Source organism: Cenococcum geophilum (assembly GCF_001692895.1).
Source record: "Cenococcum geophilum 1.58 unplaced genomic scaffold K441scaffold_69, whole genome shotgun sequence".
In the NCBI taxonomy this organism is placed as follows: domain Eukaryota; kingdom Fungi; phylum Ascomycota; class Dothideomycetes; order Gloniales; family Gloniaceae; genus Cenococcum; species Cenococcum geophilum.
Genome location: NW_027137627.1, coordinates 519,444 through 591,532, shown reverse-complemented (window position 1 = coordinate 591,532; position 72,089 = coordinate 519,444). Strand labels below are relative to the sequence as shown.

The following is a 72,089-nucleotide window of genomic DNA, read 5'->3' as shown; positions in this document are numbered from 1 at the left end:
TATATACTTAGCATTCCTATATTATTGCTTATCTATTATCCAATATATCCTTATAGAGTATTTCCAATTCTTTTCTTTTAGATTTTTATGCATTTTATATATATTATCTATGTATGCAATCTATAATAGCGTATAGTATACTAAGTGCTTTAGGTTAACTCTTAGTTCGTCTTTATCCTTAAGTTTAAACCTTTATTATGCTAATCTAAATATTATAACTTTATTTATAGGTACTAAGATGCGTTTCTTACTTCTTTAATCCTCTAATTGTTCCTCTAGATCTTTTAATGTTATAATTAAGGCTCCCTTAATATAAGTTATAGCCTTTTCCGTAATCGGGTAGTCTTAGATAACTTTTTCATCTAACTACATATAGAAATCTTCCCACTTATCATTATGTCGTTGTTTATACCACTTTTAGTATAGCTGCTAGAGTGTATATAGCTTATTCATAAGGAAGTATCTTCTTATTACTATATCGTAACAACCCTTAGTATATCGTTTCTTAAACCTAGTAGGAATCCCTAAATCCTCTTCTTATTCCAATTTAGTAAGCCACTTAGCTCTTAGTATGCCTACTCTAGGCCTATTAGTAATCCTTTATATGGGCACTCTATCCCTTATACGTCCTAATATACTAGATCTCTTATCTAGTTTCTATTCTTGCTATACAATAATTCTTTATCTAAATTCTTTTATAGTTTTCTTTAGTTTATATCTCACGCTCTAATCCTTAAAGTCTTCTTACTTTTTAATCTTAGTATTAACTTTTTAATCTTTAGGCTAAACACTACGTTCTCCCGGTAAGTCCTCTAGGTCTATATACCTATCTCCTAGTCTAACTACTGTTTATATTATAGATTCTCTAATCTATATAGAAGCTCCCTACTTCTTACTTATAGGTGTCCTAATTTATACTCTAAATTCTTAGTCCCTTAGATTCTTTAATCCTAAGCTTGCTTCTAACTTAAGCTTAGCCCCTACCTTAGTCTAACTAGGCGTTTATAGTATTCTTATCTCTTCTTAAAAGTCTTAAATCTTATTTATCTTATTTTAAGACTCTTATACTATTAGGAATTCTTATCCCAAGCTTATTTATATATCTCTAAACTAAGCTACTACCCTACTTTATTGGTTTTCGTCCGTTATAGGTCCTTAGGTATACCTTATCTCTTCTTAAAAATCTTAGTTATCTTTTATCTCGTTATAAGAATCTTAAGCCTTTAGCTTTTTGCCTTTATTAAGTGCCGAAGCGGTTTATTATCCTACTTCTCTTACATCTTATAAAGCAATAGATATTATATTTAGTGGGGTCTTAATCCCTACTAATGTTCCCTATTCTATAGTAGAATTATCCTCTACTTCTAGTATAACATCTTTAAGGTCTACGTACTCCTAGTAAGCCGCCCTTATTACCTTATCGTTATAAAATATTTCGCCTTTGTTAAATTTATTATCCTTAATATCCAATCTACAAACTGGTTTATTAGTTCCTTTATATTCTATAGATTTTGGCTCCTATAGCCAATAGCTTACGCTATATTTAGCGTCCTTATAAATTCGGTATACGTTATTATAATAAAACGCGAAACTTCTAATTAAATATTCCTTTATTTCTCGTAATATACTATTATTTCTCTATACGTATATATCTTCTGCTACTAGTCTAGTTCCCTTTATTATATAGTAACTCTAACTATCCTTATAATCCCTTACGAAGTAACCTTATTTCCCGCAATTTATATAAGCTCCCTCTCTAAACTATTAACTTTACTATAGAGTCTGCCTAAACGTCTTCTACTACTAAGATCCCTAGTTTAGCCTCTGCTCCTTGTTCCTATAATTACTAGATCCTTAACCTTTAGATTTCTATAGTTTCTTACTCCATTTCTTATAGGCTTCTTTAGTACCACTTAGGTCTATTAGCTCTGCGCTATACCATAGTTTCTAACTTAGCTTTAGTTATTATGTGCTCTACGTCTTATATAACTATAAAACTTTATCCTAACCTCGCTTAGTCTATTCCCTTTAGTAGATCCTATTATTAATCTTTATTACTTAATCTATTAGTTCCCTTAGGGTATCCGCATCTTTTATTAGAATAATTACGTCCTAGACTTTAGCCTTAAGTCCTTACTTATACTGTGCCATAAGCGCCTTATTATTCCACTTAACTTATATTACTAATATTTAAAACTACGTTATATACTTAATTACTAAGGTTCGCTATATAATATCTTAGAGTTTTCTTTCCGCCATAGTTATCGCCTTTAGGTCTCTAAATATTTATATAAGTTATTCCACAAATCCGTTCTAGCTTAAAAATATAAACTATACCTCTTAGTTTATAGTTATTATTCCGTTTACTTATATCTCTATAAGGTAAAGCTTAAACTATTTAAGTGCTCTTCCTATTAAGAATAACCCTGTATACGCTATTTAATCTATAGGTATTACCAGCTTTACTCTTTCTTACGCAACTTTAAAGTGTATTTACGTAAGAAATCCTTTAAGCTTTAATCTCTCTCCTAAGAATCTTTTAATTAATAGTAACTTAACCTTTACTGCGCCTATCCCGTTAATCCTATTTTTAAGTACTACATTATTTTCTATTAACTAGTTAACTATTTCTTATAATTATCCTACTATTTCAGGTTGTTGCGAGTCAGTCCACTATACTGGTATCACCCCCTAACCTTAAAGTAGTTGCCGCCGTTAATAGCGTTATAGTGGCTGCTTTTAGTGGCATATTATTTAACTTTCTATATTTAATACTATAACTAGGTAGTAATTATATAACGGAACCTTATAGCAAGAACTACGGTAGGTCCTATTATTAGGCTAGGTATATAGGAAATGCAAGTATAAAAGTTAACAATGTAATAATAACTAGTGGAGTGGTTACCTAATAGATTAACTCTAATTATATTCTAAGAATTACTATAAAGAAGGAACTATTTAAGTAGGGACTAAAGGTCCTTAAATACACAACCGTGCTCCTATAAAATCCTTCTAGTATATAATATACGTGTGCTCTATCTACTCTATCACGGATTATACAGATCCTTTAGATTACATAGATTACGTCACGTGACCTCGGTTACCATTCCTCGTCACATAGCTCTATCGGCTCCATCCTAAACCGTACTTAAATCAACTAACTAGCTTCTTCCGACTCTTCCCTAAGTAGTTATAATATTGTACTTAAAGCGTCCATAACATTACTTCCCTATAGTAGTTAAGCTTATAGCTACCAGCGCTCTATCTAACGCCCTTCTTAGTAAATAATAATAGGATTCTCTAGCGGTAATTTAAGATTATAACCTTCTTCTTAATAGTAACGGGAACGAAGTTGGGAAATAGATACATTCCTACCGTCTTAGGGCCGTTAAGAATTATAAAGATACGTTTAAGCTAATGCGTGTAACTAAGATGGAATGCTTTAATAGCCGCTCTTACTTTTATTGCATTAATAATAGAATTAATCCTTTAGCTATTACGGTAGATCTAAGTAGAGTGCCCCTAGTTGTTGTAGAAGGATAGAGTTATATAGAGTTGCCTAAAGAATTATAAAATAGAACTAAGCAAATAGAAGGGCGTAAAAGAGCTATATTATCTAAGAGCCGCCAGTTTAAAGTCTCTCTTACTACTTAGCTAAGTAGATAAGAACGGTCTTATTTAACTAAAACGGAGTCTTTTTATTTACTATCTTGGGTTTATAGTAAGGGCAAGGAATGTATATAATTACCTACCGCGCCTTCGTTTTAAAGATAAGGAGTTTTAGAGTTTCGAAAGTCGTTAGGGGACAATAACTTAGGTAGGGGAGGTATGTGGTGGTGTAATTTAGGCCCTAGATTTAACATCTAGAATAGGTATAGCTTTAGGAGAGCCTAGGCCTTTTATAAGTTATATAGATTGGTTTAGAGCCCTTAGAGTCTTTAATAACTTAGGCAAGACCAATAAACATATAATTTTCCTTCAATATACTCTTTTCTTTCTCTTCTTACTGCTTAATTCTGACTAATAGTGACTAACCGACAGACTGACCGACCGACTAACAGACAGCACTGAGACTTTCCTATCTTAGAGAGGTCGTACCCTCCCACACTATTCTTTTTAAAACTACCTTAACTAGCCTAATAGCGCTTAGCCTTAGGGAAGACCCCTTAGCCTAGGCTATAGTCCCCTATAATAACCTAGTGAGTTACCTACGTATTATATATTACTTTACTAGCACTAACTTTACGCAAAGTCTCGTGCTATAGTAAGAGGTAGTAGTAGCTACTTTAGCCAAAATGGCGTTTATAGAATACCCCCCTAAGTTACTAGTTAATTTTATTTATAGAATATAAAAAAGGGATGCCCTTACACGCTCTATATATAATTAGTTAGCCTAAAAATAAGTTCCTACTAGTAATAAGAACTATACCCTTAATAATTAAGGACTTCTAAGGTAAAATAATAAGGTCTAGGTGCTAAATTACATACTACTATAATAGGAGATCCTTAAGCGAAATTATAACAATCCTATAGGCGGCTACTATGGTTTTAACTATACCTTTAAGGTAATCGCGCGGAAGTATGCTTAAAATGGCCTTACTTAGGACCTCTATAAATACCTACTAACGCTCTAAATCGCGCCGCTATAAACCCTATAGTAAGCTGTAGCCTCTTTAGGCCCCTACTTAAGCTTAGCGGCATTATTTACTTAACTTTATTATAGATTTCCTAGAGTCTAAGACTTCTAATAGCGTAGAGTATAACTCCGTTCTTATCCTTATAGACCGTTTTATAAAGCTAGTGCGCTACTATTTAGTGTATAAGATAATTAATGCTACGCAACTTACAGAACTCTTATTTAGAGTCTTTATATAAATAGGGCCTCTAAATAATATTATCTCTAATAGGGGTAGTGTATTTATAAGCGAGTACTAAAGCACTATATACTACTATCTCCGCGTTTAATATAAACTTAGCACTATATTTTACCCGTAGATAGATAGTTAAATAGAGCGTTAGAACTAGGAGCTTAAGGTATACCTATATATATTTACAAACTAGGAATAGTCTAATTAAGCCTCCCTCCTTAAAGAAGTAGCCTTTACCTATAACTCTAAGGTCTATACTATAATAAAGCGTTCCCCTATTAAGCTCGCCTATAGCTAGCTACTAAACGTCCTAAATAGAGTTCTGGATAGCGTTTAAGACGCCTAGTAAGGTAGGGAGGGGTCTAAGTTAATAAACGTCTAACTTATAGAGACGTACCTATAACGCCTACGCCTTATATATAAGGTAGCGACGGCGTTAATAATGTATGCCTAAAAGCTTTAGGTAAAATACTATAACCGTTACTATTTAGCTAAGCACTTCGCCGTTAGTAAATAAGTTCTGCTCTCCTTTAAGAATATCCGCTTAAAACGTCCCTATAAAAAGCTTAACTATAAGTTTATAGAACTATTTTAGATCCTAAAGTGCGTAGGGCAGTAAGTATATAAGCTAGAGCTCCTACTTATTATAGTATAGCTCTACCTAGTCTTTTATATCTCCTTACTAAAGCCTTATAAGTTACGCCCTAGGTTTTAACCCCTAGTAGTAAAAGAGCTTAAGGAAGGTAGCTAGGAAGTAAAAGTAATTATTGCCTATTAGGATTATACTAGATAACTATAGTACCTTATTAAATAGCTAAGATAGTTAAATAAGTATAATAAATAGAAATACGAGATAGAACTTAAGAATTATTAATAACTATTAAATAAGTACCGCAAGCGGGACACCCTAGCCTTATAGCTAAAGTATAGGCGAAAAGTAAGCGCTACTATTAAAATATAACCTGTATTAAAGTGGAGTAGAGGACGTCTTAAGGGATTAAAGAATAAGTAATAATTACTATAAGAACTATAGCCTTAATTTAGAAAGCACCCTTCCTAAACCTAATCTGTTACTCTATACTAGCTAAGCAGATTGTTTATATATTAGAGAATAGGCCCGTTTATTTAACTAGGGTCTATAACCTACTAGTGACCTACTAGTAGTAACTTATACCGATAACTTATATACTATTCTACGTATATACTACGTAGATAATATATAAGGCTAAAATATAGATTAGCGGTAGGTCTAATGGGTATATAGCCTTACCGTCCTAATCTAGCTGTATATAAATAACCTATAACCTACCTACAAAGTATATACGGCGCTATATTAGTATAGCATAAGGCTAAAGTAGGGTTAGTAGCGGATTTAATAGGTATATAGCCTTACCGTCTATAAATCTGGCTGTATATAAATAACCTATAACCTACCCGCAAGGTACTAGCAACCTACCTATATAAGCGAGCCTTAGAATATTTTTAGTCTATTAAAGTTAAGCGATAGTATTAAGCTTTACTAGCTCTACCTATTAAATAGACTAATTAGGATTTTCTATACCGGGTATATAAAATTACTACTAGCTTAGTTAAATATAGGGGAGTTTTAGCAAGGCAAATCTAACCAATTAAATAACTTTAACAGCCGGTTAAAGTTCCTTAATATCTTCGTGCCGCGTATATATACCCGCCTCTCTATACGCAAAATTAAAACACTCTTTCTATAACAAAGCCTTGTAGCAGGAACTACGGTAGACTTATTAATGGGCTAAGTATATAGGTAAATAAGAAGTTAACAACGTAATAATAATTGGTAGAGTGGTTACCTAATAGATTAACTCTAATTATATTCTAAGATTTATTACAAAGAAGAGAGCTATCTAAGTAGGGACTATAGTCCTTTAAATACACAATTATACTCCTAAGAAAACCCCTTTATACGTAAGATATGTATTATATATATTATACGTACATTCCCTTTATATACTGCGTATACTATATATAACGTTATATAATCTTACTTACTATTCCTTATTATATAGCTCTATTAGCTCTATTTTAAACTATATCTAAATTAACTAACTAGCTTCTTTTAACTCTTCTTTAAGTAGTTATAATATTATACTTAAAGCGTCTATAACACTATCTCCCTTCTCTTTATCTTTATCCTTAAAGATTTTAAATATCTCTAAATTATTTACTAAAGGTATAATATCCGTCTAATTAATTTAGTTAATATTATTGCTTATTATACCTAAAGNNNNTTCNTNTTTATANGCNNANCGTNNTGCTNNNACTATTNCTGCNATATTATCTCTTANTNAGATTATACNNTCTTTATATTCTTGCTGTTTAAAAAAGGGGTTAATTTATAGTATATTAGCGAGCCTATCTTCGTAATAACTATCCTTTTATTTAAAGTGTACTAAAGCGAATATTTATTTATCCTATAACGTTTAATTTATCTCTAATACTAAATATATATAACCTATTGCTCTTAATAGTTGTCTAGTTCCTTAACTAATTTATCTTAGGGTTTTATATTTAATCTATTACTACGTAGCTAAATAGTAAACTATTTTAAGCCTATACTAATTTAGAATATTCTTATAATATAGAGCAGAAGGTTTTTAAAGCCCGTATTACGGCGTCCACTTAGTTACTCTATCTTAAAAAGGTTTGTAAAAAGGTCTATTTTAAAGAGTAGAAACTTATAGAATAAGGTTTATAGGAACTTAGTAATAAAAGAATAGATTCTCTTTTAGCTAAGAAGGAAACAGATTTAAGTAGTTTAGTAACTACTCTTTTTAGGTCCCCCTTAGGTAACTTATTCTTTAGTAATTCTTCTTTATTAATACTTCCTAACCTAATTTCTTCTAATACTCTTATACCTTTCTTATAGTATTTTTTAGATTCTCTAGTAGTTTTTAGGTAGTCTTATTATAGCCTATATACTTAACCTTATACTATATTTTATTATTAATATCTTTATAACTAATAATCTTTAAAACTTACTATTTATCTTCTTCTTATCCTTTATACGTGTCTGCTTTATAAACTAGTGGCTTAATATTTCTATATACTAGTTCTAGCATTATAATATACTATATAGGGTAAATCTTTATCTTAGCTAATAGGTTTAACTTAAATATAACTAGTAAAATCCTTTATATAATTTTAAAAGATTCTAGTTTAACGTAGTTTAACTTCTTACTTAGTTATTAACTTTTAAAATTTTTATATAGTAGCTGTTACGGACGCTTTAAGTACAATGTTACGACTACTAGGAGAGGAGTCGAAAGAAGCTAGTTGGTTAATTTAGGTACGGTCTAGGATGGAACCGGTAGAACTATATAACGAGGAATAGTAACCAAGGTCACATAATATGCTACGTATTAAACGAGAGGAATGAAAAGAACTTACGTACCTTATATACGAGACGTATATTACATATAAGAAGGATTTTATAGGAGTACGGTTGTGTATTTAAGGACCCTTAGTCCCTACCTAGATAGTTCCTTCCTTATAGTAATTCTTAGAATACAATTAAAGTTAATCTATTAGGTAACCACTCCACCAGTTATTATCTCGTTGTTAATTACTATCTTTGTATTTCCTATACACCTAGCCTATTAACGAGCCTATCGTAGTTCCTGCTATAAGGTTCCGTTATATAATTACTACCTAGTTATAGTATTAAATACAGAAGTTAAATAATATACCACCAAAAGCAGCCACTATAACGCTATCGACGGCGGCAACTACGTTAAGGTTAGGGGGTAACACTAGTATAGCGGACACTAACTCGCAACAACCTATAACGGTAGAACAATTATAAGAAATAGTTAACTAGTTAATAGAAAATAATACAGTACTTAAATAAAGGATTAATGGGATAGGCGCAGCAAAGGTTAAGTTATTATTAATTAAAAGATTCTTAGGAGAGAGATCAAAGCTTAAAGAATTCCTTATATAAATGCATTTTAAAGTTGTACAAGAGGGAGCAAAGCTAGCGACACCTATAGATTAAATAGCGTATACAGGGTTATTCTTAATAGAAAAAGCACTTAAATAGTTTAAGCCTTACCTTATAGAGATATAAGTAAATGGAATAATAACTACAAACCAAAAAGTACGGTTTATATTTTTAAGCTAGAACGGATTTATAGAACGACTTATATAAATATTCGGAGACCTAAAGGCAGTAACTACAGCGGAAAGAAAACTCTAAGATATTATATAGCGAACCTTAGCAATTAAGTATATAACGCAGTTTTAAATATTAGTAATATAAGTTAAGTAGAATAATAGGGCGCTTATAGCATAGTATAAATAGGGACTTAAGGCTAAAGTCTAGGACATAATTATTCTAATAAAAGATGCGAACACCCTAAGGGAACTAATAGATTAAGTAATAAAGATTAACAATAGGATCTACTAAAGGGAATAGACTAAAAGAGGTTAGGACAGAGTTTTATAGTTATATAAAACGCAGAGTACACAACAACTAAAGCTAAGTTAGAAACTATAGTATAGCGCAAAGCTAATGGACCTAAGTGGTACTAAAGAAGCCCATAAAAGATAAAGTAAGAAACTATAAAAACCTAGAGGTTAAGGATCTAGTAATTATAGGACTAAGGAGTAGAGGCTAAACTAGGGATCTTAGTAGTAGAAGATGTTTAGGCGGACTCTATAATAAAGTTAATAGTTTAGAGATAGAGCTTATATAAATTATGGAAAATAGGGTTACTTTATAAGGGATTATAAAGATAGTTAGAGTCACTATATAATAAAGGGAACTAAACTAATAGTAGAAGACATACACGTATAGAGGGATAATGGTATACTGCAAGGAACAAAAGAGTGTTTAATTAGAAGTTTTGCGTTTTATTATAACAACGCATACCAAATTTATAAAGACGCTAAGTACGGTATAAGCTATTAGCCATAGGAGCTAAAATCTATAGAGTGTAAAGGAACTAATAAACTAGTTCCTAAATCGGACATTAAGGATAATAAATTCAACGTAGGCGAAACATTCTATAACAATAAGGTAATGGAAGTAGCTTACTAAAAGCATACAGACTTTAGAGATATTATAACAGAGGTAGAGGATGATTCCACTATAGAATAGGAAACATTAGTAGGGATCAAGACCCCACTAGACACAATATTTATCGCTTTATAAAACGCAAGAGAAGTAAAACAGTGAACTACTTCGGCACTCAATAAAGGCAAAAGGCTAAAGGCTTAAGATTCTTAAGACGAGATAAAAAACAACCAAGATTTTTAAAGTAAGATAAGGCATACCTAAGGACCTATAACGGACGAAAACCAATAGAGTAGGGCAGTAGCTTAGTTTAAAGATATACGAATAAGCTTAGGACAAGAATTCCCAACGGCACAAGATTCTTAAGACGAGATAAGTAAGATTTAAGACTCTTAAGACAAGATAAGAACACCATAAACGCCTAGTTAGACTAAGGCGGGAGCTAAGCTTAAGTTAGAAGCAAGCTTAGGATTAAAGAATTTAAGAGACTAAGAATTCGGAGTATAAATTAGGACACCCACAAGTAAGAGGTAAGAAGCTTCTTTATAGATTAGAGAATCTACAGCGCAAACAGTAATTAGGCTAGGAGACAGATATATAAACCCAAAAGACTTACTAGGGAAACACAGTGTTTAGCCTAAAGATTAAAAAGTTAATACTAAGATTAAGAAGCAAGGAGACTTTAAGGATCTACTTATAAGACGCGATATAAAGGAAACCATAGAGGAATTTAGAGTAAGAATTACCTTATAGTAAGAACAGAAACTAGATAAGAGATCTAGCATATTAAAACGTATAAGGGACAGAGCGCTAGTACAAAGAATTACTAATAGGCCTAAAGTAGGCATACTAAGAGCTAAGTGGCTTACTAAACTGGAACAAGAAGAGGATCTAGGGATTCCTACTAGGTTTAAGGAACGACATACTAAAGGCTATTATAACGCAGCAATAAAGAGATATTTCCTTACGGACGAGCCGTATACACTTAAGCAGCTATATTAAAAGTGGTATAGGCAACGACATAATAATAAGTAGGAAGATTTCTATATATAGTTAGACGAAAAAGTTATCTAAGACTACCTAATTACAGAGAAGGCTATAACTTATATTAAGGGGGCCTTAATTATAACATTAAAGGATCTAGAGGAGCAATTAGAGGACTAAAAAAGCGAAAGACAAATCTTAGTACCCGCAAACGAAGTCGCAACGCTCAGATTAATATAAGAAAGGTTTAAACTTAAGGATAAAAACAAGCTAAGAGTTAACCCAAGACATTAAGCATATTATATACTATCGTAGATAGTATATATAGATAATGCGTATAATATATATAGAGCACCAAAAGACAAAAATCGGAAGTATCTAATAAGGATATATTAGATAACGGACAAGGCAAAGTATTGAAACGCTAAGTATATATATAGTTAGTACCTAGTAGAAGTTTAAGAATAAGGGGACTTAATACTTTAACTAGGAAGATTCCTTACGGAAAAATGCCTAGATAGACGACAATGGTGGGAATATCTAGAGAATACCTATNTATNNTATATNNAAGANAAAAANCNAACTAAGTATTGGCCTAAGTTAGACTAAGTATAAACAGGATCTAGTAGCTAATAGTTAGGAAAAGTAGAGGCCTATAGGACCAGAGGGAGCCAGTAGTAGAGCCTTAGACCCTTAAAGGAATTTAAAAACAACACCTAAATTTACAAGTTAAATAGTAAGATTAGTAGTTTAAGGCATTAATAGATAGTAGAGCAATAAGGAACTATATCTCGCTAACAGCAGTTAAAAGAATAGGATTACTACATAGGCAGAAGGAATATTCTTACCTATTAATAATAATTTCAGGAGATCCGATAGCCTATGGAGGAGGCATTATTAATCTTAAAATAGGACCTATTTAAATAACCATTAAAGGGAGATAAATTAAGATATCTTTTAATATATTACTATTAGGGAATAATAAGGCAGTATTAGGAATACCTTAGTTATAGGAATATAATCTAAAGATCGATTAGATTATAGGTTAGGTTAATATTAGGGATACTTAACGCTATAAGATATAATAATAAGCTAAGTTAGTATGGTACTAAGTAGAAGCGACCTACAAAGAAACGGAAAAAGGGCTAAGCTATATACTAAAGAGATACCATAAGTATAGTAAGAAACTATAGTCACCTAAGAGTGAAAAGCTGTTAAAGTATATAGTATAGGACTATAAAATAGAATTAGAACTAGAAATAAGTCCAAGGTTCTTTCCAATCTATAAGCTTACCAAAGAAGAAGGTAGAGCATTAAAAGAGTTTATCCAAAAAAACTTATAAAAGGGATACATTAGACCATTGCAGTTATTAGCAGGTTATCTAGTACTATTTATACTAAAAAAGAATAGTAAACTAAGGCTATATATTAACTATAGACAGTTAAACAGTATTACCAGAAAGGATAAGTATCCTTTACCTTTAATTAGCGAAATCTAAGACAGAATAGGTAACGCGTAAATCTTTATAAAGATAGATCTAAGATAGGCGTACTATCAGATTAGAATTAAGGAAGGCGACGAATAAAAGGCAGCCTTTAGGTTAAAGGAAGGACTATATAAACTATTAATTATATAATTTAGGCTTATAAACGTACCAGCAATGTTCTAGAAGCGTATTAATAATATATTAAGAGAACATTTAAATAAATTTGTTATAGTATATTTTAACGATATTATTATCTACTTAATAAACGAGGAAGAATATAAAGAACACATTAAATGGGTTTTAGAGAGATTATAGGAAGAACAAATACTAGTAGCAATTAAGAAATGCGAGTTCTTTATAAGGAAGACCAATTTTGTTAGATTTATTATTAAACTAGGCTAACTTAGTATAGATCTAAAGAAGATTAAGGCTATAGTGAATTGGCAAGAACTAGAGAACGTTACGTAGTTAAATTGTTTTTAGGGTTTTGTAATTACTGCAGAAGGTTTATAGCGCAATAGTTAAAGGATATTAAACCATTTACGCGATTAATAAAGAAAGAAGAACCATGGGCATAGGAAGAGGAATAGTAGAAACTCTTTAAGAAGATTAAAGAGTTGTTTACCTAAAAGCCAATTCTTAAGATCTATTAACTAGGACTAAAAACGGTTGTAAAGATAGATATATTAGACTTTATACTAGGAGCATATTTTATATAAAGGCATCTAGATAGATAGCATTTAGTAGCATATTATAGTTGGAAGATAACACTACCAGAGTTAAACTATAACATCTATAACAAGGAGTTGTTAGGTATAGTTGCAGCACTAAAGGAATAAAGAGCATTCTTATAAGGTATAGAGAAACCATTTATGGTTAAAACGGATTATAAGAACCTAATAGGATTCCTAATGATAAAGGAACTTAATTAAAGACAGGTTAGATAGGCAGAGATGCTTATGGAATACTATTTCAAGATTTAGCACATTAAGGGTACAAAGAATGTACGAGTAGATGCTCTAAGCAGAAAGACTAAACTATAAAATAACGATAAGCTATTAGGGGCTTTACTACAAAAAGATATAGATAGATTAATTAGGTACAATTATCTAAAGATTACAGCAACTTAAGAAAATGAGTTAGAAAAGGTCTACAAGACACTAGAAAGCTTTTAGGTATAAAGAATTCTAAAAGTATAGCTAGAAGATCTATAGTTAGATATGTATAAAAACCAAGAAGTAAAGTATATCCTAAAAAGCATAGCAGAGCAGTTCGTGGAGGACTTTTATAAGGGACTAACTTAAGAATATAATAGAGCCACAGGCTTAGTATTAAGACTCTAGAAGGAGTATATTATTAATAGAATCTAGAGGATAGCCAGAAAGGTCACTAAGGAGTGTTTAGATTATTAAAGGAATAAACCAATAAGGTATAAGCCGTATAGAGGGTTACAACCTATTAAAACACTAGAAAGACTATAGGAGGTCATATTATAGGACTTTATTATTAAGTTGCTAAAATTAAGAGATCCTATTACTAGACAAGATTATAATGCAATCTTAGTAATAGTAGACAAGCTTATAAAGTAGGGATACTTTATAGTATATACGGAAGAAATCTTAGCGAAAGATATCGCTAGAATCTATATTAAAGAAGTGTTTATAAGACATAGAGCACTAAGCAAAATTATATCGGATAGAGATCTAAGATTTATAGTAGCATTTTAGGAGGTATTCTTAGCGGAATAAGGAGTTTAAGCAGTAACTTCTACCGCATATTATCCGCAGACAGACGGTTAAATGAAAAGATTAAACTAGACACTAGAGCAGTATTTAAGGTATTACGTTAATTACGCATAGAATAATTAGGTATTGCTATTACTAGTTATATAGTTTACATATAATATAACACTACAAAAAGGAATGGGTACGTTACTATTTAAGGCGAATTATAGATATAAGCTAAAAACATTATTATCGCTATATTAAGTAAAGAAAACGAGTAATAGAGCTAAGTAAAGGATGGAGACTTTAATAAATCTTTATATAAACCTTATAGAAACAGCTAAGGTAGTATAGCAAAGAATAAAAAAATACTACGATGTTAAGAGATCTAAGGGACTAGATCTTAAGGAAGGAAATAAAGTATAGCTACTATATAAAAATTTTAAGAGTTAACGACTAAGTAAGAAGTTAGACTACGTTAGACTAGGACCTTTTAAAATTATATAAAGGATTTCACCGGTCACATTTAAGTTAAACCTACTAGCTAAAATAAAGATCTACCCTATATAGTATATCGCGATGCTAGAGCCAGTATATAGAAATGTTAAGCCACTAGTTTACGAAGCAGACATATATAGAGGTTAGGAAGAAGACAAATAACAAGTTTTAAAGATTATTAGTTACGAGGACATTAACAATAAAACATAGTATAAGGTTAAGTAGATAGGCTACACTAAGACTACCTAGGAGCCACTAGAGAATTTAAAGAATGCTATAGGAAAGGTATAGGAGTATCGGAAGAAAATAAGTTAGGCAACATTAATAAAGAAGGATTATTAAAAAATAAGTCACCTAAGGGGGACCTAGGAAGAGCGACTGCCGAACTACTTAAAGTTGTTCCCTTTACTATAAGAGGAGAGTCGGTTCTCTTATTACCTAGTTCCTAAAGACCTTATTTTATAAGCTTCTACTCCTTAAAATAAACCTTCTTACAAACCTTCTTAAGACGAAGTAATTAAGTAGACGCCGCGATGCGAGTATCTAGGGCCTTCTGTTCCGTATTACGAAAACGTTCTAACTTAGTAAGGGCTTAAGACAGTTTACCATCTAGCCGTATAGCAGCAGATTAAATATAAAACCCTAAGACAAATTAATTAGGAAACTAGATAACTATTAAGAGTAATAGGTCGCGTATATTTAGCATTAGAGGTAGAGCGAACATCGCAAGACAATTAAATATTTACTTTAGTGCACTCTAAATAAGAGGAAGGTTGCTAAGATAAAGGACTTAATAAAGTAATATAAACTAACCCTTCTTTCGCACAACGAGAACACGGAGACGGTATAATCTTACTAAAAGATAATATCGCAGTAATAGTGCGGACACGACGTTGGGCGTATAAAGAAGAAATTGCTTTAGGTATAATAAGTAATAATATTAACTAAATTAATTAGACGGATATTATACCTCTAGTAAATAACTTAGAGATATTTTAAAATTTTGAGGACAAAGATAAAGAGGAGGGAGATAGTATTACGGACGCTTTAAGTATAATATTATAACTACTAGGAGAGGAGTTAAAAGAAGCTAGTTAGTTAATTTAGGCACGGTCTAAAATAGAACCGGTAGAACTATATAACAAGGAATAGTAACTAAGGTTATATAATATGCTATATATTAAATAAAAGGAATAAGAGGAACTTACGTACCTTATATATAAGACGTATATTATATATAAGAAGGATTTTATAGGAGTACGGTTGTATATTTAAGGACCCTTAGTCCCTACCTAAATAGTTCCTTTCTTATAGTGATTCTTAGAATACAATTAGAGTTAATCTATTAGGCAACCACTCCACTAGTTATTATCTCGTTGTTAACTACTGTCTTTGCATTTCCTATACACCTAGCCTATTAACGAGCCCATCGTAGTTCCTGCTACAAGGTTCCATTACAGTAGCTATACTTTATCTCCCTCCTTAAGATCTAGTCCCTTAGATCTCTTAGTATTATAGTACTTTTTTACTCTTTCTTATACTTTCTTTACTAATTCTATAAGGTCTATATAAAGATTTATTAATATCTTTATTCTATCTTTAACTATACTACTTATTTTCTTTACTTATTATAGTAATAACAATATTCTTAGCTTATATCTATAATTTGCCTTAAATAGTAATATGCCTATTCCTTTCTATAGTATTATATTATATATAAACAGTATAATTAGTAATAATAATACCTAATTATTCTATCTATAATTAATATAATATCTTAGATACTATTCTAGCGTCTAATTTAATCTTTCTATTTAACTATCTATCTACGGATAATATGCGGTAGAAGTTACTGCTCTAACTCCTTACTCTACTAAGAATACCTCTTAGAATACTATTATAAATCTTAAATCCCTATCTAATATAATCTTACTTAGTACTTTATGTCTTATAAATACTTCTTTAATATAGATTCTATTATTTACACGCTTGCGGAGAAGAGGATTAATTAATCTAATTAGTAGGTACGGGCTTAAAGGCATTAATTGAGAATGGGTATATTCGCAAGGCCATTTACAAGGGATTGCCCTACCTTAACTAAACGTGATGCCCATAGACCCGTGCGCAAGCATATTGCTGCAGTATCTATTTATAAAGCCCAAAATATGCAACTAAAGAAAAAGGTATAGGTGGGAGGGAAAGCAAGCAAGTAAGGCTTAATTTTGTAAATGTTGATGATATTAGTGTTGCTAAGATGCAGGGGTGCTACTGTAGTGCTCGCTTAGCCACATAGACATATCTATCTATTATTTATATGCTTATAGAGAAGAGGATTAATTAATCTAATTGGTGGGTATAGGCTTAAAGGCATTAATTAAGAATGGGTATATTCGCAAGGCTATTTATAGGGGATTACCCTGCTTTAACTAAATATAATACCTATAGACCTAGAAGCGCAGCGCCCGTACTACACAAGGTAAAGTAGGGGGAAGAAAAAATAAAAAATAAAAAAGGGGGGGAAAGAAAAGATTTAAGTTAATATATTAGAGTGCCAAAATAGGTACTCTTATACGCCATTATGCCTAAATACCTTGCCTATTGTATTTAGGGCGAGTAATAATAAGAACGGTATTGGCGTTTTATATTAGAAGTTTACACTTAGCCGGAATAGGTCTTTTGGGGATAATAAATAGTAAAGCTAGAATGCTTGTAAGGACTACTGGCCTAATTACTATATTTGGCCGTCCGTAAAACCGTTATCTTAAGTATATTAAGTAGCACCTTTCCGAAATAAGTGTCCGTTATAGAGCTTAGAGTAGAGGCCGAGAGTAGCAACTTTATACTTTAGCTTATTCCTAACCATATAGCTTATAAAGGCCAATCTCTTAAAGTAAAAGAGAGGGGCGTTTTTAGGTTGGGGGTTATTTTTAAATAGGTATTTTATAGCTTAAACTGCGTATTTAGGTTGCCCTAAAGCGGCAATTATAATTAAGACTCCTTAGTAATTAACGTCCGTTTTACTATACTTTAGACGTAATATTATATAATCCTCTACTAGTGTTATGTTGTTTCTAGTATATTTTATAGTAGAGAAGGCGTGGCTATCTTTCTGAGCCTTAGTATAGGTAATTTCGCCTAGATAAAGGAATCCTGTAAAGGCTATAGTAACAATAGTGTTAAAGTTAAGATCCTTAACGGATTGGGTATTTAGGGTAACTAATTAGGCGAGGATATCTTTAGTAATTAGCAATCTTTTAGCCGTAGTAGAGGGATTTATAGATATTATACCGTCTAGGATCCTCTTAATAATAGGATTATTAAAGATGGAGGTGTTATAATTAGCGTTAATATAGTGGGATTAAATTATAGAGATATAGGCTCTAACTGTAGTAGGCTTAATACGGCTTATTTTTAGACTAGTATTGCCGAAGATCCATTAGGTAATCTATTCTCCTAGGTAGTAGAGGGGTGCTAGGTACTTTACCGCTCTATAAAGGTCGCAGTAGCCCTTCTAACTCTTAATTGCGGGACGGTATAAATCTCTCGTTCTATCGGAGAGGCCGTACTATAATAGTTGGCTAAAGTATTCTAAGGGGGCTTTTACCTTAATCTAGAAATTAGGTGGGGGGTTTTTAAGAGGGACTAGGTTTCCTATTTCGGCGTTAGATTAAATGTAATAAAGAAGCGTATAGTAATAGTAAATTAAAAGTATCCTAATACGGGTATAGTAATAATACCCTATTGCGATTAAAACGAGATAGAGTATTAGCTAGCCTATTTTCTATAGAGGAAACCTACTCTATATAGAGCGTAATATTATAGGCTATGGCTAGTTAGAGGATCTTATGGAGTAGGTAATTACCCAGTTTTTTTACTACCGTATTTTAGAATCCTAAGAGTGCTACCGTGTTATCTGTATAGATATAGACTAAGCTGTGCTCCTACTATGTTGCCTAGAGCTAGAATAAGGTTGTAATCACTTAGACCTTTTACTTATTAATTAGGGCAAGGCGGTGTTCTGTATTAGGGTAGCAGCTTAAAAAATTATCTTAGGGTAGAGATACCAAATAGGGCGGCTATATTGTCCCTTAAGAATCCTTAAGGAAGAAGAAGGCCCTATAACTAAAAATCCTGGATACGTTTAAGAAGAGATAGAATTATTTTTAATCCGTATTATTAAAGAAGAGGATACTATTTAAAAGGGTAAGAGTATCCCTTTACTATAATAAGTCTTGGCGAAGTTTAGCTATTAGCCATTAGTAAGGATAACTACCTACCTTTATAAAAGTGGAGATAAACTCCTAGATAGAGTAGTTATATAAACGCCTAAGCCTAATTACCTAGGCGTTTTAAGTAAGTCTACTAGCTAGTTTTTAACTTTAAACTAGCGTTAGGGATCTACTACTTAACGCTTTATTAATCTCCTTAATTATAGTGGCCTGTTTTAAAGGAGAAAGACGTAGCTTAGACTTTAGAGTATCTATAATATAACCTAGGACTTTAGCCGTAGTGCCTTTAATATTTTTTAATTCGTTTTATAGGATGCCTAATTTGTTACTTAATTAGTTATATATACTAAGTAATTAAGGGAGGATAGAAGCGTTAGAGAGTATAAAGATAAAGTTATCTAGATAGTGCTTTAAGGCGGTGTTTGGGATATATTGGATAAGTATTTAGTAGAATCCCTCCGTAAAAAGATTAAATAAAAAGGGTATAGTTTAAAGGCTAAATAAGAGGTAACGTTTAAAATATACTATACCCTTCTAGGAGAACCCTATAAGGTATTAAGCTTTAATAGAAAGTAGGATGTTTTAAAAGGCGTCCTTAATATCCCTCTTAATAATTATATAACTACGGCCTATATATATAACGTGTTAGAGAACCTAATTAACTGTTAAATATTATAGTGTGGTAAATGCTATAGGGATTAAGTCGTTAATAGATTAGCTAGATAGTAAGGATAAGTTATAAATACAGCGCTATCCTTTATCCGCTTTAGGTACTAAACCTAGTAGTAAGGATATAATAGGAGATATTGCTATTATAATCCTGCCTATATTTAGATTGGCGCTAATCTTCTCTAAGATTAGGACTATATTTATAGCTATTAAGGCTTAGTTCTTTTAGGAGAGGAGCTTAATTTTTAGGTCTGCCCTAATCTAACATTTAAACTTTAAGATACTAATAATATTGCGTTAGAGGTTGCTGGGGTATAAGGATAGATAACGCCCCCACGCTTAAATAATTAAGGGGGAGGGAGAGTCCTATAGAGGAGAGGAGGGTAGGAAGACTGGAAATAATAGTATAGTATTTAGCTTACCTGTACTATAAGGGTAGAGTATAGTTTCGGCGGAGTATAGGTATAGCTTAATAAAATCCTTTTCCTCCTCTTCCTTTTCCTTATTGACACTTTCCTTTAGTAATTGCTACTTATAATTCCTTATAGTATGCGGGCTACCGTACTTGCTGTAGGTATGCGGGAACTTGCAATTCTTGCCTAGGTTATACTTCCCTCTATTAAAGCTGTAATAGGTTCTTAAGATATTAATACTTACTTGCGTGTGTTTTAAGATAGATACGGATTTATAAGTACTGGGATTGTAATAAATATCTAGGAAGTTACTAGAGATCTTTTAGTTGGCTAGCTCTAACTAGTTCTTTTAAATAACTATAGAGTGGTGCTTTAAGGCCATAGTCATTAAGGGAGTAATTTAGTAGGTAGTAGATAGCCAGATAACTTAATTATAGAAGGTAAGTATTTGGGGAATAAGATCTACCGAAAGATTCTTATATATAATAATTAAAATTATTATATAGTTAAGGAAGCCCTTTACCTATACTTTAACGGACGGGTAGTTCTTTATTATCCCTTCTTTTAGTTTTATAGAAAGGACGCTGTTAATAATAAGGATATTATTTTAAGGCTTAGACTAGAGCTAGTGTATCTAGAGGTAAGAGAGGTTATTAGGTAAGAAAGTACCCTAAAATACCTTAAGTATCTCTTTATTTGGGACGCTAGGGAGGAAGGTATTTAGGATATTAGCTGTAGATGGGAGCAACTTACCCGGTTTATTAATTGGGGTTAAGGATAATACTGCCGTAGCTAATCTCGCTGTTACTATAGTAAGGCTTAATATATGGAGTTTAGTCGCCTGATCTTCCTATTCTTTTTAGACGTATAGCATTTTGGTACGGTCCTTCTGTTCTTAAAGGAGTCTTATTTTCTAGTTGGTTGCCTAGTTCTTAATTTTTTTTACCTAAGCTCTTCTAATCCTTAGGTTCTCCTTGTGTAGTTACTAGAGCCGTTCTTTGGCTTTTTTAGCAGCTAAAGTCTTGCGTTAAGCCGCGGAGAGAGGCGCTATTATAGAGGATAGAGACTATGACGCTAGCGTATCGCCTGAAGGTGTAAGGGAAGGTGAGGGAGACTGGTAGGTAACCTCTGAGGAGTTTAGCTTATTGAGTTTTTGAGGTTTTTATAGATGATTTGCGAAGGTTTAAACGAGCGTATAAGTTGTTGAGTTATTAACAGTAATAATTAATTATTAGAAATTGAGTAAATAAGGCATTGGCTTTTAAATGAGACTAATATAGAAAGCAAGCAAGCAAGGCTTAATTTTGTAAATGTTAATAATGTTGGTGTTACTAAGATGCAGGGGTGCTGCTGCAGTGCTTGCTTAGCCATATAGATATGTCCATCTAGTAATATCCTCTACTAAGATTTTTTTTATATATGCTATAAAGTAGCCCTATTTAGTTAACTTGTCTACTATTACTAAAATTATATTATACTCTTATCTAGTAATAGGATCTTTTAACTTTATTAACTTAATAATAAAGTCCTATAATATAATCTTCTATAGTCTCTCTAGTATTTTAATAGGTTATAGCCCTTTATATAGCTTATACCTTATTAGTTTATTCCTTTAGTAATTTAGATACTCTTTTATTACTTTTCTAGCAATATTTTAGATTTTGTTAATAATATATTCTTCTTAAAGTCTTAACACTAAGCCTATTACTCCATTATGCCCTTAAGTTATTCCCTTATAAAAATCTTCTATAAAATACTCTGCTATGCTTTTTAGGATATACTTTACTTCTTAATTTATATATATATCTATTTATAGGTCTTTTAGCTATACTTTTAAAATCCTTTATATCTAAAAGATTTTTAGTATCTTATAGACTCTATCTAGTTTATTATCCTCTTAAGTTGCTACTAGTTTAGAGTAATTATATCTAATTAACCCATTACTATCTTTATGTAGCATTACTCCTAATAGCTTTTCGTTATTTTATAGTTTAGCCTTTCTATTAAGTACGTCTGCTCTAATATTTTTAGTTTCTTTAGTATACTAAATCTTAAAATAGTATTTTATAAGCATCTCTACCTATCTAACTTATCTTTAATTAAGTTCTTTTATTATTAGGAACCCCATTAAGTTCTTATAATCTATCTTAACTATAAATAGTTTTTCTATACCTTATAAGAATGCTCTTTATTTTTTAAGTGCTATAACTATACCTAATAACTCCTTATTATAGACGTTATAGTTTAACTCTAGTAGTATTATCTTCCTACTATAATATGCTATTAGGTGCTATATATCCTTATATCTTTATAGTAGGTATACTCTTAATATATAGTTTAATATATTTATCTTTATAACCGTGTCTAGTTCTAGTTAATAGATATTAAGGATTAGTTCCTAGGTAAATAACTCCTTAAATTCCTTAAATAACATCTTTTATTTATTTCCCTATACCTATAATTTCTCTTTCTTTATAAGCCTAGTAAATAGTTTAATATTCTTTAACTATTATACTATAACCCTTCTATAGTAGTTGCAAAACCCTAAAAATAACCTTAACTATGTTATATTTTCTAGTTCTTACTAACTTACTATAGCTTTAATTTTCCTTAGGTCTATACTAATATAACCTAGTTTAATAATAAATTTAATAAAATTAGTCTTTCTTATAAAGAACTTATATTTCTTAATTATTACTAGTATCTATTTCTCTTATAGTTTCTTTAAACCCTATTTAACGTGTTCCCTATATTCTTCCTTAGTTATTAAATAGATAATAATAATATTAAGGTATGCTATAATAAACTTATTAAGGTGTTCTCCTAATATACTATTAATCCGTTTCCAAAACGTTACTAGTATATTTATTAATCTAAATTATATAACTAATAGTTTATATAGTCCTTCTCTTAACCTAAAAGCTGCCTTTTATTTATTGCCTTCCTTAATTCTAATCTAATAGTATGCCTATCTTAGATCTATCTTTATAAAGATTTGCGCGTTACCTATCCAGTCTTAGATTTCGCTAATTAAGGGTAAAGGATATCTATCCTTCTAAGTAATGCTATTTAATTATTTATAGTTAATACATAACCTAAGTTTTCTATTCTTTTTGGTATAAATAATACTAAATAGCCTATTAATAACTGTAATAGTTTAATATATTCCTTTTATAAGTTCTCCTAGATAAACTCTTTAAGTGCGCTTATCTTTTCCTAAGTAAGCTTATAGGTTAGAAAGAACCTTAGGCTTATTTCTAGTTTTAACTTTATTTTATAGTTTTATACTATATAATTTGCTAGCTTTTTACTTTCTAGGCTCTATAGTTTTTTACTATACTTATAGTATCTCTTTAGTATATAACTTAAGCCTTACTTAGTCTCTTTATATATCGCTCTGGCTTAATACTATACTAACTTAATTTACTATTATATTTTGCGTTATTAAGTATTTCTAATATTAACCTAACTTATAATCTAATTAATCCTTAGGTTATATTTCTGTAACTAAGGCATACTTAATACTACCTTATCCTGTCCTAATAGTAAGATATTAAAAGATATCTTAATTTATTTTCCTTTAATGGTTATTTAAATAGGTCCTATTTTAAGGTTAATAATCCCTCCTCTATGGGCTATTAGATCTCCTAATATTATAACTAATAGGTAAAGTTACTCCTTTTATCTATAAGGTAATTTTATTCTCTTAACTACTACTAGTAAGATATAGTTTTATATTACTCTACTATCTATTAGTACTTTAAACTACTAATCTTACTATTTAACTTATAAATTTAGGTATTATCCTTAAATTCCTTTAAGGGTTTAAGGCTTTACTACTAGCTCCTTTTAGTTTTATAAGCCTTTACTTTTCCTAACTATTAGCTACTTAATCCTATTATACTTAGCTTACTCTTTAGCTAGTACTTAGTTTACTTTGTATCTTTAATATACTATAAATATATATTCTCTAGGTATTCCTACCACTATTATCTATCTAAGTATTCTTCTATAAGGAATCTTCCTAGTTAAAGTATTAAATCCCCTAATTTTTAAACTTCCGCTAGATACCACCTATATATATACTTAGTATTTCTATACTATTACTTATCCGGCGCCCAATATATTCTTATAGGTTATTTCCTTTTTTTTTCCTTTAGATTCTTATGTATTTTATATATATTATCTATATATACAATCTATAATAGCATATAGTATACTAGGTGCTTTAGGTTAACTTTTAACTTGTCTTTATCTTTAAGTTTAAATCTTTATTATATTAATCTAAACGTTATAACTTTATTTATAGGTACTAAAATATGCTTTTTACTTCTTTAGTCCTCTAATTATTCCTTTAAATCCTTTGGTATTATAATTAAGGCTCCTTTAATATAAGTTATGGCCTTCTCTATAATTGGGTAATTTTAGATAACTTTTTTATCTAACTATATATAGAAATCTTCCTACTTATTATTATATTGTTGCCTATACTACTTTTAGTATAGCTGCTAAAGTATATAACGTGTTTTATAAGCGAGCGACGCACCTAAGCAAGCGACGCGCGCCCCACCAGCACGTCAATTGCGTAGTAATAATATGCAATATCTTAATAACGTAATATCTAAAAGACTTCTTCCGAAGTAGATATATAGCTTACTATCTTTAATATTAAATCCTAGCAGATTTTAAGTATTTAATACGCTGCAAAAGTATATAATGTCCTTAAAGCCTTAGTTCGCCACCGTCGCGCTAGATAACGTATAAGACGCGACTACAAACTGAACTTAAAGCGCCTTATAAAACTAGAAGAGGAGGTTATTATTTAGAGTATCCTTAATTACTCTTTACGTGGGCTACCGCCCTTAAAGGCTATAGTATAAGATATAGCTGATAAACTGCTAAGAGAACGAGGTGGTAAGCCTGTTGGTAAGAACTAGGTTAATAACTTTATTAAGCGTATACCTGAGCTAAAAACACGCTGGAGCTGTCCGTATAATTAACAGCGAGCTCTTTATAAGGATCCAGCGCTTATCTAGCGCTGGTTTAAGCTTGTTCGGACTATAAAAGAGAAGTATGGTATTACTAATAAGGATATATAGAATTTTAATAAGTCTAGCTTCCTTATAGGCAAGATTACACCTTAGCTTATAGTAACAGGCTTAGAGAAACCCGGGAAAGTAAAGAAACTTTAACCTGGCGATTATAAGTGGGTTACCCTAGTACAAGCCGTTAGGGCGATAGGGAAGCGCATACTACCCTTTATTATTTTTACTAGTAAGGTTCTAATCTTAACCTAGTTCGACCTAGGTATACCACGTAATTAGGTAATATTAGTTAGTCTAAATGGCTGGATAAGTAACGATCTAGCGCTTACCTAGCTTAAACACTTTAATAAGCATGCGAAGCCCGTGGGGGTATATAGAATGCTTATTATTAATAGCTATAAGAGCCATTGCTCTATAGATTTCTAGGACTACTGTAAGGAAAAGAAGATAATTACTCTCTATATACCTGCCTATTTATTACACCTATTGTAGCCTCTTAACGTCGCCTACTTCTCGCCGTTAAAGCGCGCGTATAGCGATGGTATATCGGCCTTGGCACGCAACCACGTCCACTATATTAGTAAGGAACCTTCCTACTAGCCTTTAAAGCTGCCTACAAGCAGACATTTACTAAGAATAATGCTTAAGCAGGGTTTCGAGGCGCTAGGCTTATTCTATTTAACCCAGAGGTAGTGCTATTAAAGCTTAATATGAGGTTGCGGACTCTAACTCTACTACGGCAAGATGGCGTTATATAGAAGGTAAAGATACCGCGCAACGCTAAAGAACTAGAGGCTTAGACTACACTTATTTAATAGAGAATAAGAAACCGCCCTAGGTCTTCTAGAAGTTTATTAAATAAGTAAGTATAATAGCTAAGTAAAGGCGCCTAGCAGATAGCTTATAATATAGTGTTAATATAAGAAGAAATAGGCCGCCTATAAGACGCTGTTAAGGCGTTAACAAAGCGTAAAATATATAAAAGGCGGTATATATAGACAGAGGAGACGCTAACGGTTGGGGAGGTATCTAACTTTATTGCTAAAAGGGAAGGTAGTAGTTGTAACGACGGCGACACGGCTGCGAAGAGGGTACGCGTTGGTAGACGCTGCGGGCGCTGCGGTGAGGTTGGATATAATACCCGCACTTATACAGCAGATATAGAGCAATTAGATAATAGCAATAGCTCTAAAGAATAGTATAATACTACACCGAGTATAAGAAATTGTTGCGGTATTATAATATAGCGCTGCGTAGTCGACGCGCTAGTGGGGCGCGTCGCTCGCTTGAGTACGTCACTCGCTTACAAAACACATTACAGCTTATCTATAAGGAAGTATTTTCTTATTACTACGTTATAATAGCCCTTTATATATTGTTTTTTTAAATCTAGTAAAGATCCCTAGATCCTCTTTATCTTCTAGTTTAGTAAGCTACTTAGCTCTTAGTATACCTACCCTAGGCCTATTAGTAATCCTTTATACTAGTACTCTATCCCTTATATAACCTAATATACTAAATCTCTTATTTAGTTTCTATTCTTACTATATAATAATTCTTTATCTAAATTCCTCTATAGTTTTTTTAGTTTATATCTTATAAATAGATCCTTAAAGTTTTCTTACTTCTTAATCTTAGTATTAATATTTTAATTTCATTACCAAGTCCTACTCGCAATTTCTTTAATAGTCCTTATTTAGTTACTAGAATCTTAGTTCTATAAGATTTTTAATCTTAAGCTTACTTTTATCTTAAGCTTTACTCTAGCCTTAGTATAACTAGGCTTCTTTAGTATTCTTATCTTATCTTAAGAGTCTTAAATCTTACTTATCTCGTCTTAAGAGTCTTATATTTTTAGGAAACTTCGTCCTAAGCTTATTTGTATATTACTAAACTAAGCTATTACCTTACTCTATTAGTTATTATCTATTATAGGTCCTTAAGCTTACCTTATCTTATCTTAAGAATCTTAGTTATCTTATATCTTATTTTAAGAATCTTAAGTCTCTAGCCTTTTACCTTTATTAAATACTAAAGTAGTTTATTATCCTACTCCTCTTATATCTTATAAAGTAATAGATATTATATCTAGTGGGGTTTTAATCCCTACTAATATTCCCTATTTTATAGTGGAATTATTCTTTACCTCTTATATAATATTTCTAAGATCTATATACTTCTAGTAAGCTACCTTTATAGCCTTATTATTACTAAATATTTCGCCTATATTAAACTTATTATCCTTAATATCCAATTTATAAACTAGTTTATTAGTTCCTCTATATTTTATAAGTTTTAGCTTTTATAGCTAATAGCTTATATTATACTTAGCGTCTTTATAAATTTAGTATATGTTATTATAATAAAACGTAAAACTTTTAATTAAATACTCTTTTATTTCTTATAATATATTATTATCTCTATATATATATATATTATTTACTAGTCTTATTTCTTTTACTATATAATAACTTTAACTACTTTTATAGTCTTTAATATAATAACCCTATTTTCTATAATTTATATAAGCTCCTTTTTTAAACTATTTTTATTATTATAGAGTCCGCCTAAATATCTTTTACTACTAAGATCCCTAGTTTAGCCTCTACTTTTTAAACCTTTAATTACTTAATTCTAATCCTTTAGGTTTCTATAATTTCCTATTCTACTTTTTAAATTTTTTAATACTACTTAAGTCTATTAGCTTTACGCTATACTATAGTTTTTACCTTTAACTTTATTATTACGTATTTTGCGCCTTATATAACTATAAAACTTTATTCTAACTCTTCTTAGTCTACTCTCTTTAGTAGATCCTATTATTAATCTTAATTACTTAATTAATTAAATTTCTAAAAGTATCCGTATCTTTTATTAAAATAATTATATCCTAAAATTTTACTTTAAGTTATTGCTTATACTATACTATAAGCGCCTTATTATTCTATTTAACCTATATTACTAATATTTAAAACTATATTATATACTTAATTACTAAAGTCCTTTATACTAGGTTTTAAAGCTTTCTTTTTACTATTATAGTTACCTCTAGGTTTCTAAATATTTATATTAATTATTCTATAAACCTATTTTAACTTAAGAATATATATTAAACTTCCTAGTTAGTAGTTATTATACTATATTCTTATATTTCCGTAAGGTAAAATTTAAACCACTTAAGTGCCCTTTCTATTAAGAATAATCCTATATAAGTAACTTAATTTATAAACATTTCTAGTTTAACTCCTTCTTATATAACCTTAAAGTGCATTTATATAAGAAATCCCTTAAGCTTTAACTTCTTTCTTAAGAATTGCTTAATTAAGGGTAACTTAACCTTAGCTACTCCGATTCTACTAATCCTTTCTTTAAATATCTTATTATTATCTATTAATTAGTTAACTATTTCCTATAGCTATCTAATAGTAACTAGTTAAGAGTTAGTATTTTTTACTATACTAGTATTATTACCTAATCTTAATATAGTCGCTATTATTAACGGCGTTATAGCTAGTACTTTTAGTGGCATATTATTTAACTTTATTAATACTATAACCTTAGTAGTAAATAAATAACAAAGCCTTATAGTAGGAACTATAGTAGACTTATTAATAGGCCAGGTATATAGGTAAATAAGAAGTTAATAATATAATAATAACCGGTAGAGTAGTTACCTAATAGATTAACTCTAATTATATTCTAAGATTTACTATAAAGGAGAGAGCTATCTAGGTAGGAACTGTGGTTCTTTAAATATATAACTATATTTTTAAAAAATCCCCTTTATATATAAGATACGTATTATATATATTATATATACATTCCCTTTATATACTGCGTATACTATATATAACGTTATATAACCTTACTTACTATTCCTTATTATATAGCTCTATTAGCTCTATTCTAAACTATGCCTAAATTAACTAACTAGCCTCTTCCGACTCTTCTTTAAGTAGTTATAATATTGTACTTAAAGCGTCTATAACACTTTCCCCTCTAAATTTTTTCCTTACTAAGGTTTTTTATAAGGTTTTATTAAGGCTTAAGTATATAAAGGATTAGGAACGACCCTTTTTAAAGGGGGGGGGCATTATTAGGTAAAACCTAAGTAGATAGTTATATAGCTATAAGGTATAGGCGACCCTAGGGCAACCTAAGGGTGACTTACCCGTAAGGTACGTACTCTATATATACTTAGGGGAAACCCTTCCTACCTTATATACAGACTCCTCCTTTTCCCTTAAGGATTTGTCTGTCTATACAATATACCTATTATTCTATTATTAGACTCCCTATCTACATTCTTACCTTATAGCTTAATAGGAATAAATTAGAAATTAATAAATAGGATATAGAAATTAATAAATTAATAAAGTATAAATATAAGAATAACCTTTAGATAATAGATATAATAAAAGTAATTTAAATAGGGAAATGGTAATATAAGGATATTATACTTACTAAATGCAAAATCTATAATAACTGGTTATTATTATAGACGCTTTAAGTACAATATTACGACTACTAGGAGAGAAGTCAGAAGCAGCTAGTTGGTTAATTAAGGTATAGTCTAAAATGGAGCTAATAGAACTATATAACAAGGAATAGTAACTAAAGTTATATAACGTGCTATATATTAAACGCGAGAAATAAAAGAAACTTATATACCTTATATATAAAACGTACTTTACGTATAAAGAGGATTTCTTAGGAGTATAGTTATATATTTAAAGGACTACAGTCTCTACCTAAATAGTTCTTCTCTTTTTATAGTAAATCTTAAAATATAATTAGAGTTAATCTATTAGGCAACTACTCTACTAGTTATATTTATATTATTAACTATTCTATACCTATATACGCAGCTTATTAATAAGTTTACTATAGTTCCTACTATAAGGCTTTATTATATATTTACTACTAAGGTTATAGTAAAAGAAGTTAAATAATATGCTACCAAAAGTAGTAGCTATAACGGCGTCTATAGCGGCGACTACCTTAAAATTAGGTAATAATACTAGTATAGTAAATACTAACTTATAACTAGTTACTGTTAAATAGCTATAAGAAATAGTTAATTAATTAATAAATAATAATAGGATATTTAAAGAAAGCATTAATGGGATTAGAGTAGCTAAGGTTAAGTTACCCTTAATTAAGCGATTTTTAGAAGAAAAGTTAAAGCTTAAGGAATTCCTTATATAAATATACTTTAAAGTTATATAAAAAGGAGTTAAACTAGAAACGCTTATAGATTAAATTACTTATATAGGATTATTTTTAATAAGAAGGGCACTTAAGTAGTTTAAGCCTTACCTTATAGAGGTATAGGAGTATAGCATAATAACTATTAACTAGGAAGTATAGTATATATTCTTAAATTAAAATAGGTTTATAAAATAATTAATATAAATATTTAAAGACCTAAAGGTAACTACTATAGTAAAAAGAAAGCTTTAAAACCTAGTATAAAGAACTTTAGTAATTAAATATATAATATAGTTTTAAATATTAGTAATATAGGTTAAATAGAATAATAAAGCGCTTATAGTATAGTATAAATAAGGACTTAAGGTAAAAGTTTAGAATATAATTATTTTAATAGAAGATACGGATAATTATAGGGATTTAATTAATTAAGTAATTAAAATTAATAATAGGATTTATTAAAGAGAGTAAACTAAAAAGGGTTAAAATAAAGTTTTATAGTTATATAAGGCGCAAAACATATAATAATAAAGTTAAAGTTAAAAACTATAATATAGCGCAGAGCTAATAGACCTAAGTAGTACTAAAGAATTTAAAAAATAAAATAAGAAATTATAGAAACCTAAAAAATAAGAATTAAGTAATTAAAGGTCTAAGAAGTAAAGGCTAAACTAGGGATCTTAGTAGTAGAAGATATTTAGGCAGACTCTATAATAGGAAAAATAGTTTAAAAAAGAAGCTTATATAAATTATAGAAAATAGAGTTATTACGTTAAAGACTATAAAAGTAGTTATAGTTACTATATAATAAAAGAAATAAGATTAGTAGACAATATATACGTATAAAGGGACAATAATATACTATAAGGAATAAAAATATATTTAATTAAAAGTTTTACGTTTTATTATAATAACGTATACTAAATTTATAAAGACGCTAAGTATAGCGTAAGCTATTAGCTATAGGAGCTAAAATTATTAAAGTTTAGAGGAACTAATAAACTAGTTTATAAATTGGATATTAAGGATAATAATTTTAATATAGGCGAAATATTTAATAATAAAAGTAGCTTACTAGGAGTATATAGACTTTAAAGATATTATATAAAAGGTAGAGGATAATTTTACTATAAAATAGGGAATATTGGTAGGGATTAAGACCCTACTAGATATAATATCTATTACTTTATAAGATATAAGAGAAGTAGAATAGCAAATTACTTTAGCACTTAATAAAGGCAAAAGGCTAAAAACTTAAGATTCTTAAGATAAGATAAAAGATTTTTAAGACAAAATAAGGTAAGCTTAAGGACCTATAATAAATAATAACCGATAAAGTAGAGTAACGGCTTAGTTTAGTAATATATAAATAAGCTTAGGACGAAGTTTCCTAAAGATATAAGACTCTTAAGACGAGATAAGTAAGATTTAAAACTTTTAAGATAAGAGGAGAATACTAAAAAAGCCTAATTGGACTAAGACTAAAGTAAAGCTTAAGAAAAAAGTAAGCTTAAAATTAAAAATCTTATAGGACTAAGATTTTAGCAATAAAATAAAAACTATTAAAGAAATTGCGAGTAAGGCTTAGTAACTAGATTAAAATATTAATACTAAAACTAAGTGTTGGACTCACAAGGGGATATCACGTAGCTACGGTTCGTAGATAGTATGATAATTGTTATTCTTCTATTCTTAAAGAAAGGGGTAAGGAACTTAAGGTTCCTCACCACGCTAGTGCCGCGGCGGCACGTGATGGCAACTTGCCATACGTGACGGTAATATGCCTTATATGGTGACCATTTGCCTTTATTCCTAACACTAGCAACTCTTCTTTTGTGGTTGCCATCTATATATATATACCGCTTAACTAGCAGAACAAAAATTAATCCTCCTTACTTACTATTGCTATTGCAATATAAGTCTCGCTGTCCTAAAATTTGCCTCTTAGCACGTAGTGCTTTCTTGCTTATAAGTTATAGGTAGGTATCTTGTTAGTAGGGCCGCCAAGGCGCTAGCGGTAAGCGAGCTAATAGCGATTTTCCATCCCGGGGATGGAAAATCCTAATTGGCTGGTTTAAGTTAGGGTTTGCAGAATCTAACCAATTAGACAACTTTAACCGCCGGTCAAAGTTCCTGGATATCTTAAGACCTTACATAACTAAGAAATTTCTAGGGACTCCCTTTTAACCCAACCTTTAACTCGTACACGTAGAGTATTTGTATTAACAAACGTCTCTAGTGCCTTGTTTAGGTTCGCCTTTATTATTATATCTACCGGGTTATCTTAGCCATTAATCTATTAAATCTTAAAGAGTTCTTAACGCTCGTAGGATTGCCGAAGTACTATAATATCGATTATAAGGCGCTTCTTCTTCGTGGTATTAAGCTTAACTAAACACTTATAGAGGGAAAATAAATCGGTGCATACGATTATAGGGATAACGGAAAGTTTAAGTTAATCTATAATTATCTTTAGGGTAGTTCTAATTGCAATTGCTATATCAACTCCGCTAACTATTTTATATATCTCTAACGCCAAAACACTTTAGGTAACGCGCTTGCTCTTAATTAAGCTTTAATAGATAAGATTGCCATAGATTATAAAGTTATTCTCTTTAGTAAATTCGTTCGCGATAATAATCTTATATCCTAACTAGGAGCTAAAATCTTTATTATTTGTAAACGATCCATTAATAAATATAAAGAGCTTGGCGGTAGGAAGATTAATAGGCACGTAAAGTAGTCCCCAATTAAGATAGTTCATTTACCAGAAAAGACGTTTATTTAGGGCAAGAACGTCGTCCTTAGTTGGTTCCTAGTGTTAGGCGGTAACGGAGAGATTAAATAAAGCCTTAGGTTAATAGATAGAAGCAATATAAGCTCCGCGAGCGCGTTACTCTACGTATCCTTACTTTAGGGAATTAACGTTAATAACGTTGATCTTCTTACCTTAACCCTTCTGGCGCAAAGTAATGGAATCCTCGTTTAGGGAGAGGATGCATCTATTAAAGAGTAATAGTATTGTTAAGTTAAGCTTTTCCTTTAGCTTTGCTATAAGATTTGCCTTTACTAGCTTATCCTCTTTAAGAGCTGAGAATTGGTCGTCTCCTAAGATAATTATATTATTAGTTTATATACCGACGATTCCGAATAGGGTTCCCGTAATTATAATAAGGAAGCAGGGATTAAATATAGAAGTAGTTATTAAAAGCTTCTCTTTATAGTGCTTGCTGTAGGTAGCCCACCAGTGAGTTCCTACCTCTACAATTCTATACAATGGCTTAAGCACAACCATGATCGTGTTTTTAGGATACTGGTGGCGAATTTGCTCTGGAAGGTATGCCAATATTAAGCGCTAAAGGTGCGTCTCTAATTGGGTGTAGGCTTAAGTAATATCTTATAAATAAACTGCTATTTTATTCTTTATTAAGGAGGGAGCTAATGTAACAATAACTCGCTGACTAGCTCGTTAAATTATAGGAGATTGTATAAGAATTATCTCTTTGCTATTATCGTTATAACCTTAGATAATAAGCCTTAATTTCTTAAATGGGGCGTTAGTAGCTTTGCCCTTAATCTCGTTGACTATTCTTGACTTAAAGATGCGAACTTTATCGAACTTAGTAGGGTTATATTTCTTAAATTTAAAGACTCCTCTTGTAATAAGACCGTCGATCTCCTGCTTGTCAGATGCTTAGAAAGGAGCTCCTAGGGTTGTAATACAACCTTCCTTTTAGAGCTGTTTTGCGAGCTTAAAGTCAGCCTTCTCTTTGGCTGTTATAAAGGCCATTGATAACTTGACTCTACTCTCTATAGCAGCAACAAATTGCTCTTTGAAATTAATAAGATGTTGGCGATTTTGTAATCCCTTCGGGCGACCTCTACCGCGTCGTGGTTGCGGCACGTCTACTACAATTATATCAGGATTACAGTCGCCTTCTAGGGCACGTTAATCGTGGTTCTCCTCTAGGGCATCTTTTAGGGCATCTTCTGGGGCATCCTGTAAAGGCTTGGAACTGTTATCTTTATAATAGGGCCTAATAACGGTTGAACGGAATTAAGTAGGTCTATGGGGCATCTAAAGAGTGTAAGTTTAACTATTAATTGTAATAAGTTTATGTGGGCCTAACCATCCTCCCTTTTCACGCCATACCCGTACTTTAGATTAGAGTGGCAGATTAAGCATAGTCGAGGTGTTTGGGCCATTTCTTATTCCTAGTACATTATTGACCTGGCGCGTAGCGTATAGACGTTATACCTCCTTCGTTGCTTTGCGAATAGCCTCAGCTCATTATATAATAGAGGGAGATAGTGGAGAATTATTAGTTATTTAAGGGTAGGCGCCAAAGACTAGCAATATAGGTACGAGTCCATCCGGGCCAGCGGAATTGTTAATAGCTTTAACAGCTATTTGCAAGGTAAGTTCTTCGCTAGCGTCCTTTAGTTTTAAAGAGATAATCTTATATACGCGGCGTAATGGCGTGTAATATTGCTCCACTTTTCTAATACTATTATATGCCTTAATAGGGACTTTTTTAACCTTAATTACTATTGCCTTTGTTTGTTGTCGGAACTCTATAGATAAGAAGTTCTTTCCTATATTATAGACGATTTGATTAGGGGGTCCTAGGTAGACATTAATCCAGTATAACTAAAGGGTATCCTATNCGTTCCTAGCTAANATATCCTTTAAGAATNNTGCGGCTTNGAAGGAGGTTNNGAAGTNAACAACTTNGAGTACTGGCTTGCCGCTAAGGTATATAACGTTAACGATGATACAGAAGTTAAAGTTGTAGTTATCTTTAAGGGTAAACTTAAATCGGCCAGGGGACCTCTGGTTTATTTAGTAGTGGTGGCAGTATTTTATAAGATGCTTAATTGCCTTAACCTTAACTTTATGGCCTACTCGCTGAAGAACCCTAAGCAATTAGTAAACTAATAGGTAACTAAAACAACAGTATAGTTGGCGTAACTTTAACTTAGTTAAATGGCTTTAAGCAACACTTTTTTCTAGTTATTAAAGGAGCAGCTAAGGGTGACCCTACTTATATATAATAGGCACCCGATTATCTCCCTACACGAGCATATTCTTAAGGTTATTAAGCTTAACGCCTAGTTTATCTATATCTTTAATGTAAAATAGAAACGGGGTGTTTGTAGGAACAACGTGAAAAGTAATATACCCTAAGGGGGTTTAAACCCTAATTGTGCTGAGAGAGATTATAGTACCTTTGCCAAAACAAATCGTGTATTAGCCTGCTGTTAAATAGTCAATCTAAATAGAGCTATTAAGCTACTAAAGGGCTTAAACTTAAGGTTCTCCTACTATAGATACTCCTGCGGCTCTAGTATCCGGTATAATACTATAGAAGACGTTCGCCGAGTATTTGTCGTTAAAGGAAAACGCAGAGCTCTCCTTTGGCTTGTTAAAGATATCTAACTTCGTAATAAAATAGAGCGTAGATTGGTTATTAAGAACAGCAACGGTTTATATGCCATTTACCTTACTATACTTAGTAAAGTATTAGTTAGGTAAGTAATCCTCAATTTCTATATCTATAAGGAGCTATTTAGTCTTATTAACCTCACCCTTAAGGTCTTTTACGCCTTCGTATTAAACCAGGAAGCTTTAGAAGTAGGCCGTAGTAACCTTACAATTTTTGACATTTCTTGCACTCTAACGGAACTTATTATATACCTCTTTTCGCTTATTAAGGGAGTGTCTAGTTAACTAGCAATTTGGCTTCTTATAAACGTAGCACTTCTTTTAGTAATTACTTCGAAATAAACCTCTACAAGGACCTCCATAATTACCTTATAGTTAACATTAATTGTACCCTTTGCTGTATTCCCTACTACGGCCGCCATATGTTTAATTAGTCCAGTTGTAATTATATTAGTTGGGAACGCTTAGTTGGGTAGGGCTTTCGGTATAGAGCTGTTGAGATTCTTATGTTTGTATTGTAGTACCTACGGCGAAGCATAGCTCGGTATATACTCCTTTAAATGTGTTTATAGGTTTATATAGCGCCAAGTTACACTTAGGAACGCCACGGCATGCTAAGATAACCTGGTCCCTTAGGCTGTTCTCGTTTTAGTAAGTTTCGGTAAGTCTATATTAGATTTTCTGGAGTTTATTAAAGAGTAGTTAAAGACACTCTAGGTAAGTCGTTGTTGGGTTAAAAGCGATAACTCTCTAGAATATAGTCTCCCGCTATTTGGATATATAGAGTTAGCGGTTCTTATTGGTTTTAAAGTGGGCTCTAGTAAGCTGAAGCATTATATTAAAGCTATAGTTTTTACCTACGATATAGTCGTAATAGAATGTTGCCGCCCGTCCCTTTAACATGACAGAGAAAGCATAATGGAACTAATAGCGTTAAATTCTAACCTTATTGCAGCAGTTATAAAAGACCTATAGTTTTGCTCCGAGCATGTCGTATAATTCTCCTCTAAACTTCTTCTCTTCGTCTAAATATACCTTTATTAGATTCGTGACTTCTTAAGATAGAGGCTTATTGGTTGGCTGGGATAGAGGAGTTAGAGGTAGTAAAGGTAGAGGAAGAGTACCTCTAGGTAGTAGAGCACCTTTAGGTAGGAGAGTAGCGTTTTAGGGGTTTTGTTCTAAATTAAAGTTGCTTTTTAAAGAATATAGGTTGGTTTTGGGTTTCCGTAGTTAATGTGTAATCTTAGCTTCCGTCTATACTGGTTCTTCTATACTAGTAAAAATGGCGTAAATATTACTAGTAATTGGGTTACCGTCCTTAGCAACGTACACCCTATTCCTTTAGAGGGAGTCTTAAAAATTCTGAATAATATTAATATTACTAAGTGCCTAGGTGTCGGCGGTCTATCCTATAAAATCCTCCCTAAAGTATTCCCATAACTGTAAATCGGCGTAGTAGCTATCTTGGTAGAATAGAATATAGTGTAGAAGAAAGCCGTTAACTTATTTTACGGTATAGGTTGTTGCATTAAAGGTAAATGCGTCCTAATCTTCATTAATAAGTTTCGTATATATAGCTACCCCTAGTAGTAAGGAGTCTCTTTAGTTGTTTGGAGTGGCCATAGTTATATCTTTAGAGGAAGGGAATATTGGTAGTGTAGGGATTGTCGTTTAGTACGCGTTCGTGATATATATTTGCGATTATAGGGCTTAGGACTAGTTTTGGCCTTAAATCGCGAAGACTTGTAAAGCGTGTTGTTCTGCGTAATGGACGTAAGAATCCGTAATCTTAGAAAGGCTTAGGACCAGTTTTGGCCTTTAAATCCTTAGATTCGTGGAAGAGTTCTATTTAAGGTTTAGGACCAGTTCTAACCTTAAAAGACAGCTTCCTCTAGCACAAGTAGCACTAGTATAGTGGCTTATCTCTTCTTGGTAAAAACCTAGCTGTTCTATAGTATAACTGTGAAGTTAACCACTGATTAGTATTGGACTTATAAGGGGATATTACGTAGCTACGGTTCGTAGATAGTATGATGATTGTTGTTCTTCTATTCTTAAAGAAAGGGGTAAGGAACTTAAGGTTCCTTACCACGCTAGTGCCGCGGCGGCACGTGATGGCAACTTGCTATACGTGACGGCAATATGCCTCATATGGTGACTATTTGCCTTTATTCCCAACACTAAGAAGTAAGATAACTTTAAGGATTTATATATAAGACGTAAACTAAAAAAAACTATAGAAGAATTTAGATAAAGAATTATTATATAGTAAGAATAGAAACTAAATAAGAGATTTAGTATACTAGGGCGTATAAAAAATAGGGTACTTATATAAAGAATTACTAATAGGCCTAGAGTAAGCATATTAAGAGCTAAGTGGTTTACTAAATTAGAAAACGAAGAGAATTTAAAAATCCTTACTAGGTGTCTGTATAAGTAGAGGTTACGTGGTCATGTCTTTAATTAGTCATCCTTACGGTGACTTATCAGCCCCCTATTTAGGCACCGCGATCCTTACGATCCTCTGCAAAAGACACGAATAAATCAAGAACTAGTTACCATATATTGCAATTGCAGTACCCCCCCGGGTGATACCGACACTAGGTTTAAAGAACGATATATAAAAGGCTATTATAATGTAGTAATAAAAAGATACTTCCTTATAGATAAGCTATATATACTCTAATAGCTATACTAAAANTAGTATAGGCAACGATATAATAATAAGTAGGAAGATTTTTATATATAATTAGATAAATAAGTTATTTAAAACTACCTAATTATAGAGAAGGCTATAACTTATTTTAAAGGAGCCTTAATTATAATATTAAAGGATTTAAAGAAATAATTAAAGGATTAGAGAAGTAAGAGATATATCTTAGTACCTATAAATAAAGTTATAACGTTTAAATTAATATAGTAAAGGTTTAAACTTAAAAATAAAAATAAGTTAAGAGTTAACCTAAAGCACCTAGTATATTATATAGTAGTAGTTCTTTAATTAACGTCTAATACGGATCCTATCTTGGCCCACGCAGACTACTCCGTCATAGGGGGGAAAACTTATAATTTACATAAAGAAAACCCTGCAGTTAGGGGAGGAAAAACCCTATAAGCAGCCTCAGTAGGATAAAAAACCCCAATTTGCTATGTTTGTACGTAGCAGCGGCCCTACGGGCCTACTGCACGTCCTCCTCCTTAGATGTTTTGAACTCCTTAGAAACCATTACTTCCTTCTTTAGCTTATTAAAGCTAGGGTTTACTACGTCCCAGCTAGGCCTTACTAATCGATTGCTGTGTCTTATTGTCTCTTTATGTCCTATATCTTGCCTATCCCCTATATACTATCTCTTATATAGACCACTACTATATACGCCTTACCTCCCCCCCCCTAGAGCTATTGAAGGCGTAAGGGGGATTCATCCATTCTAACTACCGTAATACTAATAAGCGAGCGGGATATTATGTGTATTTAGGTATCTTTTATACCTAGGCCTTAGCTAGGCCCTCTTTAAGGGTTACTACTCCGTTAAAAGGAGACAGGGAAAACCGTGGGTCGCAATCTAAGCTACTAGGTAGTATTTAGTAGTTAAAAACGGCGAGTAACCGCATGCTCCGCGGGCGACTGCCCTAGGGGTTAGGAGGGGCCGTATATTTGCTCGTTCGTTCGTTCGCTCGTACGCTCGTTCGTCCATTAATATAAGGTCGTTAATGCTTTCCATTGGGGGCTAGGGGATGCTTTTAAAAGCTATTTATCCACGTTAGATTATATAGGTGCTTAGTAGGAGAACTAGTGGCTGTATTATAAAGGGGTACCGTTAGTAGTGGTTTTCGAGATCTCACCATCCTATGTAAAAACTTTTTACTACGCCCCACGACGCACATAACCACTAGGTCCTACTTATACGCGCTATATAACGTCTCTGCGTTGGCTTTAGGTCTAAACTTCGAAGACTTAGGTTTGTAGCCGTCACCACGTATAGGTGCAGAATCTGTTTTTGACGGCCTAGTATATTATATACTATTATAGATTATATATATAAATAATATATATAAAATGCATAAGAATTTAAAAAAAAAAAAGAATTAGAAATATCCTATAAGGATATATTAAGCGCTAGATAAGTAATAGTATTAAAATGCTAAGTATATATATAGATAGCATTTAATAGAAGTTTAAGAGTTAGGAGACTTAATACTTTAACTAAGAAGATTTCTTATGAAAGAATACTTAGATAAATAATAGTAGTAGAAATACCTAGAGAATATATATTTATAGTATATTAAAGATAAAAAGTAAACTAAGTATTAGCTAAAGAATAAGCTAAGTATAATAGGATTAAGTAGCTAATAGTTAGGAAAAGTAGAGGCCTATAGAATTAAAGGGAGCTAGTAATAGAACTTTAGACCCTTAAAGAAATTTAAGGATAATACCTAAATTTATAAGTAAAGTAGTAAGATTAGAAGTTTAAAGTATTAATAAATAGTAAAGTAACACGAAACTATATCTCTTTAGTAGTAGTTAAAAAAAATAGGATTACCTTATAAATAAAAGGAGTAATCTTACCTATTAGTTATAATTTTAGGAGATCTAATAGCCTATAAAGGAGGAATTATTAATCTTAAAATAGGACCTATTTAAATAACCATTAAAGGAAATTAATTAAGATATTTTTTAATATCCTACTACTAAGACGGGATAAGGTAATATTAAAAATGCCTTTAGTTATAGAAATATAACCTAAGGATTAATTAGATTATAGGTTAATATTAGACTTATAAGGGGATATCACGTAGCTACGGTTTGTAGATAGTATGATAATTGTTCTTATTATATTAATAGGAATAAGGAAAGGGGTGAGGAACTTAAGGTTCCTCACCACGCTAGGGCCACGTCGACACGTGACGACCGCTTGCCTCATTCCCGACACTGGCAACTCTTCTTTTGTGGTTGCCATCTATATACACTTATAGATTGCCACTATATAAAGATACAAAGCTAAGGAAAAGAAGAAGAAGATAAAGAAGGACGTTAGGTTTAATAAGAATATAAAGGGGGTCGCTAAGGCGCTAGTAGTAAGCGAGCTAATAGCGATTTTCCATCCCGGGGATAGAAAATCCTAATTGGCTGGTTTAAGTTAGGGTCTGCAGAATCTAACTAATTAGACAACCTCAACCGCTGGTTAAAGTTCCTAAACATCTTAAGACCTTACGTGATTAAGAAATTTCTAGGGACTCCCTTTTAACCTAACCTTTAACTTGTATATATAGAGTATTTATATTAACAAACGTCTCTAGTGCCTTATTTAGGTTCGCCTTCGTTATTATATTTACCAGGTTATCTTAGCTATTAATCTATTAAATCTTAAAGAGTTTTTAACGCTTATAGGATTGCTAAAGTGCCATAATATCAATTATAAGGCGCTTCTCCTTTGTGGTACTAAGCTTAACTAAACACTTATAGAGGGAAAATAAATTAGTGCACACGATTATAGGGATAATAGGAAGTTTAAGTTAATCTATAATTATCTTTAGGGTAGTTCTAATTATAATTGCTATATTAACTCCGCTAACTATTTTATATATCTCTAACGCTAAAATACTTTAGGTAACGCGCTTGCTCTTAGTTAAGCTCTAATAGATAAGATTACTATAGATTATAAAGTTATTCTCTCTAGTAAATTCATTTGCGATAATAATCTTATATCCTAACTAGGAGCTAAAATCTTTATTATTTATAAACGATCCATTAATAAATATAAAAAGCTTAGCGGTAGGAAGATTAATAGGCACGTAGAGTAGTCCCCAATTAAGATAGTTTATTTGCTAGAAAAGACATTTATTTAGGGCAAGAACATTATTCTTGGTTGGTTCCTAGTGTTAGGCGGCAACGGAGAGATTAAATAAAGCCTTAGGTTAATAGATAGAAGTAATATAAGCTCTATAAGCGCGTTACTCCATGTATCCTTGCTTTAGGGAATTAACGTTAATAACGTTAATCTTCTTACCTTAACCCTTCTAGCGTAAAGTAATAAAATCCTTATTTAGGGAGAGGATGCATTTATTAAAGAGTAATGGTGTTATTAAGTTAAGCTTTTCCTTTGGCTTTGCTATAAGATTTACTTTTACTAGCTTATCCTCTTTAAGAGCTAAGAATTGGTTGTCTCCTAAGATAATTATATTATTAGTTTATATACCAATAATTTTAAATAGGGTTACTATAGTTATAATAAGGAAGCAGGGATTAAATATAGAAGTAGTTATTAAAAGCTTCTCTTTATAGTGCTTACTGTAGGTAGCCTACTAGTGAGTTCCTACCTTTACAATTCTATATAATAGCTTAAGCACAACTATAATTATGTCTTTAGGATACTAGTGGCGAATTTACTCCAGAAGGTATGCTAATATTAAGCGCTAAAGGTGCGTCTCTAATTGGGTATAGGCTTAAGTAATATCTCGCAAATAAACTACTATTCTATTCTTTATTAAGGAGGGAGCTAATGCAATAATAACTTGCTGACTAGCTCGTTGAATTATAAGAGATTGTGTAAGAATTACCTCTTTGCTATTATTATTGTAACCTTAGATAATAAGCCTTAATTTCTTAAATAGGGCGTTAGTAGCTTTGCCCTTAATCTCATTAACTATTTTTGACTTAAAGATGCAAACTCCATCGAACTTAGTAGGGTTATATTTCTTGAATTTAAAGACTCCTCTTATAATAAGACCGTTAATCTCCTACTTATCGGATGCTTGGAAAGGAGCTCCTAGGGTTATAATACGACCTTCCTTTTAGAGCTGTTTTGCGAGCTTAAAGTTAGTCTTCTCTTTGGCTATTATAAAGGCCATTAATAACTTAACTTTATTCTTAATGGCGGCAATAAATTGTTCTTTAAAATTAATAAGGTGTTAGCGATTTTGTGATTCCTTTAGGCGACCTTTACTGCGTTATAGTTATAGCGCATCTACTACAATTATATTGGGATTGTAGTCGCCTTCTAGAGTATATTAATCGTAGTTCTCTTTTAAGGCATCTTCTAGGGCATCCTGTAAAGGCTTAGAATTATTATCTTTATAGTAAGGCTTAATAATAGTTAAACGGAATTAGGTGGGTTTGTAAGGCATCTAAATAGTATAAGTTTAACTATTAATTATAATAAGTTAATATAGGCCTGACTATTTCCCCTTTTACGCTATACGCGTACTTTAGACTGGAGTGGTAGATTAAGCGTAGTTAAGGTATTTAGGCCATTTCTTATTCCTAGTGCGTTATTAACCTAGCGTATAGCATAGAGGCGTTGCACCTTCTTTATTGCCTTGCGAATTGCCTTAGCTTATTACATAACGGAGGGAGATAATAGAGAATTATTAGTTATTTATGGGTAGGCGCTAAAGACTAGCAATATAGGTATGAGTCTATCTAGGCTAGCGGAATTGTTAATAGCTTTAACAGCTATTTATAAGGTAAGTTCTTTACTAGCGTCCTTTAGTTCTAAAGAGATAATCTTATATACGTGGCGTAATGGCGCATAATATTACTCCACTTTTCTAATACTATTATATGCCTTAATAGGGACTTCCTTAACCTTAATTGCTATTACCTTTATTTATTATCGGAACTCTATAGATAAGAAGTTCTTTCCTATATTATAGACGATTTAATTAGGGGGTCCTAGGTAGACATTAATTTAGTATAACTAAAGGGTATCCTATACGTTTTTAGCTAATATATCCTTTAAGAATTATACGGCTTAGAAGGAGGTTAAGAAGTTAATAACTTAGAGTACTGGCTTGCTACTAAGGTATATAACGTTAACAATAATATAGAAGTTAAAGTCGTAGTTATCTTTAAGGGTAAACTTAAATCGGCTAGGGGACCTCTAGTTTATTTAGTAGTAGTAGCAGTANTTTATAAAATGCTTAATTGCCTTAACCTTAACTTTATAGCCTACTTGCTAAAGAACCCTAAGTAATTGGTAAACTAATAGGTAACTAAAACAACGGTGTAGTTGGCGTAACTCTAACTTAGTTAAATGGCTCTAAGTAATACTCTTTTCTAGTTATTAAAGGAGCAGCTAAGGGTAACCCTACTTGCATATAATAGGCACCTAATTATCTCCCTGTATAAGTATATTCTTAAGGTTATTAAGCTTAACGCCTAGTTTATCTATATCTTTAATGCAAAATAGAAATAGGGTATTTATGGGAATAACGTAAAAAGTAATATACCCTAAGGGGGTTTAAACCCTAATTATGCCGAGAGAGATTATAGTACCTTTGCTAAAATAAATTATATATTGGCCTGCCGTTAAATGGTTAATCTAAACAGAGCTATTAAGCTACTAAAAGGCTCGAACTTAAGGTTCTCCTACTATAGATACTCCTGCGGCTCTAGTATCCGGTATAATACTATAGAAGACGTTTGCCGAGTATCTATTATTAAAGGAAAACGCGGAACTTTTCTTTAGCTTATTAAAGATATTTAACTTTATAATAGAATGGAACGTAGATTGGTTATTAAGGATAGCAATAGTTTATATACCATTTACCTTACTATACTTAGTGAAGTATTAGTTAGGAGAGTAGTCTTTAATATCCATATCTATAAGGAGCTGTTCGGCCTTATTAACCTTATCCTTAAGGTCTTTTATACCTTTATATTAGACTAGAAAGCTTTAGAAGTAGGCTATAGTAACCTTACAATTTTTAACGTTTCTTATACTTTATTGGAACTTATTATATACCTCCTTTTACTTATTAAGAGAGTGTCTATTTAACTAGCAATTTGGCTTCTTATAAACGTAGCACTTTTTTTAACGGTTGTTCCGAAATAAACCTCTATAAGGACCTCTATAATTGCTTTATAATTAACGTTAATTATACCCTTTATTATATCCCCTACTCCGGCCACCATATATTTAATTAGTCTAGTTATAATTATATTAGTCTAGAATCCCGGTTTAAATAGGGTTTTTAGTATAGAATTATTAGGGTTCTTATATTTGCATTATAGTGCCTATAGCGGAGCGTAGTTTGGTATATACTCCTTTAAATATATCTATAGGTTTATATAGCGCTAAGTTATACTTAGGAACGCTATAGTATGCTAAGATAACCTAGTCCCTTAGACTGTTCTTGTTTTGGTAAGTTTTAGTAAAACTATATTAGATTTTCTAGAGTTTATTAAAGAATAGTTAAAGATACTTTAAGTAAGTCGTTATTAGGTTAGAAGCAATAACTCTCTAGAATATAGTCTCCCACCATTCGGATATATAGAGTTAGCGGTTTTTATTAGTTTTAAAGTAGGCTCTAGTAAGCTAAAGCATTATATTAAAGCTATAGTTTTTACCTATAATATAGTTGTAATAGAACGTTGCCGCCCGTCCCTTTAATATAATAGAGAAAGTATAATAGAACTGGTGGCGTTAAATTCTAACCTTATTACAGTAGTTATAAAAGACTATAGTTTTGCTCTGAGTATATTATACAATTCTCCTCTAAACTTCTTCTCTTCGTCTAAATATACCTTTATTAGATTTGTAACTTCTTAAGATAGAGGCTTATCGGTTGGCTAGGATAGAGGAGTTAGAGGTAGTAGAGGTAGAGGAAGAGCACCTCTAGGTAGGAGAGCACCTTTAGGTAGGAGAGTAGTGTTTTAGGGGTTTTGTTCCAAATTAAAGTTGCCTTTTAAAGAATATAGGTTGGTTTTAGGTTTTTATAGTTAACGTATAATCTTAGCTTCTGTCTATACTGGTTCTTCTATACTAGTAAGAACGGCGTAAATATTACTGGTAATTGGGTTACTATCTTTAGTAATATACACCCTATTCCTTTAAAGGGAGTTTTGAAAATCCTAAATAATATTAATATTGCTAAGTGCCTAGGTGTCGGCGGTCTATCCTATAAAATCCTCCCTAAAGTATTCCTATAACTGTAAATCGGCGTAATGGCTATCTTGGTAGAATAGAATATAGTGTAGGAGAAAGCCGTTAACTTATTTTACGGTACAGGTTGTTATATTAAAGGTAAATGCGTCCTAATCTTTATTAATGAGTTTCGCGTATATAGCTACCCCTAGTAGTAAGGAGTCTCTCTAGTTATTTAGAGTAGCTATAGTTATATCTTTGGAGGAAGGGAATATTAGTAGTATAGGGATTGTTATTTGGTACGCGTTTATAATATATATTTACGATTATAGGGCTTAGGACTAGTTCTAGCCTTAAATCGCAAAGACTTATAAAGTGTGTTATTCTGCGTAATGGACGCAAGAATCTATAATCTGGGGAAGGCTTAGGACTAGTTCTAGCCTTTAGATCCTTAGATTTGTGGAAGAGTTCTATTTAAGGTTTAGGACTAGTTCTAACCTTAAAAGACAGCTTCCCTTAGCACAAGTAGCACTGGTATAGTGGCTTATCTCTTCTTAGTGAATACCTAGCTGTTCTGTGGCATAACTGTGAAGTTAACCACTAATCAGTGTTGGACTCACAAGGGGATATCACGTAGCTACGGTTCGTAGATAGTATAATGATTGTTCTTATTGTATTAATAGGAATAAGGAAAGGGGTGAGGAACTTAAGGTTCCTTACCACGCTAGGGCCACGTTAACACGTAACGACCGCTTGCCTCATTCCCAACAGTTAAGTTAATATTAGAGATATATAATAATATAAAATATAATAGTAAACTAAGTTAGTATAGTACTAAGTTAGAGCGATATATAAAGAGACTAAATAAGGCTTAAGTTATATACTAAAAAGATACTATAAGTATAGTAAAAAAAACTATAGAGCCTAGAAAGTAAAAAGTTAGTAAATTATATAGTATAGGACTATAAAATAAAGTTAAAACTAGAAATAAGTTTAAGGTTCTTTTTAACCTATAAGCTTACTAAAGAAGAGTCTAGAGTACTTAAAGAGTTTATTTAAAAGAATGTATAAAAGGGATATATTAAACTATTATAGTTATTAGTAGGTTATTCAGTACTATTTATACTAAAAAAAAATGGAAAACTTAGGTTATATATTAACTATAGGTAGTTAAATAGCATTACTTAAAAGGATAGGTATCTTTTACCTTTAATTAGTAAAATTTAGGATTAGATAGGTAATATATAAATCTTTATAAAGATAGATCTAAGATAGGCGTACTATTAGATTAAAATTAAGGAAGGTAATAAATAGAAGGCAGCCTTTAGATTAAGAGAAGAATTATATAAACTATTAATAATATAATTTAGGTTAATAAATACACCAGTAACGTTATAGAAAAGAATTAATAGTGTATTAGGAGAATACCTTAATAAGTTTATTATAGCATATTTTAATATTATTATTATCTACTTAATAACTAAGAAAGAATACAGGGAATATGTTAAATAGGTTTTAAAGAGACTATAAAAAAATAGATATTAGTAGTAATTAAGAAATACGAGTTCTTTATAAGGAAGACTAATTTTATTAGATTTATTATTAAACTAGGTTATATTAGTATAGACCTAAAGAAAGTTAAAGCTATTATAAGTTAGTAAGAACTAGAGAATATAATATAGTTAAAGTTATTTTTAGGGGTTTATAACTACTATAGAAGGTTTATAGTATAATAGTTAAAGAATATTAAACTATTTACTAGGCTTATAAAGAAAGAGAAACTATAGGTATAGGGAAATAAATAAAAGAAGTTATTTAAAGAATTTAAGAAGCTGTTTACCTAGGAGCTAATTTTTAAAATTTACTAACTAGGACTAGATACGGTTATAGAAATAGATATATTAAACTATATACTAGAAGTATATTTGCTATAAAAGTATAAGGACGTATAGTATCTAGTATTATATTATAGCAGAAAGATAATACTACTAAAGTTAAACTATAACGTCTATAATAAGGAGTTATTAAATATAATTATAGTATTAAAGAAATAAAGAGCATTCTTATAAGGCGTAGAAAAACTATTTATAGTTAAAATAGATTATAAAAACTTAATAGGTTTCCTAATAATAAAAGAACTTAATTAGAGATAGGTTAGATAGGCAGAAATACTTATAAAATACTATTTTAAGATTTAGTATATAAAAGGAACTAAGAATATAAAAGTAGACGTATTTAGTAGAAAAGCTAAACTATAGAATAATAAAAAGCTATTAGGAGCAATGCTATACAGAGATAAGGATAAATAGATTAGATATAATTACCCTAAGCTAGTAGTAACTTAAGAGGATAACAAACTAAAAAGAGTTTATAAAATACTAGAGAGCTTTTAGGTATAAAGAATTCTAGAGGTATAACTAGAAGATTTACAAATAGATATATACAAAAATTAAGAAGTAAAGTATATCCTAAAAAGTATAGTAAAATATTTTATAGAAGATTTCTATAAAGAAATAACTTAAGAACATAATAGAGTAATAGGCTTAGTATTAAGACTTTAGGAAGAATATATTATTAATAAAATCTAAAATATTGCAAGAAAAGTAATAAAAGAGTATTTAAATTACTAAAGAAATAAACTAATAAGGTATAAGCTATATAGAGGGCTATAACCTATTAAAATACTAAAAAGACTATAGGAGGTTATATTATAGGACTTTATTATTAAGTTACTAAAGTTAAGAGACCCTATTACTAAATAAGAACACGACGTAATCTTAGTAATAATAGATAAGTTAACTAAATAGGGCTACTTTATAGCATATATAGAAGAAATCTTAGCGGAGAATATTACTAAAATCTATATTAAAGAAGTATTTATAAGATATAAAGTACTAAATAAGATTATATTAGATAGAGATTTAAGATTTATAGCAGTATTCTAAGAGGTATTCTTAGTAGAGTAAGGAGTTTAAGTAGTAACTTCTATTATATATTATTCGCAGACAGACAGTTAATGTCACAGTACGTGCGGACTGTCAAGGTACGATGTACGAGGTGACTGTATATGATTGACAAACGATGTCGTGTCAGGATCTATGTAGGAGGTAAGGTGGTATATATACACGTCGCTCAGGGGTCAGGTCCGTGCTCATGCATACGCGTAGCCATAACAACGCGTCAGGTCAGTGCCGTGACAGTATATCCCCCTTCCAAGGCGAGCTCCTGTGAGCCAAGTAACGGCAGTGAAAATGCGGAGGTAAAAAAAAATAGACCACATATATCCTCATCCTTCCAGTCCTCAAAGGTTCTCGTCCTTCCAGTCTTTAAAGGTCCTTGTCCTTACAGTCCTCGGACCCTCCTACCTATATCCCTACTACATCGCTCTCCGCTAGTGCTCGTCTCGAGCACTAAATAAAGCCGAAGGCGAAGGGGTAAAACAGAGGAGACGAAAAAAATTGTAACCGCGGGGCGTATTGCGGATATTAACTCTCGAAAGGCTCGAAGTTGCGGAGATCAAAGTTAAGGCGTAGACTCGAAAGGCTCGGGGGTTACAGAGATCGAGGTTATTGCGTAGACTCGAAAGGCTCGGAGTGCGGAGATCGAGGTTAAAACGTAGATTCTTGTCGCGGTAAACTTGTAGTACTATCTGTGCGGATTCGAAGACGGAGAGACGGAGAGATTGAGATCGGTAACCTATAGTCTTACACTGTAATCAAGACACGAGGAATATAGCCCGCAGGGTGTCTCCCTGCAGCCGGCTTTAGAAACTCGGGACGTGAAGTAGAAGCGTATAGAGGATAAGAAGAAAATAAATAATAAGTTTTAAAGATTATTAGTTATAAGAATATTAATAATAAAATATAATATAAGGTTAAGTAAATACGCTATAATAAGACTACTTAGGAGCTATTAAAGAATTTAAAAAATGCTATAAGAAAGGTATAGAAGTATTAAAAGAAATTAGGTCAGGTAGTGTTAATAAAGAAAAATTGCTAAAAAATAAGTCACCTAAGGGGGACTTAAGAAGAGCAGTTACCGAACTACTTAGATTTATTTCCTTCTTAGTTAAAAGAGAATCTATTTTTTTATTACTAAGTTCCTATAAACCTTATTTTATAAGTTTTTACTCCTTAAAATAGACCTTCTTACAAACCTTCTTAAGATAGAGTAGTTAAGTAGATGCTGTAATATAAGCATTTAAGGCTTTCTATTCCGCATTCTAAAAATATTTTAACTTAATAAGGGCTTAAAATAACTCGCTATTAAGATAAGTAGCAGTAGATTAAACATAAAACCCTAAAATAGATTAATTAAAGAACTAGATAACTATTAAGAGTAATAAAGCGTATATATTTAGTATTAAATATAAAGCAAATATTATAGGATAAATAAATATTTACTTTACTACACTTTAAGTAAGAGGACGGTTAGTATAAAGATAGACTTACTAGCGCAATATAAACTAATCCCTTTTTTATATAATAAGAACACGGAGATAGTATAATTTTACTAAGCAATAATATTGCAGCAATAGTGCGAGCATAACGTTAGGCGTGTAAAGAAGAAGAAGTTTTAGGTATAATAAGTAATAATATTAACTAAATTAATTAGATAGATATTACACCTCTAGTAAATAACTTAGAGATATTAAGTATCTTTAAGGACAAAGATAGAAAGAAGGGGGATAGTGTTATAGACGTTTTAAGTACAATATTATAACTACTAGGAAAGGATTTAGAAGTAGCTAGTTAGTTAATTAAGGCATAGTCTAAAATAGAGCCGATAGAACTATATAATAAGGAATAGTAACTAAGGTTATATAACATGCTACGTATTAAACGTAAGGAATAAGAGGAACTTACGTACCTTATATATAAGGAGGATTTCTTAGGAGTTTAGTTATATATTTAAAGAACTACAGTCCCTACCTAGATAGTTCTTCTCTCCTTATAGTAAATCTTAAAATACAATTAAAGTTAATCTGTTAGGTAACCACTCCACTAATTATATTTACGTTGTTAACTATTATATACCTATATACCTAGCCTATTAATAAGTCTATCATAGTTCCTGCTATAAGGCTTCGTTACAGTTATATTATTAATAAAAGATAGTAATCTCAAATTCTAAACCCTTATAATTTAAAATACTTAAATTTATATATAATTTCTCTATAGTAGAGCATTCTAGCTATATAAAGACCTATAAGATTATCTAATAAGTATATTACTAGCCTATAATATATAACTATATACAAAAATATATTTAGGTATATAGAATATATATATAAGAAAACCTCTTATATAAAGAAGTAAGGAGTACTTTAACCGTTACTAATTCTAATGCAAAGATAGCAAAATATTTTAATTAACTTTATAGTTAACCTACCTAACAGTAATAGGTTTATAAATATTATAGTAATTATTAACCATTTTATAAAAATGCAATATATAATTCCTATAGACTTAATTAATATAATATTAGTAGCCGAATATTTTATTAAGTACGTCTTTAAGCTATATAGACTTTCTAATTTAATAATATCTAACTATAAAAGCCAGTTCGTTTTAGACTTTTAGCAAGTCCTATATAAATAATTAAGTATATAAATATAACTTTTAACTATATTTTATCTAGAAATAGATAGTTAAACTAAAATTATAAATACGATTAAAAAATAATACTTATAAATGTACTGCTTCTACTTATAAGACGACTAGAAAAAGTGGCTACCTTTAGCTAAGTTTACTGCAAATAATATAAGAAATAAATTAATAGGCGTAACGCCGTTCTATATAACCTACGGATAAAACCCTTAACTTAGATTTAAACTATAACCTAAAATTAATATAATAGGACCTATAATTAAGAGGATTTAATTAATTAACGCGTATAACTTCGCTAATTAAATAAAGTAGTTAACGGAACTATTATAAAGTAAATTAGCGTATACTTAAACGGTATAGGAATAGTATATAAATAAAGGACGAGCTCCTATGTAGGACTTTAAGGAAGGTAATGTAGTTTACCTAAATATATAAAACCTAAAGACTTAACAACCCTTAAAGAAACTTAATTAGAAGTTTATAGGCCTATACTAAATTAAGAAGAGACTAAGCCTATATACTTATAAGCTTAAACTACTAACTAAGATAAAAATATATCTAACGTTTTATATAAGCTTACTGTAACCTTTAAAGGGTAAACCTATAACTTGCAAAGTACTACTACTACCTCCTATAATTATCAATAATAGTAACAGTTCTTACTTTATTAACTTAATTAATAATATATAATAGAAAATATAATCTAAATAATTTAAACTCCTTATTAAGTAGGAAGGCTATAGAATATAAACTTAGGAAACCTATAACCAGATTAAGACTAATGCGCCTTCTTTAGTAAAAGAATTCTATAAAACTTATCCTTCGCGGCCTACTTTAGCTAGATAGATATAATATAAAGGTAAATAATTGCTATTTAATATGAATATATAAAATATAATAGTAGGAAGCTTAAAATTAAAAAGAACTTAAAATATATTATAACGTTTATAATATAATTACGTAATACGCAAGGTATTAAAAAACTTTAACCACTAGTTAAAGTTATTTAATTAGTTAGATCTGCCTTACTAAGACCTACTATAAAGATGTTAGTTCTGCTTACTGCTTTAACCGAGCTAATAGCGATTTTCTATTTTAGGGATAGAAAATCCTAATTAGCCTATTTAATAATAGAATTGGTAAAACTTTATACTATTACCTAACGTAACTATATAAACGCAATAAGTAATAAGTCTTAACTAAATTAAATTATTTTAAACCTTTGGCTAAAAGGGGGGGTACTATAATAGGATTAGCCCAATTATAGTAGGAACGTCTTAGTAAAATACTTAATAGATAAATTTTAATACTTTATCTAAATTCTACCAAATTCTGCCAGCTTAATTAACTTCTACTAAGTTCTACTAAAGTCCGTTAATAACTGCGTGCGTATATACGCACGTATTAACCACTAAGCCCCTAACTATTTAATTATATAATTCTCTCGTTATTCCTTTCTCTTCTTTATATAACGTCTTGTTCTTAGCAAGAGCTATATACTCTTAGATTTAGATAGAATTTATATTATTCCTTTAAATCTTCCCTAAAAGTCTCTTCGCGCCCTTATATAATGCTATTTAACTATTTATAGTTAATATATAGCCTAAGTCCTCCGTTTTTCTTTAGTATAAACCATACTAGATATTTTATTAATAACTATAATAGTCTAATATATCCTTTTTATAAGTTCTATTAGACAAACTCTTTAAGTGCTTTTAACTCCTTTTAGGTAAGCTTATAGGTTAGAAAGAACCTTAGACTTATTCCTAGTTCTAACTTTATCTTATAGTCCTATACTATATAATCTACTAGCTTCTTACTTTTTAGGCTCTGTAGTTTCTTACTATATTTATAATATCTCTTTAGTATATAACTTAAGCCTCGCTTAGTCTCTTTATATATTACTTTAACTTAATATTATACTATCTTAATTTATTATCGTATCCTATATTATTAAGTATCCCTAATATTAACCTAACCTATAATCTAATTGATTTTTAGATTATATTTCTATAACTAAGGCATACTTAATACTACCTTATCCCGTCCTAATAGTAGGGTATTATAAGATATTTTAATTTATCTCCCTTTAATAGTTATTTAAATAGGTCCTGTTTTAAGATTAATAATCCCTCTATAGGTTATTAGATCTCCTAAAATTATAACTAATAGATAAGATTACTCCTTCTATCTATAAGGTAATCCTATTCTCTTAACTACTACTAGTAAGATATAGTTTCTTATTACTCCACTATCTATTAGTACTTTAAACTGTTAATCTTACTAATTAACTTATAAATTTAGGTATTATCCTTAAATTCCTTTAAGGGTCTAAGGCTCTATTATTAGCTTCCTCTAGTTCTATAGGCCTCTACTTTTTCTAACTATTAGCTACTTAATCCTATTATACTTAGCTTACTCTTTAGCTAATACCTAGTTTACTTTTTATCTTTAATATGCTATAGATACGTATTCTCTAGGCATTCTTACTACTATTATTTATTAAGGTATTCTTCCATAAGGAATCTTCCTAGTTAAAGTATTAAGTCTCCTAACTTTTAAACTTTTACTAAATACTATTTATATATATACTTAGCATTTCTATACTATCGCTTATCTAGCGCCTAGTATATCCTTATAAGGTATTTCCAATTCTTTTCTTTTAGATTCTTATATATATTGTATATATTATCTATATATATAATTTATAACAGCGTATAATACGCTAGGTGCTTTAAGTTAACTCTTAACTTATTTTTATCCTTAAGTTTAAACCTCTATTATATTAATCTAAACGTTATAACTTTATTTGCGGGTACTAAAATTTACCTTTTACTTTTTTAGTCCTCTAACTATTCCTTTAAATCTTTTAATGTTATAATTAAAGCTCCCTTAATATAACTTATAGCTTTCTCTATAATAGGGCGGTTCTAAATAACTTACTTATCTAACTATATATAGAAATCTTCTTACTTATTTTTATATTATTGCCTATACTACTTTTAATATAGCTATTAGAGTATATACGGCTTATCTGTAAGGAAGTATCTTTTTATTACTATATTATAACAGCCCTTTATATATCGTTCTTTAAATTTAGTAAGAATCCTTAAATCCTTTTCTTATTCTAGTTTAGTAAGCTATTTTACTCTTAGCGTGCCTATCTTAGGCCTATTAGTTATTTTTTATATAGGTGCTCTACCCCTAGTACAACCTAATATACTAGATCTTTAGTCTAGTTTCTATTCTTACTATATAAGAATGCTCTATCTAAATTCCTTTATAGTTTCTTTTATTTTTTGCCTTATAAGTAGATCCTTAAAGTCTCCTTACTTTTTAATCTTAGTATTAATTTTCTTAATAGTCCTTATTTGTGTATTAAAGTCTTAGTCCTATAGAACTCTTAATTCTAAGCCTACTTCTTCCTTAAGCTTAGCTCTAGCCTTAGTCTAATTAGGCTTTTATAGTGTTCTTATCTTATTTTAAAAATCTTAAATCTTACTTATTTTATTTTAAGAATCTTATACCTTTAGGAAACTTCGTCCTAAGCTTATTTATATATTACTAAACTAAGCTATTACTCTACTCTATTAGTTGTTGTCTACGTATCTTATCTCTTCTTAAGAATCTTAAGCCTTTGGCCTTTTGCCTTTATTAAGTAATAAGCTAGTACTAGTAGTTATTTGCTCACTTAATCTTTTTTTTAAATACTTCTCCTTCTATTTTATAAAGTAATAGATACCGTATCTAATAGTGTTATAATTTCTATTACCGACCCTTATTCTATAGTGATTTTAGTCTCTACTTCTAATATAACTTCTTTAAGGTTTATATACTTCTAGTAAGCTACCTTTATTACTTTATTATTGCTAAATATTTCACCTATATTAAATTTATTGTCCTTAATATCTAATTTATAAGATAGTTTATTAATTCCTCTAAACTCTAATAATTTTAACTCCTATAGCTAATAGCTTACACTATACTTAGCGTCCTTATTAATTTAGTATACATTATTATTGTTTGTACTAACTTAATAGCACGAGTGAGTCGTATCCACGGGCACGAAATACATGTAGTATCGTATGCTTGTTTGGATGGTGACTGTCGATTGTATAAAGCAGACTACGTGGTCTATATACTGATGCACCTCCCCCCTAATTAGTTAGTGCTTTATAAGTGCACCAGACGCGTAAGCGAGTGGTTAGTGCACTAAACGCGTAAACGCGTACCTGGTGTACCGAACGCGTAAGCACGCGTTTAGTACAACAGGTGCTATAATTATACACTAGCAGTACTTGAAAAATGAAACCACCTGTGTATAGCCTCCGTAATTGCTTTAATAAAACCATAGAACACAAAGGAAAATATATAGGAAATCTCCCCCAAGGTACTATCTAGGCTGCCTTCTAAACGGTACCTTAAGCTAGCCGTAAGTCCTACTTACGGCCCGTAAAATAAACCGTACGGCCTTTTGACGGGCAGTAAGTTAGATTTTAAGGGCCGCTAAGGCGCTAGTGCTAAGCGAGCTAATGGCGATTTTCTATCCCGGGGATGGAAAATCGTAATTAGTTAATTTAACCACCCTATAAAATTCGGTAGGTTACGTAAGTCTACTAAGTTCTACTATAGCTTTCTACCGTTTTCCACCTATACCGTATAATAAGTCGTACGGCCTTCTAACGGGCCGTAGACATACCGTAGGTGCTCCGTTAGTCCCGTTCTACCCATTTTATAACTTTTAGGTTAAGCTTATTTATATTAATTAGGGTTTTAAGGGCTTAACACGGCTTTACCTTAGTTATAGCGTCCGCTAGGTTGTCTCCGCTGCTAATTTATTTAACCTCCGTAATCTTATATTGTTTATAGGCCTAATGTAAGCATATTAGGTCGACCATGAGCCTCTTCTCTTATGTCGTACCTAGTTTAACTAGGCAGTCATAAAGGGACTTTAAATCGGTGTATAAAACTAGGGGTAACTACTCTAGTTATAGAATCTTCTGGACTGTTAATTTAATTATAGCTGCTATATTAAATCTATAAGCTAGTGTATATAGTTTAGAAGCTAGTACACTACGGGTTACTTATTTACACTTAATTAAAGACCAGTATAGTATATTTGCGTCCTAATTGCGGTCTATAAGTACAATTATAAAGCCAATTTATGATAATAGGTCTTTGTTATTGGTAAAGGAGGCATCCGTAAATGCTAGTAGGCTAAGGGAATTTAGGTCTAGTGGTATAAAAGTAAGTCCCCTTACTGCATTGTTAATTTGCCACTGAATATGCTTATTAAGCTGCTTAATATTTTCTTCTTGCGGATCTACTGCCTGGGCCGTAAAGGATAAGTCGTAGGCAGATTTAGGTTGGCAGACTGTGGCAATATAGGCGCCTCTTATACGCTGTGCAGCGTATTAGTCCTTTATATTTACAGTCTTACGGGTCTCTCCGCGGGAACTAGTAAGGTCCGTAGGCTTTGCTATAATAAGCTTTAGGTTTTAAGCTTGGCGTTTCTAAGTTAGCTTAATTAGGTTGCCCTTTTATATAATTAAGCCTCTATTAAACTTAATTAGATTCTGCTTAGTTAACTACTCTTACGGCTTTACCAAGAACTTAGCCTTTTATAGTTTAGTTTCTTTAGCGTCCGTAAAGGTCTAGTCTGCTAGGAATAGGGTATTGTCTGTTTAAAATCTAACAATACTAAGGCCGTTCGATGGGCTGTATAGGAGGTAGGGGTCGTAGGTCAACTGTTCTATTTTAAGCTTACTAACGTAATGCTGGTGGTATATCTTAAACTAGTAGTTCCTAGCTTCTGGTACTCCGTAAAGAGGTTTTATAACCCGTAAAATTATTCCTAATTATAGGTTAAGCTTATAGGGTGGTTGTATAAAGATGTCCCTATTTAGGTAAGTGTTGGACTACACGTAGGCTTATAAGATGTCCCGTAAGTATAGGGCTATAGGTTTAGTTTACTGTAGTCCTAGCGCAAGTACAAGTATAATTTGTTGGCTAACTCGTTAAATTATAGGCGATTATATAAGGACTAAGTCCTTTCTCTTATCGTTATAAGCTTGTATAATAAGCCTTAATTTCTTAAAGGCTTTATTAGTACTAGGGTGCTTAATCTCGTTAACAAAGCGTAAGTTAAATATATGGATGCCTTACGGGATATCTTTCTCTATTATAACTGCAAAGACACCCTTTTTAAGTAGTCCGTTAATCTCTTTACGTTGTAAGTCCGTAAACGGGGTTTCCTATACTAGAACTAATATATTTGTAGGCGGAGATTGCCTTGCGGATATTCCTGCGGAGGTTAGGTGATTTTCTATTACGGTGTTTTTGGTTACAGGGTGCTTTTGGGGGCGTCCTTAACCACGCTTTACGGTAGGTTTAGTAGGTTTAGTGGGTTTCTGGGGGACTTCTAGGGTAGGCAAGGGTGCTTCTAGTTTGTCTAATTTGGTAGGTGCTTCCGGTTCGTCTAGTTTAACGGGTGCTTCCAGTTCGTCTGGTTCAACGTTATGGGTGTTTTTAGGCCAAAAGTAGGGTTTTACGGACGTGCTTCTAAAGCTGGTTAGCCTATTAGGAAGCTGTACGTAATATATCTCGTTTTCTACAGCTAGTAGACGATAAGGTCTATTCTAACTGCCGCTTTTACGCTATATAAGGACTTTAGAGTTAAGCGGGAGGTTATATACTAGGGTCATATTAGGTCCGTTGCGGTGGTATAGGGCGTTATTAATAGCTTGCTTGGCCCGTAGCTTGACTATTTCAGTTATTACCTTCCGTATTATAGCTGCTTGTTTTGTAATAGACGGGGTAGGAGGGCCTAGGTTACTTATCCTTAGGTAGGCTCCGTAAACTAAGAGGGTAAGTACTAGTCCGTCGGGGCTAGCGGTGTTATTAATAGCTTTTACGGCCATTTGTAAAGCTAGTTCCTTTTAGATATCCTTATACTCGTCCGTAATAATCTAGTAAGCTCTCCGTAAGGCTAGGTAAGCTTACTTAATAAGCCTAATAGACTAGTGCGCCTTAACTAGAATAGCTTTTGTTAATATAGCCATGGCCGTAGCATACTATTGGAATTTCTTGCTAATAAAGTTCCTACCGGTGTCGTGGGTGATATACTGCGGAGGTCCGACGTATATGTCGATCTAGTAGGTCTGTAAAATATCCTAAGTATATTTTATAGATATATTTTGCAACTAACGGGCGGCTTAATAGTAGGTTGCCTCGTTAATTATATATAATACTAGACTGCCGTTAATGTACATAATATCTACGTATACTAAGTAGTTAAAGTTAAGGTCCTTATAAAGGGTGAACTTGAATCGGCCTGGGGAACGTCCGTATTTCTAGCAGAAGGAGCAGTATTTGGTTAGGTGGTTAATTACCTTCCTGTTAACGTTGTTATGTCTAAAGCGTTTAAGGACTTTATATAGCTTTTTAGCTGACGGGTAGCCGAAACGGCGGTATAGGCGGTGGATCTCCGTACTGGTAAGGTAGCACGGGTTATAGTTAAAAGATTCCTAAATGTAGGTCCGTAAAGTCTCTCCCTATATAAGGAACGGGTGTCCAAATTATTGTGTAATTGGTAGGGTAATATGCTTGCTTCTTAGGGCAGTTACGGGGCCGATTAAGGTGTCCGTAACATTATTATAGTATACCTATAACCTATCCATGTCTGCAAGATAGAGTAGGAAGGGGGTGTCTGCTTTTACTACGTGGAAGTCAACTAGGCTAATTGGAGTCTTAACTTTAACTAATCTAATTAATGCGGTTGAGCCAATGCTAAATTAGACGTTTACGGCCCTAGTTTGCGTAATATTAATGTCCGTATTGTTATTTATAGTGGTCCTATATACGAGGTATTATCCATAGCCTGCGGTAGACTTCTTAGAGGTACCTATATTAATTATAACGCCGTAGAATTCTTTAGGGGTATAGCGTTCCGTGGTAATATATGCAAATAGGTCCTGCTTATAATCTATAACGTCTATAACAGGGGTACTTATAGAATGGTTTTTAGGCGTAACTAAGTGTATAAAGGAACGGTTAGCTAATATGGTCGTAATATTAAAGGCTTAGCTATCTGTAAAAGGTCTAAAAGTGGTTAGGAATATCTCTAAGGTCTCTTATTTTTAAGCGTCTAAGTTAAAGTTAATTATAAGGGCTTCTATTAACTTATTAGGGGGCTCTTCTACTTCTTTTCCTTTGTATTCCAAAATAAACTAGTTAATATAGCTATTAAGTCTCTTCTTAGACTTGTTATGTTCTTCCCGGGTATGCCTTATAGACTAATATCCTTCCTTACCGTATACAAAGCACTTCTAGCTAGTTTATCTATAGGGGTATGTTTTTATACGGGGGTTACTACGGGGGTTACGGGTGGGACTTGGTCGGTATAGGTACTGCTAGCAGTAGCGGCGGTCCGTAAAGTAGACGTCTAAGTCTATTTACGGATATTAAATATCCGTAATAAAGGCTTAAGTGCTGCCTGGTAGGTTTAAGACTTTATACGTTATAATAGAGGAGCGTAGGTCATTAATGAGGCCAGCTAAGGTATCTATAGGCTTATAGCAGGCGTATTTACAGGGCTCTACTTCCTAGCAGGCTGTAATAAGTTTATTATATAGGAAGTCGTCTATTTAAAGCTTGGTGTTAAGGCCGTGCTATAGGTGCTAAAGGTCTTTAATAAGAATTTGCAGGCACTCTATAGTTAATTTTTTAGTGTTCTTGTCGATTACGGTCTGTAGCTTAGTCGCATTCTATTAGGTAAGAATATTACGCTTATATTCCGGTCCTTTAAAGTAGTTATGTGTAGCTTTATATAGCTTATTAAAGGGAACATTAAGGGGGTTACTCTTAAGGTTAGTGTAGTAGTGGTTAAGTACTAGGCCGCGTAGTATAGTGGAGTAGGCTTAGCTAAATTCCTGTTTAGGAATATTAGCCTTCCAATAGAGGTTTGTAAAGATAGTAAGTTTAAAGTTAAAGTTATTATTTTTACTGCTGTACTTGGATTTGTCGGTATAGAGCTTAGCTAGGTTAGCTAGCTCCTTACCGTAGGTCTTTACTTAGGTAGGTTGTAGATCTATGACTTACGGATCTATGGCTTGCGGATATATAGCTTATAGATCTGTGACTTAAACAACGGGGGTAATTTAGTCCGTATTTTAGTTTATAGGGGTATTATAGTCCGTAATTTGGGTTACAGGGGTATTGTGGTCTGTAACTTAAGTATTAGGTATACTTTAGCCAGTAAGATTAATTCTAATACTACTTAAGTTTGTGGAACAAATTTAGTTAAATAGGTTAGCTATAAGGCTAGAGATTCTATTAAGTTTAAAGGAGGTAAAGAGGTCGCTGGTTTTGATATGATTTAAGATCTACTCTTTAGTCCATTCCGTTTGGTCCTCCTTACGTAGTATATCGTATAGAGACTATATAACAGTGACTTGTTTATCTCTTTTAACCCATACGCCTTAGTAATATAAAAGGGTTCATAGGTTACGGATGGTAGTAGGGTTGTAAGCCTTAAAAATAGCTTCCGTAAAGTCCGCAAAGTCTTCCTTATATTACTCCTATAGGTTATTATTTATAAGCTTAAAGTGTCTATATTTAAGGATTTTAAAGCTAATATAGTCGTTAACATCGTTTATAGACGTAACGTTGACGCCTTATCTCTACTTCTTTTAACCTTCGCTGACTTACTTGCTAATATCTACCATACTATAGTATAGTATAGTGCGTAGTGGGTGGTAGCAGCTTATAACGGGTGGGGGAGGTCTTATAACGGTTCGTAAAATTAATTAACGGGTCCGTAATGGTTTATAGGAGGGTAGGGAGTTTCCGTAAAAGGTCTAAAGAGGTTTAAGGTTTAAGGGGGTTAAGGATAGGGGTTCCGTATAGGTCTGTATTCGCGTCTATAACTTTTAATAAACCGTATTAAGACTTAAATAAGTATATAGAGTTAGAGATAAGTCCGTAATCCCTAACTTCTGACCTTTTAGCAGGTCGTACTAGGAGTCTAAATAGGTGGTCACTGTCGTGTGTATCGCTCGGGGGGAGGTATTAAGTAATTGCTGATTTATGCGCGCTTACTAATTAGTATTTATACTAACTTAATAGTATAAGTAAGTTGTATCCACGGGCACGAAATATATATAGTATTATATGCTTATTTGGATGGTGACTGTTGATTATATAAAGCAGACTACGTGGTCTATATACTAATGCACCTCCCCCCTAATTAGTTAGTGCTTTATAAGTGCACCAGACGCGTAAGTAAGTGGTTGGTGCACTAAACGCGTAAACGCGTACCTGGTGTACTGAACGCGTAAGCACGCGTTTAGTACAACAGGTGCTGTAATTATATAATTATAACAAATATAAAACTTTTAATTAAATATTCCTTTATTCCTTGTAGTATACTATTATCCCTTTATATGTATATATTATCTACTAATCTCATTCCTTTTACTATATGGTAACTTTAACTACTTTTATAGTCTTTAATAAAATAACCTTATTTTCTATAATTTATATAAGCTCCTTCTTTAAACTATTTTTTTATTATAGAGTCTGCCTAAACGTCTTCTACTACTAAAATCCCTAGTTTAGCCTCTACTCTTTAGTCCTATAATTACTTAATTCTTAACCTTTAGGTTTTTATAGTTTCTTATTCTATCTTTTAGATTCTTTAGTACTGCTTAGGTTTATTGGTTTTACACTATACTATAGTTTTTAACTTTAACTCTATTATTACGTATTTTACACCTTATATAACTATAGAACTCTATCCTAACCCTTTTTAGTCTGTTCCCTTTAGTAGATCCTATTATTAATCTTAATTGCTTAATTAATTAGTTCCTTTAGGTTATCCGCATCTTCTACTAGGATAATTACGTCCTAGACTTTTACTTTAAGTCCCTGTTTATACTATACTATAAGCGCCTTATTATTTTATTTAACCTATATTGCTAATATTTAAAACTATATTATATACTTAATTGCTAAGGTTTATTATACTAGGTTTTAAAGCTTTCTTTTTACTATAGTGGTCGCTATTAAATGTTTAAATATTTACGTTAATTGTTCCGTAAACCTGTTCTAACTAGCAAATATATATTATACTTCTTAGTTAGTAGTTACTATCCCGTTTTCCTATATCTCCGTAAGATAAGGTTTAAACTACTTAAGTACCCTTCCCGTTAGAAATAGTCCTACGTAGGCTATTTGGTCTATAGCTATTACTAGCTTTACTCCCTCCTATATAACCTTAAAGTGTATTTATATAAGGAATCCTTTAAGTTTTAACTTCTCCCCTAAGAATTGCTCGATGGATAATAGCTTAATTTTTACCGCTTTTATCTTATTAATTTATTCTTTAAGTATCCTATTATTATCTATTAATTAATTAACTATTACTTATAACTGCCTAACCGTAACTAGTTATAAGTCAGTATCTACTATACTAGTGTTATTACCTAACCCTAAGGTAGTTGCTGCTGTAAACGCTGTTATAACTGCTACTTTTAGTAGTATATTATTCGACTTTATTAATACCGTAACCTTAGTAGTAAATATATAATAAAGCCTTATAGTAAGAACTACGGTAGACTTATTAATAGGCTAGGTATATAGGTAAATAAGAAGTTAACAATATAATAATAACTAGTGAAGTAGTTACCTAATAGATTAACTTTAATTATATTCTAAGATTTACTATAAAGAAGAGAACTATCTAGGTAGGGACTATAGTCCTTTAAATATATAATACTGCGCCTAAGAAATACTTAAGTATGTTAGTATATTAAACTATTTAAGTATATAACGTTCCAATAGACTTTACAGATCCTATATTCTAAACTTATAATATAATTAACTATATAACTCGGCTACCCCTTATTCTATATTTCGACTAGTTCTAGTACCTCCCGTACTTCCACCACTAGTCCGTTTATATCTCTCCTTAGTAGTGCTACTACTGCCAATATAAGGTCCGTAACACTAAGTATTAGACTATTTTATTAAATAGGGCGTTTAAGGCCTTCTTATCCCATATCTCCCCTTTTTCCTCCTTTATAGCTTCCTCCCCTATAGCTGCGGCTACTCATATAGCTACCTTCCCCCCTAACTATCCTAGCTAGCTAGCTATCTTCTACCTCTTTTTTACCCGCTAATTATCTTTTTATATCTCTTTCTATTTTAACTTCCGTTTTTAATAACTAGTAGCCTACAATTTTTAATTAATAACTTACTGCTTTAAAAATAAGTAAAGCTTATCTTCTATTACCTAGGCGCCGCCTATATTACCTTTTAGTCTTATATACTAGTTTTTCTACTCTTTCTACTTTAGCTTATGTGCCCTTATAGTATTCTTTAAGCGCTAAGCCTTATATATATTATATAGCCGTACTGTTTAGGCCTTAAATTCGCTCTAGAGGCTATAGGGGGAGGAGGCTAGGGGGGCTTCTGTTGACCGTAAAGTAGACTATAGGGTAAAGAGGTTCTTAAAAGACTCTATATTTGTAAAAGGTAAGGGGAAAGACATGTAAGCGCGGTATGTATAAATAAAGCTACCGAACGCGTAAATATTAAAGGAGAAGGAGAAGAAGAGGGCTCTATATTATACAATCAGAATTACAATAGGCCTTTCTATATAAAATTAGAAGCCCCGCGCGAAGCTAGCGCGGGTATAAAAACAAAAGAGTTAGAAAATGGATTATTAAGGCGACGATAAGTTAAAGGCGCGCTAAGGCCCTTTATACTAACCTGGTACTAACCTAGGCCTTAAAAACGCGTCTAAAAAGTAGGGGCTACTACCTAAGGGGGGGGTGATATTTGGACGATATGTCGCGGACCTTAGGGGGTTATGCGTAACCCGAGGTTATGCCAAGCCTACTATCTATTGCAAAAGATCGGAAACTCGCTAAGAGCCACGACGCGCGCATCTACCTTCCCCCCCCAATCAAAACAATATACCCCTTATAGTCCCACTAATATAGCTTTATATTTTATTAATAGAGGCCTATTTTATAGCTCTATTCTAGGGCTATAAAATAAGCCCATATTTATATAATTTAGGGCAGTTTTGGCAAAGTTATAGGGGGTGCTTATTTCTAGGAATAGAGGGGTCGGATTAGTTAGCGCAGAGCCTTAATTTAAGTTTTACAGTCACCCCCTATAGTGTTAAATTGTAATACTTTAATTGCTTGATTTATCTATCTAGGGAAGGCTAGTAGCTATATAATACAATATTGAGGAGGCTGGTATTTAGCCTCCTGACGCCACCAGAGGATCGATTCTTAACACTCTTACTTAAACTGATGGTGCAGATCAATAGCTCCCACTTAATCCTTATAGGTAGATGAAAATTAACGGGGACTTCTTCCTTCTTTAGGCCTTATTAAACCTTAAAAAACTCTTTATAAGAAAATAGGGGAAGAGTGCCTAATAAAGTCCCTTCTAATAAAATAGACGTATTTGTTATACGGTCACCGCCTTTAGCTAAGCCAATAGCAATTTTCTATCCCTGGGATGGAAAATCCTAATTAATCTATTTAACAATTGTATTTAGCAGAATTCCACACTACTACTTAAATTTGGTAGATATTACCAATGCACCTCTACGTTATACGGGGTAGATCTATAAGGTAGGGTAATTAATATAAGAGTGTTTTAGTATTAGTATTTATACGTTCTTAATCCTAGTGCGTTTCTAAAGGCAATAAACTTGTCTTTTAGTAGGGCTTTAGTAAGCCTATCTACTACCTGTTTTTCCGTTAGGATATATTATAGATCTACGTCCCCTTCGGCCTGTCTTTCCCGTATATAGTAGTGTTGGATTGATATATGTTTTATCCTAGGGTAGAATTAGGGGTTCTTAGCTAGGGCTATAGCGCCTTAGTTATCTCCGTAGATAATAGTCGCTATTAGCTCTTCTTCTAATTTAAGTAGCTCCACTAGGCGGTTCCTAAGCTAGACGGCTTCCTTAGTAGCTTGTATTTCTCCTACATATTTTGCCTCGTAAGAGAATAGTACAACAACTAGCTGCCTTTTTAATAACTAGCTAATTGCTCCGCTTCTAATATTAAAGATATAGCCTACGGTGGACCGTCTAGTTGTAATGTCTCTCGCCTAGTCTAAGTTAGTATATCTAACTAGTTCTTCTAAGAAACCGAAGTGGTTTAGTTCTAGGATAATAGTGCCTTAAAGGTATTAAAAGATTCGTTTTACTGCTTTAATATAGGGTTCTCCTAGGTTGGTTATATAGCGGCTGTAAGCTAACACTATATATATAATATTTGGTCTGGTTCCTAGTATAGCGTATATTAGTAACCTAATTGCCCTAACGTACTAATTCTGGTCTGTTTCTATAGCTATAAAGCCTTCCTTAAAGGGTTCTAGTTTATTAGTATCTATAGAAGTTACTACTGGTTTACACTCCCACATATTAAATTCCCGTAGTACTTTTTTAATATACCCCTTTTGATGAAGCTAAAGGGAGTGGGTTAGTTAGTCTCTGCGTACTAATATCCCTAAGTAGTAGGTGTAAGGCCTTAGGTCAGTTATCTAGAAGCGTTTACTAAGGGCGTCTTTAATTTTTTTTATTTCGCTTTTATTAGGGCCTACTATTAATAGGTCGTCTACGTAGACTACTAGGTAGATATAACCTTTAGCGAATATGCCGAGGTTAAATAAAAGAGGTAAAAAGCCTAGACCTTTTAGGAAGAGGGTGAAAGTGTAATACCAAATTCGTAGTAATTGTTTAAGTCTATAGAGTGCCTTATTTAGTTAATAAACTCTTTTTATCCTATCTTTTAGCCCCGTTAGTTGCTTAACGTATATCTCTTCATCAATTACTCTATAAAGGAAGGCTGTCTTAATATCCATTTGTTTAATTTTAAGGTTAAGGGCTGCGGCAATAGCGAAAATTATTTTATAGCTTATTGGTTTAACTACTAATGCAAATATCTCGTTATAATTAACGCCTTCTTATTATTTAAAACCGCGTATAACCCAGCGGGCTTTATACCGTAGTATTTTACTATTTAGTCCTCTTTTAAGTTTATAGACCTATTTCCCTTATAGGACCTATCTATTTAGGGGAGGGTTAACTAGGGTCTACGTAATATTGTTAAGTAGGGACGTATTTTCGTCTTTTATGGCTACAAACTATTATTTTTAAGAGATATCGGCACTAGCTTGTGATAGTGTTTTTGGTTTAAAGGGCTTAGTTATAGCTTTTGCTGCTCCTAGGAGCGCTATAATAAACATATACCTCCTTATTAAGTCTTCTAAGTATTGGCCTTTAGTTACTCTTGTTAATATTTACAGCTCGGGGTAGTTTTAAAATGTCTCGTCGGGTACTAAGTGTACGTTCTCTATTTTAGAAGGTAGTTCCCTATTATTAGAGTTAACATTGGTTTAGTTTAACGATTTACCCGTATTTTACGGGTTCGTTTCGTTATTTCTTTCTAGCGTCCTACTGCTAGTAGCAGTTAAGGAGCTTGCGGAAGTGCCGCGCCCCCTTCTAGATAGTGTCTCGCTAGTATTTTCCCCTTTAAAGGTTTCGGAAGATTCGAGATTCCATAGCTAGGCTAGTGACTTATTGTCTACTAGGTTTCTATTTTCCCTATTAGTAGGGTATAAATCTTCTATATAAGGCACTCTTAGTTATTTTGGAGCCCTACTAGGACCTATAGGGTCTTTAGCTAGTTATTTATTTAACTGTTTTTATATCTCCCCTTTAGTATTTAGGGCACCTAAATAAGGTCTTTTTTCCATAAATATAACATTTGCGGAGCGAGTAATTATACTATTTTTTATTAGGACACGGTAGTTCTGGCTTCCTTTAAAGCCAAGGAGTTTACACGGCATTGTTTTTATATTAGCAAGTTTTTGCTATTTCTTTTCTAGTTTTAGTACTAGGTAGTTATATCCTAGTACTTAGATAAAGGATAAATCTGGCTTCTTACCATACCAGGCTTTATAAGGTGTTTTGCCAATATAAGCGCTAGGGCTATAGTTACGGATTTTCATAATAGAGATAAGAATTTCCGGCCACTATTTCTTATATAGGTTTGCGTTTAGCAGTATAGGGTGGAGTTTATCTATAAGAATTCTATTTAATTATTTAGCGGCTCCATTCTGTTAGTGTTGCTCTATAGCTATAACTTTAATATTAATTCCTCTATCTGCGCAGAAGGTATAGAATTTATTTAACTAGTTTTCTCCTCCTTAGTTAAGTCTAACGCGTTAACAACGGCGTTTAGGTTAAGAGTATTTTTCTATAAAGCGTTAGAAGCAACGGAAGAACTTGCTTTTCTCAGTAATAGGGTAAGCTTTAACTATCTATATATAGTCGTTAAGAAACGTAACCTAGTATCGGTTTTAGTTGTAGCCTATAATAGGAAAGAGACCGGTAATATTAGTATAAATAAATTTAAGTGGGTAGGTTCCTGGTTTGAACTTCTTTTTATATAGCTTCTCTTTTATTTGTCCTTAGACGTATAGAACGCATACGCAGTTATTTAAGGGTAGGTCTATTCCAGTTAATATTATTTTAAGCCTTTATAGATTTTACTCCCTTAGGTAACCCATTCTTTTATACCAGATTTTATACTATACGGTAGTAACTATATAGGTAGTTAGTTCTAGGGGTAGTTCTAATTATTAGATATTAAAAGCGTATAGGCTATAGAGTAAGGATGCTTTGAATTTTGTTCCTTTTACGGTAATAGTTATATCGTTATTATTAAACCCCATTTTTGCTCCTTTTGCCCACAGCTTTAATATAGAAATTAGATTAAACCCCCCTTTTAGGACATAGAGAGTGTTATATAGGTATAGGTCTACGTTTTTATTATTAATAAGGCAGGACAGTTTTATAGTGCTAATTGCTTCTAGTATTACCCGCGCTCCTATAAAGCCCCTAAGTAGTCTACTAGTATAGCTTTATAGTTTTATAAAGTCTTCTTTTCGGCAGTTAGAGTGGTAGGAGCAGCCGGAGTTAAGAAAAAAAGTCATTATAAGGTTTATATCTATATCGGCTACTATAAGGTAAATGGCTTCTATGCTATCTAATATAGAGTAGCTTAGTCCTACTATTAGTTCAATTTCGTTCTCTTCTATCGGTTTATTACCCTTAGGTTTCTTATTTTCCTTACTATAGAAGTTACTTCGTTTCCTCTTTCTTTCCTTATACTTTTCCTCATGGTGCTTTCTTCCGAGGTCTGGGTATAGTTTCTAACATTCGTCCTTTATATAGTAAAGTTTATAGCAGTACTCGCAACCCTTTAATTTTTGGGTATTTTGGGAGATTACTAGTAGGGCAGTCTTATTGTCTTCTCGTCCCTTTATATTCTATTCTTCCCTTTCTGCTACTTATATAACTTTATTAAACATTACAGCTGCTCTTATAATCTTATTTTTTTCGTCTTCTTTAGGTAAAAGGGAGTATTTTTAGTAGAATAAGGTTAGGAATATGTTGTAGTCTGGGCCGAGTCCTATTAGGAATTTACTAGCTAGGGAGATTTTACTAATTATGCAGTTAGGGTCAAGCTCTATAATTTCTATTTATGCTTCTCGTAGCTTTTCCATATAGTTTATTACCCCTTTATAGGTATCTAGGATAACCTCCTAGTAACGTCTCTTAAGGTATTAGTAGACTGCACTTCCTATTAAACGGAACCGTTTTTGTAGCTTAGTAAGGATCTTATTTACATTTTTAATTTCTTTAACCTCCCTTATAGCGCTATAGCCGAGTCTACTTCGGATAATGCTATATACTCGTTCCTGTTTATTAAGCTAGGTATTTAACTTAGTTTTATAGATTGCCTCTAATAGGGTCCCTTATTCTGGTCTTTTGACGTTCTATTTAAGTAGATCTTTATATCTATTTATTAATAAGTAAAGGCGCATCTGCTTATTAAATTCTATCTATCCTATAGTAGATTCCAATTTCCTTATCTTATCTAGTCCTTTAGTCCCCCTTTTAGTTATAAAGCTTATTTTCTTAACTATAGGTATCTTTGATAAGACTAATAAAGAGTTCTTAGGCTTGTTAGGGATAGGTTTAATTATTAAGGCCTAGGACGTTTAGGACGTTCGGGGGAGATAGGTAAAGGTAAGACGTTTATAGTATTAGGTTTAGAGTCTTTGACGGTAGTAGAGCTTTAAGGTTCTGGCGTCTCTACTTCTTCGAATTTAATAGATTTATATATGGTTTCGGATACTAGAGAGCATTCTTCATTTATTTCGGTTTTAGAGGTCTTTGGAGTATCCAATAGGATAGGTATAACTAAGGTATTACAAGGTAGTTGAGGAGGGGTTCGGACTTTAAGACTGAAGAGTTTAGTTAAGCTGGTTACAGAGAGGGTACTATTAGAGGCTAAGGAGCTATCTGAATCACTAGAGTAGTTAGGTATAGTGCTAGGGTCAAAGTTGTAGTCTTTAAGGTCCTCCGCAAAGATATTGCCAGTGTTATTTTCCTTAAGATCTTTAAACATGTAAGGGTAGAGGAAGATATTAAGGAAGCGGTAAAACCGTGCTAGTTATAGAGGTTAAGGCCTTAGTTGGTATGGAATTGGTTTTCTAGGCCTTCTATATAATCGTTAAGGTGTTGATTTCTTTACCGTTATGGTGGGCTTAATAGAGTATATACCTATTTTAAATTTAGATATACGGTTGTCTTGTGAAATAGAAAGGCTGGTATAGGGGTTTGGCGTTTTAAAAGAATTTAGAAGGTTGGGTTTTTAGCGTCTTGGCGCTCAGCCACCTTTACGGAGAGTCTTCCTAGACTCCTTTTTCTATGTCTTTTCATTTTTTTTAATTAGTTCGTATATATTACAGAGATATATAGCGGAAAAACAGCTGTAAGGCTGTAGAGTTTTCTCTAGAATATATTTTTTTAGTGGGTTATATAGTTGAATATAAGGTGTAGTAGGACTTAGCTAATTCAATTTGTATAACCCAGGCTCATAACCTATTAAATTGTAATACTTTAATTGCTTGATTCATCTATCTAGGGAAGGCTGGTAGCTATATAATACAATATTGAGGAGGCTAGTACCTAGCCTCCTGACGCCACCAGAGGATCGATTCTCAACATATAGCCCTACTAATACAGCTCTATATTTAATAAATAAAGACCTATTTTATAGCCCTAGAATAGAGCTATAAAATAGGCCTCTATTTATAAAATATAGAGCTATATTAGTGGGACTATAAGGGGTATATTGTTTTAATTGGGGGGGGAAGGGTAGATGCGCGCGTCGTGGCTCTTAGTTATCTCAGTACAGTCATCACCGAAATATCGTGAACTCGCTTAGGACGCGAAAGAGCCGCATCGCCCCCCACCAAAATTTGTATAAGGGGCAATTCTTTTAATTTTAACCACTACAATTGAAGTTATTATAGGCCGCCGCCTTCTAGATACGGTTATTTATAGAATTAGGATTTGTATTAAAGCTAGTAAGGCAGTACTAGCTATTATAGAGGCTATAAAGGTGGCTAAGAATATAATTTATAAGATGCGATTAAACCTTAATCTTTGGGGCGAACTATACGCTCCTCTTACTATTGTTCTTAGGCAACTAAGAGCTCTATTACCTTACTAAGAAATGGTAATATATAACGTTATAGTGTTAAGCTTTTTACTAACTGCTTACACAGAGGCTTCTTAACTTTCTTAAAGATTAGCTAACTGTATATATAGATAAAATGCAGGCCTTCCTATTTAACGAGTTTGATACTTAAGTCTCCGCCATAACTGTCGCCTATATTCTTAAGAGAGCCTATTGGTTACAGAAGGTAGTTATAGCACATACAGCTTAAAGGAGCGCCCTCCTTTGTAACGCCTAGATTGGTATATAGAAGAGCTAGGTAGTAGAGTAGCTTATATTTCTTAATAAGTTAGTAGTAAATAAAAGGACTAGTAATAGGAAGTACGGCTAGTTATTAAAAGGGACTGTATGTGGTATAGTACGCGTACTTAAGAGGTTAGAAAGGTAGAGTATCCTGCTAGCGTTAGTAGTTAATAGATATCTTAACTACCTTATCTTTTAAGGCTCTATTACCTTTATAATATTTAAAGCCTTTATAGAGGAGTAGGTACTACTTTATTATATACTATATCTAGGGCTATAATTAGTCCTTATTTTTAATAACGCGTTAATTTATAAATTAATATGGCTTTAAGAGCTTTATAAGCAACACGGCGTCCTACTAAGATTTCTACTACTATACTTACTAGATTATAATCTAATTAAAGCTACGTTTAATAATATTAAGGCTTAGATTAGAAGGAACTAGCGGCTAGCTAAGGACTTTAAGAGCTTTAAGGGCTTCTTATATTTTGCTATTAGTTAAGTATATAGTATATATATAGGAGCACACTTTTAAGAAGTAGGATATATTATAGAGTAATAGACACTATCTTAATTACTTAAACTTTAAGATTAGAGACCTAATTCTAACTAGCGTACTAATCTTCAAGCTGTACCTCTCCTATTAATTTAATGTTATGCCTTTACCTAGCTTCTTTAACTTTAGCGAGTTAATATTCTATTCTTCCTCTACTAGCTTATCCTTAACCTCTTCTAAAGTAGCCCTCTACCTCTTACTATTAAACTCTGGCTTATTAGCTAGCTAGTTAAAGAACTAGCTAAGCAGCTTAACTAGATCTGTTTCTAACTAAATAGGACTTAAGTTTTAGGGTGCTTTAATATTTAAAAATAGCGTAGAATATTAATAAAGAAGGTAAGTATTTTAGCTTATAGAATGGACCTAGTTTATAATTAATACTTATACTAGCTGCTTTAGGTATTCTATAATAGGATCTTCCTTTTCTACTACCGGCTCCTTCTGGCTCTTCTAACTCCTCTCCTTATTAGTAGATAAGATTATTATAATATATTGCGACGGCTACTTAATAGTAGAGTTGCTAGAAAGAAGCTCCTTATTTCACTATAGGAAATCTTATATATTTA

The 72,089-nt window shown here is 32.0% G+C and overlaps 1 protein-coding gene across 1 annotated transcript; it reads left to right on the top strand.

Annotated features, from left to right (window-relative positions):
- Positions 1–70,517: 70,517 nt before the first annotated feature.
- K441DRAFT_495745 (uncharacterized protein) lies at positions 70,518–70,673 on the top strand (the record flags this gene model as incomplete). Its single annotated transcript, XM_067641996.1, has 1 exon — positions 70,518–70,673. A coding segment is annotated over one exon (156 nt), but the record flags the coding sequence as incomplete, so codon positions are not given.
- Positions 70,674–72,089: the final 1,416 nt, after the last annotated feature.